This window comes from Bombyx mori, chromosome 11 (genome assembly GCF_030269925.1).
Source record: "Bombyx mori chromosome 11, ASM3026992v2".
NCBI classification, from domain to species: domain Eukaryota; kingdom Metazoa; phylum Arthropoda; class Insecta; order Lepidoptera; family Bombycidae; genus Bombyx; species Bombyx mori.
This window is the reverse complement of record NC_085117.1, coordinates 4,926,231-4,995,306: the sequence shown is the minus strand read 5'-3', so window position 1 is coordinate 4,995,306 and position 69,076 is coordinate 4,926,231. Positions and strand designations below refer to the sequence as shown.

The window sequence follows — 69,076 nt, the reverse complement described above, 5'->3', positions numbered from 1 at the left end:
GGTGAGGGCCCTATGTACCAGCGGGGTACCCTAGAGCGACAATATATATATTTTTCCTTAGATGGGTGGACGAGCTCACAGGCCACCTGGGGTTAAATGGTTACCGGAGCCCATAGACATCTACAACGTAAATGCCGCAACCTTGAGATATAAGTTCTAAGGTCTCAGTATAGTTACAACGGCCGCCCCACCATTTAAACCGAAACGCATTACTGATTCACGGCAGAAATAGGGAGAGTGGTGGTACCTGCCCGTGCGGACTAACAAGAGGTCCTACCACCAGTAAAGTTCCTTCCTTTCCAGTTCCCCGGCACAGTCAGGTCGCTCGATACGAACGCCGAATTTTGATTACTGCGGGACCACTAGTAATAATAAAAGAAGAAAAAATCACAGCTTCAATAGAAAGTTAAAAAAAAAAATGTGTGCGTGTACTAGTGTACACACGTAAGAAGTGAAACTTGTTTATGGCCTTATTTTTCGAAAAATGATCTACATGCAACTTTCTAGAAATTGGTTAAATAAAGTTAAATTAGATAAAGTTTAAACAAAAGGATTTTATTATCATAGACATGAATACAAATAATACAATTATTTCACTTTACCTTTTTGCTACTAAGATTATTACAGCATTTTAATAATACATCTCTTTGATATCATAATACCCTGGTACTTTTCTTCCTATAAATTAATAATAATAGCACGGTCCAAGTGGTGTTAAATGGGGTTCCTGAGGTTCGTGAAGTTTGACCCACCTTGAGACATGAGGTCGATTTCTCAAATCCGAAACCATGCTTCAGAACATACCGCCGTTAATTATTAATAAATCTCTTTGCTATCATAATACCCTGGTACTTTTCTTCCTATTATTTTACGTAATAACAGTAATAAATAGCACGGTCCACGTGATATTATTAAGTGGGCTCCCTGAGATTATTGGAATTACAAAATGATTTCCGTAATCCACCTGGAGACATGAGGTCAATTTCTCAAATCGGAATCCATACTTCAGAACATACAGCCGTTAATTAATAAAGAAGGCTGTACGTCAGAGTAAAGTTATAATAATACATCTCTTTGATATCATAATACCCTGGTACTTTTCTTCCTATTATTTTACGTAATAACAATAATAGCACGGTCCACGTGATATTAAGTGGGTTACCTGGGATTATTGCAATTACAAAATGTATTCCGTGACCCACCTTGAGACATGAGGTCGGTTTCTCAAATGCGCATCCATACTTCAGAACATACAGCCGTTAATTAAAAGATGGCGCGTAACGGAAAAATGTGACGCGTAACCGAAAAATGTGACGGTAAATTTTTTTCCAACGCCGATAAGGAAGTTTCACTTCAAAAGTTTAAAAAACAAAAAAAATACGCTTTTATAGATAATCCAAAAAAAAAATGTGTGCGTGTACTAGTGTACACACGTAAGAAGTGAAACATTAATGCTATCCCTACTCCGTTGGAGAAAGTGAAAGTACTCTTCGTCTGAACCAACCGTGGTAGGGGCAAGAAAAAGATGGCGCGTAACGGAAAAATGTGACGCGTAACCGAAAAACGTGACGGTAAATTTTTTTCCAACGCCGATAAGGAAGTTTCACTTCAATAAAAAGTAAATCTTAATAAATTTGAATTAAAAATAGTGTAAGAAAAAATGATTTTATTGTAAAAAAGCGTGTTTTTAAACTATTATTTATTTTTTATTTTCTATAAAAGCCTATTTTTTGTTTTTTTTAAACTAATATTATTTTACAATATAATAATTTTTTCTTACACTATATTTAATTCAAATTTATTAAGTTTTTTTTCTATTTTTTAGTTGGATTTTCTATAAAAGCGTATTTTGTTAGTTTTTTAAACTATTATTTATTTTTCATTTTTTAGTTGAATTTCAATTGTTTCAAATTTTTTTTAAATTTTTTTTTAATATCGTATTGTTATCGGTCCGTAATAAGTATACCAAATTTCGAGTTAATCCGACGTTTTGAAGGGGGTAAAAATAATGTTCAAAGATTCCGTTACATACTAACATACATACGTCTGAAGCTATTATAAGCGTATTAACAACAGATATAATAATAATTCCACGCAAATAACTTACTACGTAATAGATTCGTATTTGCATTTTGACGTTCAGCTAAAACAACATTCAGAGGTTATAGAATTATATTGTTAAAGCAAGAATCAACAGCCGCTCGCCCTCTAAATGAGTTGTTAAATTCAATTCAAACAGCTGCGAGGTAATGTCAATAAGACAATTTCTAAGACTGCCTTAGCCGATAAGAAAAAAAGAGAGTAACGCTTCTATGTATTCTTTTGAGCTGACAGAGGATCCCTTTTTTTTTTATTGCTTAGTTGGGTGGACGAGCTAAACGGCCTACTTGGTGTTAAGTGGTTACTGGAGCCCATAGACATCTACAACGTAAATGCCGCCATCCACCTTGAGATGTGAGTTCTAAGGTTTTGGTATAGTTACAACGGCTGCCTCACCCTTCAAACCGAAACGCATTACTGCTTCATGGCAGAAACAGGCAGTGCGCTGGTAAAACCCCTTGTTCTCTTAACAGTTGATCTCCGCGCCGAAGGGTATATGGGATTAGCGTTAGACGTTGCGGGATACAGGACCTCGGAGAGGGGTGCTTACCGTGGTCAGCACCGTAACCAAACGCGGCTCTGTCCAAGAACGCCTGCTACAAAGCCAGGGGTTGCGTAAAACCCTCGTCTGACTGGCGGCGATACAGACATCGATCATTATACCAAACGGTAAAGTCACGTCGTCACCGAAAAGTCCGGTCTATTTTGCGCATTCCAGCGATCGGGTCTGTCTGGAATTGGACCTCCAGTACGGACCCCGGGGAGATGTCATGGCGAGAACGTATGCCGCTTCAAAGGAGATGCCGCGGTATCGGTTGAACGCCCTGACGCGTTTTACTGATCACTAAGCATCTCTTTATTTTAAAGTTTTTTTTGTTAAGTTGCAACAAACATTCTAAAGCTCTAACTCTAATTGTTAATTACCACTACCACTTTGGCACCGCTCCTTGCAGACTTGCGCTTTTTTGTGGCCCAGCTCGGAGTGTTTGTAGGAAATTTCTGGGAGGTTCGATTTCTTTCTTCGATCTTTTTTTTTATTGCTTAGTGGGGTGGACGAGCTCATAGCCCACCTGGTGTGTTAGTGTTAAGTGATTACTGAAGCCCATAGACATCTACAGACATCTACAACGTAAATGCGCCACCCACCTTGAGATATAAGTTGGAAGGTCTCAGTATAGTTACAAGGGTTGCCCCACCCTTCAAACCGAAATGCATTACTGCTTCACGGCAGAAATAGGCGATGTGGTGGTACCTACCCGTGCGGAATCACAAGAGGTCCTAGCACCAGCAATTACGCAAATTATAATTTTGGGTTTGATTTTTACTACACGATGTTATTCCTTCGCCGTGGAAGTCAATCATGAACATTTGTCAAGTACGTATTTCATTAGACAAATTGGTACCCGCCTACGGGATTCGAACACCGGTGCATCGCTAGTTACGAATGCTTTGGACGTCGTAACCTTTAGGCCACGACGACTTATACATTGCTATATTATCTTCTTACTAAGCCGCCGGAATATATATTGGGAAAGATGAATCCGAAGACACTGAGAACGAATCTATTTTTAAGAGACCTAAAAGACTAAAACAGACATTAACAAACAAAAGAAGACAAGGTTAGTCAATTCAGGCGGGCGTTTAAAACAGAAATCGACATAATTGCTTCAGTGCGCCGTGTGGCAACGGCGAACCTTCGGTGGTGGGTGATGTGGGTCGGTGGTGTGACTGGTGGGGCTCGATGGGATTTAGTTGGTAGTCGGTTTTACGGTGTTTGGTAGCTCTTGCGTGGCTGACGTCGTGCAGCGCCTCGCGCGCCTTCCTCAAGGCGTAGTCTCCCGGCAGAAATTGGAAGAAGAGGAGGACCCTTGTCTTCCTCTTCTCCCTCTTCTTCTGTAGAGGCTTCGGAGTCCGACATAACCCGTCTGCTACCCCCCTCAACCGGGTATCCGTAAATGAATTCCCCAGGGTTAAAAAAAAGGTACCAGTGAAGTTTTATGGCTACAACGCGCCATCTCGTCTTCTGGATTTCGTAAGCGACTAAAGGATTTACCAGTAGATGAGTAGCACACTACTGGTCTTACATTGGCATACTGCGATCGGGAACTTGCCTATCACAGCCGTGAGGCAGTTCCACTCTCCAACTCCAATCTTTGGATGTCATTAACATTGTCCGACGCATCTCTATCATTACCATATGACAACATTCTTTCTATATTACAAATAGCATTCGTCATCTGAACAAACAAAAATATCTGTTTTATTTCTTACATTTTGTTATTGTTAGGCTGTAAATAATAATTAATTTTTTTTAATTAACTTAATGATCCGTGTTAGTGTAGACACATTTACACAGTGTGTGAAATGTTGCAGATAAACAAAAAGAACTGTTTTTTTTTGGATGTGACTAGACGAAGTTATTTATTGTATAGATAGGATCGGATCAGCTTATGGCCCAAACGTATTCTCTTACTGGCGGTAGGATCTCTTGTGAGTCCTCACGAGTAGGTACCGCCACCCGCCACCGTGTCTATTTCTGCCGTGAAGCAGTAGTGCGTTTCGGTTTGAAAGGTGGGGCAGCCGTTGTAACTATACTGACACCTTAAAACTCATATCTCAAAGTGGGTGGCAGCGTTGTAGATGTCTATGGGCTCCGGAAACCACTTAACATAAGGTGGGCCGTGAGCTCATCCACTCACCTAAGCAATAAATAAAACAGCCCGGTTGGCGTTAAGCTGTTACCGAAGCCCGTAGACATCTATGACGTAAATGCCGCCACCCACCTTGAGATATAAGTTCTAAGGACTCAATATAGTTACAACGGCTGCCCCACCCTTCAAACCGAAACGCATTACTGCTACACGGCAGAAATAGGCAGGGTGGTGGTACCTACCCGCGGGGACTCGCAAGAGGTTCTACCACCAAATAAAATACTACTTACTGTACACAAAAAAAATATGTGTGGTGGCGTGGGAGAAGGCACAGAGGCAGAAATCCAATGCGCTGGTCGGACCAAATACGCTCCACTCTCAATACCTTAGTCCACGTTGCTATCCACACAGCCGAGGACACGCAGGAATGGCGCAAGATAATGCAGGACAAAGTTATTAGAGGAGGCCACGACTCACAGCACTGAGGATTATCGACGCAAGGAAGAGGAGGCGTGGGACACCGGATAGGAACAAAGTTCCTTATTATAAAAATATTAATTTTAAGTTCTGTTCGAGGTATAAAGAAAATAAAACTGGAGGTTTCGCAACAACCCACGATCATTCGGTAACGTGCGAACTTATTGTGGTACACTTCATTCACGGTTGTTTGCATAAGAGTTCGTGTATTGCGCAAACGAACGCTCTGAGATCGTGGTTAATGAATGATAAAAAAATATGTTATTTTTTGTACATTATTACAAAGTTAAGTCGTACACTGTGTGCATTACTAATTTGTACGTTATTACAAAGTTAAGTCGTACACTGTGTGCATTAATAATAAAAATCTTGCGTTACGGACGTTTTTTCCCAGTTAGGGTACCCCTCCGCATCGTCCCATAAGGAACTTCTTTCCAAAAAAAAACAATGCGAAACATTAAATACAAAAAAGGACAATTGGCGGGCTTATTGCTAAGAGCGATCTCTTCCAGACCAACATCAGGTGGGCAAGAATAATTTGGAAACGAATTACTTAGATATTTTTTTGTGTTGCCTTTGTAAGAACACGGGAGAACGGTCCAGTTGATGGTGGATGATAACTGTCACTCATGGACGTGAAGAGTGCCAGGGGTGGAGCCAAGCCACTACCCTCCTCATGTGAACACATACATAGTATAACTTACTCATCATACACTTCCTATTAAAACCTTATACCGCTTTTAAAATTCCTTAAAACATATTATAATGATACGGAAGTTTCCAGAATGAATGAACAATTAACGATGACTTAATTGCGTTTTCTGTAACAAAATAAAAACGGAACATAACTAAGAAAAAAACAAATTAATTTAACGTCCTTAAATCTCTTTTTAATTTAATAATTTAAACATTGTTATTAAGTTATGCAAAACTGGATTATTCTCTTCGACGAATGACAGGAGAGTGAACCTGTATAAGAAGTGTGTATGAGTGAATCTTTTTAAGCTATCGCATAGCTTTTATAGCGGGCTTTGAGCGCGGCGACCGAATCAAGAAATTTCGTAACGAAAATAAACCTAACACCCCCACTCCGCCTACCATGTAGCTCGCGTTCAACACCTTAACACGTTGCGCTTGTGTAGTGTTTGTGAATAAGCGCGCGGCGTGACGTCGCACTGCACGCGCATCATGAAAAGTCTGCCCATCTCTCTCTCACGCGGTCTAGCTCATGAGTTCTTTTTTTTTATTGTTTTAATATTAAATTATTATTGTCTGATTATAATTACATAAGTTGATTAAAAATGCTATGCAATAGCTTTACCGCAGCAGTCCCCGAGGGCCACATGTGTTTTTTTTAAACTAAACAGTTTTAAAAGTTTTAAATACAAAAGGTTTTTCTTTACAAATATTTATAACTTTGGAACCTATGGGTCTGCGGAGGGACTTTAGTTCTCTCTGCATTCTGTACGGTATGTGGAGAGTTTCTACCATCGTACCGCCCGCCACCAGAGTAGAGTTCATCCATACTACCTGGAGCCACTGCGTTCATCCACAGTGCGTTTCCAGAGATCTTTTTTGCCACATACCATCCGGCTTTGGAATGAGCTCCCCTCCACGGTGCTTCAAACGAGGCTTGTGGAGAGTACTTAACGGTAGGTTGGCTTGGCTAGGCTTGACTCTGCCCCTGGCATTGCTGAAGTTCATGGACGACGGTAACCACTTACCATCAGGTGGGCCGTATGCTAATCCGACTACAAGGGCAACAGCAAAAAAAGTTAATTTTACAAAAGTATCATAATTCCGAGGCTCGCTAAAGATGTTCGTAGCATATGTTACAGAAACAAAAAAAAAAACAATTTAAATGCGTTATAGAAAAACAAGTGTATTAAACAAATAATTAATTATTAATTTTATTGGTAACTGTTTATTCATAAAGGGAATATTTCTCCAACAAATTAGTATAAATAGCCGGCCTTTGGGCGTTTACAGACAGAGCAATCGAAGCTTCGAAGATGAATTGTAAAGTTGCTCTATTCCTGATAGTGGTAAGTCATTTCTAAGATATTCTCCGATAAAGGATCCAAAAACACCGCGAAGACAGTCGTTTGGATTCGCTGGTACTTAAAAAGCTTGGCATTCGCTGTATCCCAGGGGAACGCTTTGAACAATTCAGTTCGGAGGTTCAATTCTTATTCGCACCATTTGCCGACAAACAGGGACGCTACTGCTGCGCCTGTTCTCGGTAAATTTCCACAAATTATATTGGCTTTTAAATTGGTTTTATGGTTAATTGAACACACAAGCAGCTGCCGAAACGGTGTTTTCTATATTTATTCCGCGTATTAAAGCCAATAAAGTTCTTCGAATTTCATCTTGTGACGATACAATTAACAATCGATTCCACAACAATAGCAGGTAACATAGCAAGAAGAGAGCAAGCATTTAAGTTAAGAATGTCGTGGATAAAAATCGCGCAAATGTTTTCAACCGCGGCTGGAGCTTTATCTTCAACTTTGCTCCTTAGAGCTTAGAGCTCCGTCACACTTCATTTGTAAGGGCCAAAGACCAAGTAGTGATGGGGACATTAAAGAAGCAGAGCGTCCTCGAGTTATACCATCATTGTCATCATCATCCGAACGCCGTCGTTTACTCCTGCACATAAGCCCAATCCACGCCACTTATATATCACAAGTGAATACTCCTCAACTCAGCCGAAGAGTTCGATTCGTATAAATAAGCATGTCCCGTTTAGCGATGCGGATCTCAGAGGCAATTCGTTCAGTCTCCCATCGTCTTTGCGGCTTGGTATCCACATGTTCTTTTCTCACTGGATTCTCCTCCTGATTCCTGTTCAACTGAATATTAGCGCTGGGGCGTAGCATCGTCGCATTCTGAACTATAAAGACGTGGTTTTAGTATTACTTTCGCTGGTGCTGCGCAAAAATGTTTATTTTACATACCGGTGAGATGAATAAATTTAATTGTTCTAATGTATTAATGAGGATCAGTGGGATGCGGTATTTAAAGCTCTACAGTAACCATGTCGTGTTATTTGTCATTCGTATACGCTTCGGATATGCTTGGTACACAGTGCCATCAGTGTTTGACTGGTTGGTTGGGTCCCAATCATTTACATGGATGGTGCTTTTAAGGCTTTTCTGAGTAATAAAAAAGAGCGAGACTTTAACAGTTCGGTCCTGCTCTGCTCGCATCCAGCAGATCCTCGCGAGTCTCAATAGGCCATCGGTCCACCTATCCATGCCACGCCTTTCAGCTTGGTGGAGGTCTATGTCCAGTATTGTAAGTCTCTGAGCTAATAGATAAAAAGATAAATAATTCGTTGTTTCTTTTTCAGGCTATTGTAGCCGTCCAGGCTCTGCCTTGCCGTAAGTAATGTTTTAACTGTTACAAACAAAAACGTTTGCGTCCACACGCAATGCTAAATTAAGAATTTTTGGAGTTTACTCCTTTAGAATCGATTTACATATATAGGCCCGGGGTATGAAAATTATGGGGACCAAAATCGTACTAGCATGTCACACGAAATGCGTTATGCGCCTGATTGGCTCCTGATTGCGTGATGCGTGCGCGCGCCAATCAAAATCGTACTAGCATGTCACACGAAATGCGTTATGCGCCTGATTGGCTCCTGATTGCGTGATGCGTGCGCGCGCCAATCAGGAGCCAACGCGCGGCCGCGTTATTGCAGGTGACGCCGGGCTGCTGCGCCGGCAGTCCGCCACAAAGCCTCGTACTGATCGCGCGTTTCTCTCATTATTGTATTTTCATATATTTGTTAGTCGTTTGTTTTGTGTCTCGTTAATTTGTTAATAATCTGTAGTGTATCGTGTTGTCGTAATATAGAACTATTTCTCGTATTGTTTCGTTTAATTTTTTATATCCAGTAAACTCCAGTCGTGCGTCGGAGCGGACACACACACTTATTTTTTTTCCTGATATGCCGTACAAACGTGGTTATACTTCGGCGATTAGGTGTGCCGGAACTTATAGCATATTTATCACCTAAAGACAGTCCTATGACCACCTATGGACCAAGATAATATCATGGGCGAACTCTTTTAATTATTAAAATGCTCGTTGAATGCTATTTTTTACTTCAAAAAAGAAGGAGGTTCTCAATTCGACTATATGTTTTTTTTATGTTTGTTTTTTTATAACTTTTGACTGGGAAAATCGATTTTGATGATTCTTTTTTTATTAGAAAGCTGATGCTTCCTGCGTGGTCCCATTTCAATTTAGTACAGTTCTGTTAATGGTATCCATGAGAAAACCATGTAATAAGTCTTAAATTTGCATTAAGTACGTGCACGACAAATAGATGAATAACTCAATAACTCAATATCACGCCAACCGATTTCGATGATTATTGTTTTAGTGTACATTCATTTGTTTTGTTATATCTTTTTTTTTTCTATTTGAAGTCGGTTTTTGTTCAAGCATGTCTATTTACAATTATTTATAGTCTTGTGGAATATTTCCAGAGGAATCTAGACCGAGACGCTGCGGGTACAGGTATGGCTGCGGAGGCGGTCGAGGCAGGGGCTCTGGTGTGAGACGTCTCGATTCAGGAGCAGATGACAACCAAGGGCGATCATGTCTCGTCGGTGGAAGTGCAGAATCAAATGACGAGGACTCCGATGATCGTTTATCAGTAATCAATAATACTGAAGGCCACGCTACCAGCAGCAGCTTCGATGAGCAAAGTTCTAGCGCTAGACAAAGCAGTAGCTCGTACCAGAGCCAGTCATACAACAAAGATTCTTCAAGTACCAATGAAAGCAGTGATGGAGGCTCTGGTTCGGGCAGAACCGGTTCAGCAGGAGAAAATGGTGAGAATTCCGACGACAGCAGTGGTGCGACAAAAGGAAATAGCAGTAAATCTTCCAGCAGTTCTCAAGGTCAAAGCGCAAGTAGTAGCAGCAGTGATGAAAAATCATCTCAGAGCAGCAGTAATAGTAGCAACAACAGTAAATCAAGCAGCCAATCTTCCAGTAGCCAAAACAGTTCTGGTTCTAAGGGCTCGGGATCAGAAGAAAGCAGTAATGGAGGCTCTGGTTCGGGAAGAACCGGTTCAGCGGGAGGAACTGATGAGGATTCCGACGACAGCAGTGGTGCGACAAAAGGAAATAGCAGTAAGTCTTCCAGCAGTTCTCAAGGTCAAAGCGCAAGCAGTAGCAGCAGTGACGAAAACTCATCTCAGAGCAGCAGTAATAGTAGCAACAACAGTAAATCAAGCAGCCAATCTTCCAGTGGCCAAAACAGTTCTGGTTCTAAGGGCTCGGGATCCGAAGAAAGCAGTAATGGAGGCTCTGGTTCGGGAAGAAACGGTTCAGTGGGAGGAACTGATGAGGATTCCGACGACAGCAGTGGTGCGACAAAAGGAAATAGCAGTAAATCTTCCAGCAGCTCTCAAGGTCAAAGCGCAAGCAGTAGCAGCAGTGATGAAAAATCATCTCAGAGCAGCAGTAATAGTAGCAACAACAGTAAATCAAGCAGCCAATCTTCCAGTGGCCAAAACAGTTCTGGTTCTAAGGGCTCGGGATCAGAAGAAAGCAGTAATGGAGGCTCTGGTTCGGGAAGAAACGGTTCAGCGGGAGGAACTGATGAGGATTCCGACGACAGCAGTGGTGCGACAAAAGGAAATAGCAGTAAGTCTTCCAGCAGTTCTCAAGGTCAAAGCGCAAGCAGTAGCAGCAGTGATGAAAAATCATCTCAGAGCAGCAGTAATAGTAGCAACAACAGTAAATCAAGCAGCCAATCTTCCAGTGGCCAAAACAGTTCTGGTTCTAAGGGCTCGGGATCAGAAGAAAGCAGTAATGGAGGCTCTGGTTCGGGAAGAAACGGTTCAGCGGGAGGAACTGATGAGGATTCCGACGACAGCAGTGGTGCGACAAAAGGAAATAGCAGTAAGTCTTCCAGCAGTTCTCAAGGTCAAAGCGCAAGCAGTAGCAGCAGTGACGAAAAATCATCTCAGAGCAGCAGTAATAGTAGCAACAACAGTAAATCAAGCAGCCAATCTTCCAGTGGCCAAAACAGTTCTGGTTCTAAGGGCTCGGGATCAGAAGAAAGCAGTAATGGAGGCTCTGGTTCGGGAAGAACCGGTTCAGCGGGAGAAACTGATGAGGATTCCGACGACAGCAGTGGTGCGACAAAAGGAAATAGCAGTAAGTCTTCCAGCAGTTCTCAAGGTAAAAGTGCAAGCAGTAGCAGCAGTGACGAAAAATCATCTCAGAGTAGCAGTAATAGTAGTAACAACAGTAAATCAAGCAGTCAATCTTCGAGTAGCAACAATAGTTCTGGTTCTAAGGGCTCGGGATCAGAAGAAAGCAGTAATGGAGGCTCTGGTTCGGGAAGAACCGGTTCAGCGGGAGGAAGTGATGAGGATTCCGACGACAGCAGTGGTGCGACAAAAGGAAATAGCAGTAAGTCTTCCAGCAGCTCTCAAGGTCAAAGCGCAAGCAGTAGCAGCAGTGACGAAAAATCATCACAGAGCAACAGTAATAGTAGCAATAACAGTAAATCAAGTAGCCAATCTTCGAGTAGCAACAACAGTTCTGGTTCTAAGGGCTCGGGATCAGAAGAAAGCAGTAATGGAGGCTCTGGTTCGGGAAGAACCGGTTCAGCGGGAGGAACTGATGAGGATTCCGATGACAGCAGTGGTGCGACAAAAGGAAATAGCAGTAAGTCTTCCAGCAGTTCTCAAGGTAAAAGCGCAAGCAGTAGCAGCAGTGACGAAAAATCATCTCAGAGCAGCAGTAATAGTAGTAATAACAGTAAATCAAGCAGCCAATCGTCCAGTAGCAAGAACAGTTCTGGTTCTAAGGGCTCGGGATCAGAAGAAAGCAGTAATGGAGGCTCTGGTTCGGGAAGAACCGGTTCAGCGGGAGGAACTGATGAGGATTCCGACGACAGCAGTGGTGCGACAAAAGGAAATAGCAGTAAGTCTTCCAGCAGTTCTCAAGGTAAAAGCGCAAGCAGTAGCAGCAGTGACGAAAAATCATCTCAGAGTAACAGTAATAGTAGTAACAACAGTAAATCAAGCAGTCAATCTTCGAGTAGTAAGAACAGTTCTGGTTCTAAGGGCTCGGGATCAGAAGAAAGCAGTAATGGAGGCTCTGGTTCGGGAAGAACCGGTTCAGCGGGAGGAACTGATGAGGATTCCGACGACAGCAGTGGTGCGACAAAAGGAAATAGCAGTAAGTCTTCCAGCAGTTCTCAAGGTAAAAGCGCAAGCAGTAGCAGCAGTAACGAAAAATCATCTCAGAGTAGCAGTAATAGTAGTAACAACAGTAAATCAAGCAGTCAATCTTCGAGTAGCAAGAACAGTTCTGGTTCTAAGGGCTCTGGATCAAGTGAAAGTGGTGATAAAAAGTCCAGTTCTCGAGGAAGTTCTGGTGACAACTCAGACGATGACCAAACTGATTCAGCCAGATCAAATAGTAAGCGTTCCACAAGCTCTGATGCGTCCACTAAAAAAAGTTCGTCTAGAAAGAGCTCCAACCACCGTAGTAGCAGAAGTCAGCAAGCTCATAGTAGCAGCAGTAAACAAGCCCAAAGCAGCAGTAGTCAACAAGCCCAAAATAGCAGAAGTCAGCAAGCTCATAGTAGCAGAAGTCAGCAAGCTCATAGTAGCAGCAGTAAACAAGCCCAAAGCAGCAGTAGTAAACAAGCCCAAAGTAGCAGCAGTAAACAAGCCCAAAGCAGCAGTAGTAAACAAGCCCAAAGTAGCAGTAGTCAACAAGCCCAAAGTAGCAGAAGTCAGCAAGCTCATAGTAGCAGAAGTCAGCAAGCTCATAGTAGCAGCAGTAAACAAGCCCAAAGCAGCAGTAGTAAACAAGCCCAAAGTAGCAGCAGTAAACAAGCCCAAAGCAGCAGTAGTAAACAAGCCCAAAGCAGCAGTAGTCAACAAGCCCAAAGTAGCAGAAGTCAGCAAGCTCATAGTAGCAGAAGTGAGACAGATAGTAAGAGCAGTAATAGTGGTGGCCATTCTAATCATAGCAGTAGAACTGAACAAAAGAGCAGCGCAAAAGCAATTTCAAGCAGTGAACAGTCACAGAATTTCTCAAGCAGTTCACAGAAATCTGCCGAGGCCGCTGATGGATCTGAAAGCACCCAGTCAGCAAGTGAATACTCGAGCAGCCAATCAAAGGCCAGTAGCAGTTTTAGCGCTTCGAGTGCCAGTGAAAGTTCTTCATTAAGCAGCGACGTGAACTTCGAAGAGAAGACCGACTAAAACGGCCAACGATTTATATGTTTCATGTTAATAGCGATAAAGGTAATATTATTTGGGCACCGTTCCGCACCTCGTTTAATTACCATAGCGGGCACGATGCGATGGTTTCTGTAACGATTCGTCAATTATTTCGTTAATAGAACTACATATAAGACTTCCTTTATCGATATTAATGTGAGCTGAAAACGCAAAACACAATATACGATAGCTTTTATTACATTTAGAACGCAAAATTCATATTGGAAGAACATTAACATGTTTACTGTAAAACTATTTAACTTTTGGATATAACATAAATAAATTACGAACATTAATCGCTGTTTCTAATTTACATCCCAAGACAATTCATCATGTTACAATATAAACTTCTAATTGTAAACGTCGGCGCAACGTCACCATTTAGTTAACTAAAAATAGTTGAAATTAACTGTTTCCTTAATGTTGGCATGTCGACTGTTTAAAACGGTACATATTCAAGAGAATTCATATTTTTTTATTATTTTTTTATTGCCCTTGTAGGCAGTTGAGCACACGGCCCATCTGATGGTGAGTGGTTACCGTCGCTCATGGACTTCAGCAATGCCAGGGGCAGAGCCAAGCCGCTGCCTACCGCTTAATACTCTCCATAAGCCTCGTTTGAAGAAGGACATGTCATAGCGCTCGGGAAACACCGTAGAGGGGAGCTCATTCCATAGCCGGATGGTGCGTGGCAAAAAAGATCTCTGGAAGCGCACTGTGGATGACCGCAGTGGCTCCAGGTAGTATGGATGAACTCTACTCCGGTGGTGGGCGGTGCGGTGGTAAAAACGAGATGCCGGTATCATCTCGAATAATTCCTCAGAGCACTCCCCATGGAACATACGGTACAAAATACAGAGGGAACCGAAGTCCCTCCGCAGACCCAGAGGTTCCAAACGATCCGAGAGAATGGGATTATCGACAATCCGAACGGCCCTCTTCTGTAGGGAGTCAAATGGAAGAAGCTGGTATTTGGGAGCCCCGGCCCAGAGATGGGAGCAGTACTCCACGCGAGGCCGGACTTGTGCTTTATAAAGCAAAAGCCTTTGTCCAGGCGTGAAGTACCGCTTCGCTCTGTTGAGGACTCCCAGCATTTTGGACGCCAACTTGGCTTTGCCTTCCAAATGACTCCGAAACTGGACGTCGCTCGAAATGTCGACCCCAAGTATCCCGATACTCTTGGAAGGTTGCAGGGATACTCCTTGGAATTGCGGCGCCATGACAAAGGGGTCCTTCTTGGCAGTGAACGCGCAAACTTGTGTCTTTAACGGGTTGAATTGAACCAAGTTCAATTCACCCCATTTGGAGACTCGCCCCAGAGAGTTCTCCACTTCAGACACAAGTTTTGATCGTCTCTCTTGCACCACGCTCCGAGAGAGACTCTGATGTCCGATATATCGCGCATCCCCCGTGCTGTCATCCGCATAGCAATGCATGCCATCAATAGACAGCATGTCATTGATATACAGGATGAAAAGCGTCGGGGAGAGCACCGAACCTTGTGGAACGCCAGCGTTAATGGTCATGGTATCAGAACAGTCACCGTCTACAACAACCATGATGCTTCGCCCATCCAAAAAGCTAGCGATCCACTTGCAGAGACCCTCGGGGATTCCGTAAGATGGTAGCTTCGACAGAAGTGCCCTATGCCAGACCCTGTCGAAGGCCTTCGCGATATCAAGGCTCACAGCAAGAGCCTCGCCCTTGCTTTCCAAGGCTTCAGCCCACCTGTGAGTAAGGTATACAAGAAGATCGCCAGCTGAGCGACCGTGACGGAAGCCGTACTGTCGGTCACTGATCAGCTGGCGATCCTCAAGATACTTCAGGAGTTGTATATTTATTATTCGCTCCATCACCTTGGAAAGCAAGGAATTTATCGCGATAGGCCTATAGCTCGATGGGTCCGACCGGTCACCCTTCTTGGGGATAGGGTGGACGTGGGCGGTCTTCCATGAAGACGGAACCCTGTTAGCGCAATAAGAAAGACGATACAAACGCGTTAGCGCAGGCGTCAGCTCAGGGGTGCACCTTTTCAGAACCACTGCAGGGATGCCGTCCGGCCCACTCGACTTATGGACGTCCAGGAGTCGGAGCTCCCGCCTGACTGTACACTGTGTGAAACAGATCTCCGGCAGGGAGCTATCACACCGGGGGATGTTCGGTGGTGTGACACCCCCGTCGTCCACAGTCGAGTTCGAGGCGAAGAGTTTGACCAGAAGGTCAGCCTTCTCTTTCGCACTATGGGCCAGACTGTCATCGGACTTGCGTAGTGGTGGGAGACTAGACCTGCAAAAGTTTCCTTCTGCAGCTTTGGCGAGCGACCAAAAAGCACGGCTCCCAGAGGGATAGCTCTTCAGTCGCTCGCCAATTCTAGCAACGTGCTCCGATTTCGCCCTGACAATAACCTTCTTGTAGGACCTGGAAGCGGCGTTATATTTCCGCCTTTCCTCCGAGATGTTAGGATCCCGACGTCTCCTGGCATCATTCCATGCCACGTATGCGAACCGCTTGAGGTGTGCAGCATCCCTGCTGGCATTATTATACCAGGGTCTGCTGCGACCCCCAACGGGCACTTCAGAGGAGGGAATAAACAATTCCATCCCCTGGAGCACCACGTCTTTAAGACGGTCCGCACAGACGTCAGGATCAGCAGAGGAAAAGCAGAACCGCCCCCATGGGTAGGATGCGTAAAATTCACGCAATCCATCCCAATCTGCTGACATATACTGCCAAACTCTTCGATACCCGGTCGTCGTTCGACGACTAGGACGAGAGAGTGGTGTGGCAGCACGGATAAGGCAGTGATCAGACGATCCAAGCGGAGCGTCGACCACCACACTGTATCCGGCTGGATCGGTGGTCAGCAGAAGGTCCAACAGAGAAGGCTCGTGCCCCTCAATATCTGGGGCACGGGTGGGCTGTGTCACCAGCTGGGAGAAGCCGTAGGCCAGGGCGAAATCGTAGGCAGCCCGGCCTGGGAGGTCAGTGGTTCTGGACCCCAACCACTCTTGGTGGTGAGCGTTAAAGTCTCCAAGAACCACTAACTCCGCAGATGGGTACTGCTCAAGCACGCGGTTAGTCCCCTCTTGCACATGCTCTATCAGAGCTGAACCTGCATCACTGTTGTGGGACCTGTACAGGCACGCGTAGACTCGGGTACAACCCCCGTGATCTACGCGTAGCCACAAGAGGGACAGGTCCCGTTGTTCGAGGCCTCGTAGACGGCGACAACAGACATCAGCCCGGACGAATACACACACCCCGGCTTTACGCAGGAAGTTGTGCTCCAATACGTAGCCGGGGTATTCAAGGTACGAAGTATCATCCGGAGCAGATATCTGCGTCTCCGTCAGAAAAAGTAGGGCAGGCTGCGCCGTCTCAAGATGGTGGTGTACGAGGTTGCTATGTAGACCCCTTACATTGCTGAAATCCACATTAAATGTGGAATGGGGAATCGCCGACAAAACCCTTTTTCTTTTTCGAACTGTCATATTTTTTTTGGAGAGTGGGATTAGGTGGGGTAGGAAGTTCGAGGCGAAATCATGACAACACCTGAATAAAGCGCGGAACACAGTACGTGCTCGACCACGGGTTGCGTGAGAGACTGACTCAGGGCATGGAAGGGCCCCCAGTCCACCCTGCGTGCGATAGCCGGGATCCACTCCGGTCTCCGACTCCGGCACGACGACCGCACCACAGGCTTTTACACCGGTTGGCGGGACAGCTTCCCGGGGCGGAGTTGAGTAGTGACACCCGGGTTCAGGTCCCCAACTGACCGGCGGGCGGCGGCGAACACCGTTTCACTGGGTCTCCCTATACCCCCGTCAAACAATCACGTCCCGCGAGCTCGCACGCACATCTGCTCCGCATGTTCCAGGTATCATCAAGATTCACCCCGAACAAGGAAGAGGAAAGGGAAGGAATAAAATAAAACTGGCTCTCCAACCCACACGCCGGAACACAGCTAGGCTATTTGGCGGCGGACTCTAGTTGGAGGGTGGTCGCCAGCCAGTCGGACAAGTCCTACCACCTATTATGTATTTGGCTCCCGTTTTGCACCACCCAGGGGTCACTTGTAGGGAATCGCGGGTTAAACCTACGGAAGCGGGAAGCCATCAACCCCCAAAATGACTAAGCTACCCCCACTTACTACTATGAATACGAGTGACTATTGTCGCACAAAACAGATCGTCAGGTTTGAGCCCCGTGACCTCACCTACTTGTTAGGTTACGCTGACATAGACTCTCAAGGCTATCAGCTTTCTTTTTCTTCTCAGTCGTACACTCCTTGCGGAGTGGTCGTGGATATTTATGTCTTATTGCTTGGTTGCAGCTTTTGTGAGGCTTCTCCATCTCTCTCTATTTGTGGCGGTACGTGTACATTCAGAAAGGGAACACTTATTCGGTTATTCCCAACTGAACTGAAAATCGTTAACGAAAAGATTCACGAAATATTATTGCTAACATAATCAAAGTACCTCGATATTTGCAAGCCCCATTTTATTTGTAAGAAAGAAAGATGGAGGTGATCGTATGTATGTGAATTACAGAGAGCTTGATAACGTGCACTGATAGTTACCCTCTTCCCTTAATCAATGACCAGATAGGCAAACTACACGGAGCCCGATTTTACTGTAGTTTCGATTTTGCCTCTAGTTTCCACCAGCTGAAAGTCCATAAAGTAATAGAGAAAACAAATTATATCAACAGGCCAATACGAATTTTCGGCTATGCCCTTTGGTCTTCGAAATGCTCCACAAGTTTTTCAAAGAGCAGTCAACGCAGCTTTGAAATCGCTTAACGATGATAAAAAATTTATTTGACGCATCGGGGGCGCGCCTGACAGTTACGGGAAGAATGCCCGTATAATAATTGACAGTTATGGCACTGGCTATAGCGCCTCAGGAACGATCGATACGTGCTGCTCCAGCTGATAATTATGGGCAAAGTGGACGGAAAGAGACGTGCTGGGCGAAGAAAGAAATCATGGCTCCGGAATATCCGGGAGTGGACCGGTATTGCCTCCGTCGAACAGCTGTTCCGGCTGGCTGCAGATAAAAACGAATATAGAAAGCTAACGGCCAACCTTCAGGATTGAAGAGGCACTGGAAGAAGAAGAAGGCACTGGCTAGATGTGCCTTTTTGTGAGGGGTGTGATACAATGTCTGTAAGCTCTGGCACCTCGGGTGCAGGTATTAGAAATGTAGAAAAACTATTGTCGATCTCGCACTATTTCTGAAGAAACTCCATCTAAATAGATGGTAGGTTTCTAGGTTCAAGAAATATTTCAACAAAAGCTACGATAATGGAGGGTAAAAAAAGGTGTGAAATAAAGAAGGAAAAAAATAATGAAAAAAAGGGGAACGAAACAAAAAAAGTTAAGACATTGAAGAGTCTATCCGGTCCAATGGCTTGGCTATAGGCATGTTTATCCGGACTAGCCACAATAATTAGCTACGGGGATTACGATCCGGTCTAGTTTGAAAACTCAAGGGATCACAATTTTGTGACATACTTACATACCTCAAGAGTCTAAATGAAGTGGCCCAGGTATGTAAGCAGTCTGAAAGGTATTTCCGGCCAGTACAGGGGTTTCTGAAGAATTAATTATGCGAACCGAATCGGACCAGATTGTTAATATAATAGACCATGTCTTAAGTTGCATCCGTTAAATTCAGGATGAACGATCATCCTTATTTCTACAGACCAACCATAAAAAGGCGCACGAATACAAGCGAACGTCAGTATGGCCGTGACGGCGTTAACGATATTTCTAATAAACAACACGTGCAACAGGAGTGACTCATACACAAGCCAGGTGCGCCGGTTGTGTCGTTCCACTCATAAACAACACGTGCAACAGGAGTGACTCATAGATAAACCACGTGTGCCGGCCGTTATAAAAAGGCGGTACGTGCCTCGCAATGGACATTCCTTCTACTGCGTTTGCCCGATGCACTTACTACATTCTTGTTACGTTGTGTGATTAAGTGATGGTTGTACGTACTGGTTAAGGCTGGATAAGTGTTAAAGTAAATTAAGTTATCATATTGTTGATTAAATCGGGAATCAAAACGTGACTTCGTTTTACTTGGTGTTACAACAAGATAATGTCTACCCCTGATCCTTTTTAATATTTTTTTATTGCTTAGGTTACGGTGGACGAGCTCACAGCCCACCTGGTGATAAGTGGTTACAGGAGCCCATAGACATCTACAACTTAAATGCGCCACCCACCCGGCTGCCCCACCCTTCAAACCGAAACACATTACTGCTTCACAGCAGAAATGGGCAGGATTTGGGTACCTACCCGCGCGGACTCTCAAGAAGTCCTACCACCAGTAAAAGATCCTATACATAAATACTCTTTTGTTAATTGTTAAACTTTTGTTTATTGTTAAAGTCAGTGGTCAAATTGAGAATAAATTAATATTGTTTGTCTTTATAGTACATTGTGAGATGTCCTACTTTTTTCCTGCGGTACACATTCTATTTTTTCTCCTACCAGGCCGAAAGTTCGACATTGTAAAAAACTTAGCACCCGTGGAGTACTGAGCCGGGGTCCAGGGGGGAGGGTTTGGGGGGCGGAGCCCTCCCACTCATAAAAAAAACAATTAAACTGTTTTTTAATTTTTATATAAACTACTACTAATTGAATAAGAACTGTCTGATGCACTCATCTTTGTTTAATACTTCACTATTAAATTTTATTGCCTTTTGTTTATTTCACTTTTACACTAAACACAATATTGCAAATTACCCGAGCACAACAATGGCGGAGAATTTTAGGTGCGTGAGAGCAGACGTAGACACTAACACGCATGCGCACTTGTCAGTACTCAGGGAGGAAAAGTTAAGCTTTCTTCCCTGTACAGTGGGACGGAAACCGAACTTTCGGCGTAGGTAGGAGAAAAATATTATTTGTCTATAGTATTGTAGCCTTGGCGAAATCTGTGATTATAGAAGTATAATAAATAGTTTTTGACAATAGAATAATAATGTGGTATGCACAAACGACTGTCATCCCAATAGTCGTTGGCGCTACCGGGGTTGTAGCTAAAAGTATTACAAGATACCTAAATAAATTGGACAGCAACATTAACGTTGGTACCCTACAGAAACAGGCAGCTATTCACACATCAATTATACTTAGTAAGGTGCTTGGAGACACAGTATTCGTACATAACACACAAGAACACTACACACAAAACACGCCACGACTGTCAGACATACAACAGCCAATCGACACACAACATTCATCGAACACACCAAATCCAACAGATACATACTCATACAACGGCAACACAACAGCCAATAACGCAGCGCGGAGGACGATGAGGAAGACGACGAGGAGGACGACGGGAAGAAGAGAGGCAATACTCACACACAGTAACACACGCTGGGGTTCTCTTCATTATTTAGTCATTTTCTATTCTTTTTTCTTTTTTTCACATAAAATCTCATTAAAATTTTCGGGTATAGATACCTTTTTTCCTGTGGGAAACGGGACGGGATATTTATCAAAGCCGACATAAATCGAGGAAGAAAAACAAAATAATGTTAAACTTATAATTTTAATTATGGTCGAATTTCGACCGCTGGATCATAGATAATACACATAAATCCATATATCTATATATTAATACGTGAAGCAGAAACTTTGTATCCCTTTTTGCGAAAATTACGCGGACGGAAGAGTATGAAATTTTCCACACTTATAGAGAATATAGAGAAGAAGTGCACAATGCTTATATGTTTTTTAAATAATGCATAAAACATACATTAAATCAATAAAGAAAACATAACACACACTACATACCATGTATTTGACGCACACACGCATGCATACTATTTATTGTCAAACTTTCGTTCTTGATGTCTGGTCAAATCGAAAATAGATTGGCGAAATTTGTATTATAGAAGTATAAAATACAATCATAATAGTGAACAAACTTACAAATCCAATTAATTATAGTCGAATTTCGACTACTGCGGGACCTCTAGTAAGTATTAATACGTGAAGGAAAAACTTTGTATCCCATTTTACGAAAATTGCGCGGACGGAGGAGTACGAAATTTCCCACACTTACAGAGAATATAGAGAAGGAGTGCAGAATGTTAATATTTTTATTAGTTGTGTGGACGAGCTCACAGCCCACCTGGTGTTAAGTGGTTACTGGAGCCCATAGACATCTACAACGTAAATGCGCCACACACCTTGAGATATAAGTTCTAAGGTCTCAGTATAGTCACAACGGCTGCCCCACCCTTTAAACCGAAACGCATTACTGCTTCACGGCAGAAATAGGCTGAGTGGTGGTACCTACCCGTGCGGACTCACAAGAGGTCCTACCACCAGTAAGTTTAATAGTCTTTGACAATAGAATCATAATAGTGTACAAACTTATAATTTCCATTATTTATTGTCGAATTTCGACTACCAGGGGACCACTAGTTAGTTATAGATAACCAGCTCAAGCACTCAACAAAAATGTTTACGGGCGTCGGCCACTAGATGGCTTCGCTTCGATTAGATTCTCATTGCTCCTGTAGATGGCTGTAACATATTGACTATGCTGTGTTTTATTTTTAATGAAGGATTTTGTAAATTTTCAGTAACCACAAATTGATAAAATTTAATCAATTATTCTATAATAAATAAAGACTTGTACGGTTCATTAATCTTTTACTTTCTGTGTTTAGTTACACAATAATTAAATGCCTTAACTTTAACAACTTAAAAGTTTAGGGGCATCCGCTACAAGATGTCGATAGTTTCCATACAAAAAAGTATTTGTCTTAAAGTATCGCAGTTTCAGGGCCCTGCGGTGGATGACCACTAGTTAACAGTCAAATCTTAGTTTATATTTTCTCCGTACATTACTAAAGCATTCTTTGAAAAATCGCGCGCAACCAGCAATATCGACAAGCAGACCTTCAAAATAATAGGTTAAAAAAACTAAAAAAATACGCTTTTATACAAAAAGCTTTTTATGGTATTAATAGTTATAAATATTTTGATAGTATCCTGAAAAGCACCCAACGCTTTTTTTACGATAAAATCATTTTTTCTTACACTATTTTTTATTTAAATTTATTTATTTTTTTCAAATTTTTTAGTTGGACTTTCTATAAAAGCGTATTATTTTAGATTTTTATTTAAATATTATTTATTTTTAATTTTTTAGTTGAATTTCATTTCTTTAATTTTTATTTTTTTTATTTTTCAACAATTTCATCTGAATCAGTCGGTAACTTATTCGAGAAATAGGTGATCGGCGCGCCTGTTAGTTTCCCTTCTTGGTCTTGACGCAGACACTCCGGGTCTCAAGAAAACAAAAAAATCACTAATCCTGATTATTCTAGTAAGGATAACGGATCAAACTGTTTAAAATATTGAATTGTCATCGGTCCTTAATAAGTATTCCAAATTTCGAGTTAATCCAACGTTTTTAAGGGGGTCAAAATCATGTTCAAAGATTCCGTTACATACTAACATACGTAAGAAGCTAATAAAAGCGTATTAAAACTGAACCCCTTCATTAATGAGGAGCTATCCCCCACTATCCTGCGTGTTTCAGCCTCAATCGATCCGTTTTAAATTGAAACTATAGATTTAGAGACTTCGATCGTGTCAGGCGAGGGGCGAGCAAGTCCCACAGAAAGCAATAAAAAACAAACCTCATCTTAAATGGCCAGGATCATACCGAATGAGCGAATCATCAGTGGGATATCGCTCGGTCGGGAAGACACGGATAGCATAACACACCTTTCAATTGGAAAGAAAGAGTGAGATATATAAGGGTGAGCTCCGATGGATAGGGCCCCATATGAACGTTTTCCCGTAGCTCGCATTACCGAAAGGTCGTATGTCAGTGTTATTCACTGAACTTTATGGACACCGGCGAACGATAGAATGAGCTCACGGCCCGCCCAATGTTAAGAGGCTGCTAAAGCCCATAAGCATTGAGGCTACAGGTCTATTTAGAGGTGGAATTCAATCGTGAACATTTGTCTTTAGAAAAACTGGTAGCTGTCAGCGGGATTCGAGTTCCAACACCGCTTGAAACAAATGTACCGGGCTTCTTATCCATTAGGCCACTACGACTTTTGAACCGTTCATCAGATTGGGATGAAACTTGGCATAGTTGCTGTTGGCACATCATAGCGTAGAAGGTTCCTATCGTGGCAAAAGCTTCCCATCAATGTCTATTAAATGCTTATTTGGATAAGATCTATTGTTTTTTTTTTAATTTTTTTATTTATTTCTTAGATGATTGGACGATCTCAAACGTAAATGCGCCACCTACCATGAGATATGAGTTCGCACGAGCAGGTACCACCGCCCTACCTATTTCTGCCGTTGCCGTGAAGCAGTTATGTATTTCGTTTTGAAGACTGAGTCAGTCGTACTGTAAAAATGACACTTACAGCTCATGTCTAAAGATGGCTAGCGGCATTTATGTTGCTGATGTCTATGGACTCCGGTAGCCGCTTAACAAAAGCAGCAACTCCGTCCGTAAACTTTTTTTTCCTTTATGCATGCACAAAACAAATTACAACCATAGAAATTATAAGCTTAAATATTCTATAAAACAATCTGGATTGCAATTCAAAACAGGTGCATACAGAAAAATTATAACAACTGAATAGATGCTGAATAGAGACGTCGCTTAGAACCTTTGTTGAGATCAGCGGACCGCCCCGCCTAGTCCCGCCCCCAAAGAGGCTGGGACCGTACGAATCTGCAGCTCATCTCATCATCAGTCACTGCGAACACGTGTTAAGGTATGGTCATATGTGTATTCGACAAAAACACTCGTGTGAACGTGCAAACAATAAAATATTGTGATGATTCAATGAAAAAGTTTGGAAGAAAAAGAAAATCATTTTTTCGAAGGTAAGACTTGATGCGGCAATTTTTGATGTTAATTATCCATTTATATTGAACTAATAGTCCCACAGTAGTTGAAATGGGACTATAATTAATTGAAATCATAAGTTTAAACATTACTAGAGGTCCCGCAGTAGTCGAAATTCGACTATAATTAATTGGAATTATAAGTTTGTACACTATTATGATTCTATTTTATACTTCTATAATCACAAATTTCGCCAAGACTACACTATAAAAAATATTAACAAAGACAAATAATATTTAATTTCAGTGTACTTAATGTATTCTCAATTTGACAACAGACGTCAAGAACAAAAGTTTGACAGTAAAATAGTATGTATGCGTGTGTGCGTCAAATACATGGTCTGTAGTGTGTGTAATGTTTTCTTTATTGATTTAATGTATCTTTTATGCATTATTTAAAAAAAATATTAGCATTGTGCACTTCTTCTCTATATTCTCTATAAGTGTGGAAAATTTCATAATCCTCCGTCCCCGCAATTTTCGTACAAAGGGATACAAAGTTTTTGCTTCACGTATTAATATATAGATTATGGTTCTATTGTCAAACACTATTATACTTTACTAGCGGCCCGCTCCGGCTTCGGTCGGGTCTTTAACAAAATTTTTAAAATAAAAAATTATAATACACACACATTATCCCTTATGTTTGCGTCAGGTCTCTAAAAATAGAAAATTATAAAGATAGTTTTAACATTATTTTTTTAATAAACTTTTATATTCGTTTAAATAATATTTGTTTTATCTATTTTTTTATTATTTAATATTATTATTTTTCTAGTTTTCCTAAAAAGGTCATATATACAAAACAAAAGCCATTGGGTTTATTGAGTCAGAGCTTCCTTGTACTGGCTGAGCCCTTGCTCGCCCACCTGTCGTTGTGAAACTGGAAAGGCCTCCGGGGCACCAGTAAACACACAATTATAAAAAAGCTACCCTGTCAACGATATTTGACGTTATTTTTTATTTTTTAAATAAATTAACACTTAGTGAGCGAAGAAATGCTATAGATAGAAGAGTATGGAAGGAGAAAACATGTTGCGCCGACCCCAGATGACTGGGAGAAGGGCAGGATAATGATGATGACTCCTTCTCTATATTCTCTATAAGTATGGGAAATTTCATACTCCTCAATCCGCGCAATTTTCGTAAAAAGAGCTACAAAGTTTTTGCTTCACGTATTAATATAAAGATGTTAGGGTGTCTTGCGAACCAACTCTGGTAGTACTACAAACCTGACCATTTTCGTCGCGAAGCATTTTCCTATTCACAGGTAAAACAATACAATTAAGATTGTAGCCTCATTATGTGTGAAATTAAACATAAAAGTTGAGAAATGTAATATAATTTTTAATAGATTAATTATATACGAAATTACAACAAAAAATAAAACAGAATTCGGTCAAATAAAATGAATTATCGTCTATGTACTCGAAGACAATTAAACACGCATTTTTCAATTTAATTTATTTATTTATCAGATAACTTTTTTTACCTATGCTGATAGTCTTGAGAGGCTATTTCAGCTTCTCCTTGACGTGGAGGTGAGCTCACGGGGCTCAAACCGAAGAGTTGCTAACACTGACCCTAGCAAGAGGAGTCCAAACGTTAGGGCGAAGCTGAAATAGCCTCTCAAGGCTATAAGCATAGGTAGGAAAAAAAAACGTGGCTCAAGCCGGGAGTGTTGCTAACACTAGCCCTAGCAAGAGCAGTGCTTCGCAGTATCTATCACCGGATCAGAAACGGGTCGCGTTGAGAAGATCCGGTGAGAAACTCAGAGGGCTGTATCTATGGGTTAATTGACTCGTCGAGCCCTTCGTCGCAAGCGACGGGTTCGACGAGGACGATGACCGGTGCTTGGGTACCGGTACCTAAAAGCACCGTTAATGGATCGGGAGGATTCGTAATGACGTGTTTAGGGCGAAATCGACTGTTTACCATTCGGTCCACAGGATAAGGTATGCTCAGATAACAATAATCCATTCCAATTCACACATTTAACTCAAAATTAAATTAATACGGGTACTAAAGTACAAATACTCTAGTTAAAGAAAACAAAATGAAATAAAGAATGAACAATAATAATGAGATTATAATGTTATTTAAAATATTAAAAATGTCAAGTATCAGTCTCTAATATAGTAGTAATTTTTTTTGTTAATAAGCATTATTTACGATTTCTTCCGTTATATTTATTTACCTAAGAAGTTATCATTATTTTTGTTACTTAGCAAGTGAAACGTGAAGCAAAAGCTTTAAAGGGCTACCCTTTTTAATCTTAAAAAGGGTAGTCCTTTTTACGAATATTGCGCGGACGGAGGAGGTTGAAATTTCCCACACTCACAGAGAATAATATAAAGAAGGAGTGCAGAATGCTATTTTTTTTGAATAATGCATAAAAAACCATTAAACCAATTAAGAAAACATTACACACTCTTCCGTGTATTTGACACACACGCATATACACTTTTTTGTTTATTGTTAAAGTCTGTGGTCAAATTGTGAATAGATTAAATATTGATTGTCCTTAATGTTATTGGTCCATAGTGTCTACAGTTGTCTTGACGAGGGTGGTGACTCCCCCGCTTCATTACTGGCGTACGATTTCCCTCCATCTGCTGGGATTCTTGGCTTCGTGACGGACATCGCGGAGCTTGATTTTCAGTGAAGGTCAAATTATATCCGATCGATAAATCGCGTTAGAATGAAACCGTGTTGTAAAATACCGTGTTAAATAAATATAAACTAATTAAAAACGTTATTCATTAGCGCGCTTAGACTCGTCCGTACAGGTTGACACTTAATACCTATTACCGAACTGCGCAATAGTCGGTATTCCGACGCTCTGCACTTCATAGAGTCCTACAATCGAACTGCGCAATAGTCTGTATTCCGACGCTCCGTACTTCATACGCATTAATAGAATTCAATCTATCGACGGTTCGCGCTCAAAGCGTTATTGTATATCAACAAAGCGAATAATTAGCATTGTTTTACAAACTTAATATTATCCTGAATAATAGCATCCTGAATCCTGAATAATAGAATCCTGATCACGCAGGAGCCAGTCACCGTCGACGCCCTAGACACGTCCTTACGGATCCATCAGATCCAATAACCTTTGCATTAGACGCCTTCAGCTCTAGCACTAGGAGCAGGCTTAGGGACCCCGGTAACCGTACTCGTTGAACTCGACAAAGAGGTCGACGTGCAAACTAACCCATGCATCAGCCCGCTGAGTTTCTCGCCGGATCTTCTCAGCGGGTCGCAATTCCGATCCAGTAGTAGATTTAATCGCGAAGCAGTTACTCTTGAGTTGTTAGGTCTTCTTCGGAGGCGCTCGGGCAGCTGTTAGCATATCCCACCCCGCCTGGCTGAGCCCTTACTCGCCCACCTATCCTGGTGAAACTGGAAAGCAGTAACTCATCAATCATAAAAAAAAAATCGGCAGGGATGACATTAAAATATTCCCTCACTTGCATAGATAGGTCAAGATAAACAACGATATCTCAAATGCATCATCCCGAATTATCACAACACAAACATTGTCGATGTTAATATCCATGACCTTATCTCGAATATGGGTCACGATCGCTTACAATCAGCCGAGCTGTTAACACGACCGCCCACCAAAACATGTGATTCGCGTAACGACCGCATTCATCTATACATACAAATAAAATTGGAGTGTCTGTTTGTAATATTGAAGTAACCGCTTTTTGCTACATGCATATGGATATATTATTATATACGGTACATACACCAAAATAGCATTTTTTACAATTTTTGTATGTCTGCCTGTCAGTCTGTTTGTTCCGACTGATCTCTGGAACGGCTGGACTGATTTTGACGGGACTTTCACTGATAGGTAGCTGATGATATAAGGAGTAACTTGGGTTACTTTTTTTAGACTAGCTTAGCCCCGCGGCGTCATCCGCGGTACGATAATAACCGCGGGTAGCATCGCGGGACTCAGCTATCGAAGCGAAGCGAGGGCGGGTCGCTGGTTAACAATATGTTCAGCACGTGTGTAAATATTAAAATGTGTCTTGTTTACGACAAAACATCAAAATATTCCATGTTATTTTAGAGTTCTGCATACAACTTTATTTTGTTCACTTATGATAGAAATTGTCTCGATTTGAGTAGCGTAGGCCCGCGTGGGTAGGTATCGCTGTTCTGCTCGTTCCTGCCGCGAAGTAATAGCCTTTATTCTTACTCAGCATTTAAACGATTTCCTTATGTCCCCCCGGATTCACTCTCGGTGCTTTTAGGACCCTCAAGCACCGGTCCCCATCCTCGTCGAACTCGTCGACTACGACGAAGAGCTCGACGAGCGAACAAGCCCATAGACACAGCCCACTGAGTTCCTCGCCGGATCTTCTCAGTGGGTCGCGTTTCCTATCCGATGGTAAATTCTGCGAAGCACTGCTCTTGCTAGGGTTCGTGTTAACAAGATCGTCACGTTTGAGCCCCGTGAGCTCACCTACTAGTTAAGGTTACGCTAATATGGTCTCTCTAGACCATCAGCTTAGGTAGGAAAAAAGTTTTTGATTACAAAGTTTCTATTATAAAGTACAAAAAGTTTTTGGAACGAAGTTCCTTACGGGACGATGCGCTGGAGTACCCTAACCGGGAAAAAACGTCCGTAGCGTAAGATTTTTATTAGTGTACGACACACAGTGTACGGCTTAACTTTGTAATAACGTACAAAAAATAACATATTTTTTATAAATAAGTGTGAATAAAAAAAAGTTGATAACTTTGTAAAGTAGTTTATTTTTATTTTTATCAATAAAAAAATCATAATAAAAAATGTATACCCGAACAATAATTATTTTCTTTATATTAATACGTGAAGCAAAAACTTTGTATCCCTTTTTACGAAAATTGCGCGGACGGAGGAGTATCAAATTTTCCACACTTATAGAGAATATAGAGAAGAAATGCACAAATCTAATATTTTTTTTAAATAATGCATAAAAGATACATTAAATCAATAAAGAAAACATTACACATACTACATACCATGTATTTGACGCACACACGCATGCATACTTTTTATTGTCAAACTTTTGTTCTTGACGTCTGTGGTCAAATTGAGAATAGATTAAATATTGTTTGTCTTTATTAATATTTTTTTATAGTGTAGCCTTGGCGAAATTTGTGATTATGGAAGTATAAAATAGAATCATAATAGTCTACAAACTTACAATTCCAATTAAATATAGTCGAATTTCGACTACTGCGGGACCTCTAGTTTTCTTTATACCTCGAATAGAACTTAAAATTAATATTTTTATAATAAGGAATTTCGTCCCTATCCGGTGTCCCACGACACCACACATCTTTTTTATTACATTTATTACAATTTTGATCATATTAGTGTTTATGATTTCGTAATTGCGCTAATGTAATATTTTGGGGTATCGGAACAGTGGCTGGGCACAATCGCAATTCGGGTTTTATTTCATTAGCTAGTAGCAAACAAACATGGGGGATACACACACATTAAATTAAGAATAAAAATATAAATTGCCTCTTCAAACCTCGGCTAAGAGACCAAGAAATAACTTAAGATAATATGTACATATCATTTAAATGTTAAAACAAAGTGTGTGACTTTATATAAATACGTATTTATAAATAAAATATCCTGGCAGTCCTCAACAGAGTGAAGCGGTAATTCACGCCTGGACAAAGACTTTTGCTTTATAAAGAACAAGTCCGGCCTCGCGTGTGGAACCTCTGGGTCTGCGGAGGGACTTCGCTTCTCTCTGCATTTTGTACCGTATGTTCCATGGGGAGTGCTCTGAGGAATTATTTGAGATGACACCATCATCTCGTTTTTACTATCGCACCGCCCGCCATCGGAGTAGAGTTCATCCATACTACCTGGAGCCACTGCGTTCACCCACAGTGCGTTTCCAGAGATTTTTTTTGCCACGTACCATTCGGCTTTGGAATGAGCTCTCCATCACGGTGTTTCCCGAGCGCTATGACATGTCCTTCTTCAAACGAGGCTTGTGGAGAGTACTCAACGGTAGGCAGCAGCTTGGCTCTGCCCCTGGCATTGCTGAAGTCCATGGTCGACGGTAACCACTCACCATCGGGTGGGCCGTATGCTCGTCTGCCTAAAAGGGTAAAAAAAACCAATCCGAATTCAATAAAAACAATATTATTGAGTTAGGAATCAGCCTACCTAAGTAGGTAACTAGATTTTTTTTTTCTTGATCCCGTAATTTTATTTTTATTTGCTATTTGTAAGTTTGTTTACAATAGCCAAAGCTATGTACAGTAATACGGGTTTGCTGAGTGCACTGGTGGTAGGACCTCTTGTGAGTCCGCACGGGTAGGTACCACCACCCTGCCTATTTCTGCTATGAAACAGTAATGCGTTTCGGTTTGAAGGGTGGGGCAGCCGTTATAGCTCTAAACTGAGACCTTAGAACTTATGTCTTAAGGTGGGTGGCGCATTTACGTTGTAGATGTCTATGGGCTCTTGTAACCACTTAACACCAGGTGGGCTGTGAGCTCGTCCACCAATCTAAGCAAGAAGGTAGCGGTGGCAAAGGCGGTGGTACCTATCCGTGGGGACTCACAAGACTCCTACCACCAGTAATCACGCAAATTATAATAATTATAATTTTTATATAGCAAATTATTATAATTTTTTGCGGGTTCGGTTTTTATTACACGATGCTATTCCTCCACCGTGGAAGTCAATCGTGAACATTTGTTAAGTACGTATTTCATTAGAAAAATTGACTGAACAAGTATTTAATTTTGGCAGATTATCGAAATGTCGAGCTACGGAAGTATGTCACCGTCGGACGAGGGCTTCGACAGATACGATCCACCATTCTACTGTCAACCACCACATCAAGGTACGGCTTGAGCGCGCTGGACACAGGTGCAATGAGAGTCAGCTTAGTCTTAACAATGTAAAGTCAGTATTGCTGTTCAAAGCACCGGTCACCCGGTCAACAATTCGACGAGCGAATTAATTCATACAGACCACTGAGTTTCTCGCCGGATCTTCTCAGTGGGTCGCGTTTCCGATCCGGTGGTAGATTCTGCGAAGCACTGTTCTTCCTAAGGTTAGTGTTAGCAACGTCGTCTGGTTTGAGCCCCGTGAGCTCACCTACCTGTTAGGTTACGCTGACATAGCCTCTCAATCAGCTTAGGTAAGAAAAAAAAGCTGTTCAAACTTACACGAGAATTGGGATTCTTGGGGTCGATCTTTGTGAGCGGTTTTCAATATCCGAGTAATTTTAAAGTCATATTGGCTTTTGGAATTTTGGGACTCCTAAGCTGAACGAAATTGGATTTCACGCCGTTAATTCCATAGACGGCCTCTCGGAATCTATAGATGTCTCCTGAATGCCTTGGAGCTAGATACTTTAAACTGGACGACATGAATACTTCGCTGCAGTAATTCTTACCATCCACCAGTGATCTCTGTCGTCATGGACCGGTGTCTCCAAGCACCACAATTTGACTCACTAAGACCGTTCGAATTGGCGATCATTCCGATCTCAAAGTCGTCAGGATCTGTAGTGGGAACTATGATTCTTTCTCTATTTTCCATCGCGTTTTACCATACCACCACCAGAGCACAACCCCTACCACCCAGAAATGCCGCGCTCTTCCGCTGTTCATATCCGGATATCATTATTACCACGTACCATTTCTAGAATGAATTCCTCTTCGCTTTGTTTCCTAAACGAAGTGATATCTCCTTTTTGAAACAGAGTCGTCTCTCGTTTAGATACAGAAATATTATTTAATAATTATCTTAAACCCACACATATGTAGTGTAATTATTCAGTTAACACAGAGCTGTGTTTGAACAAATGTTAACCTTCAAATTTTCGACACTAATCCTTTTTAGGTGTGCGATATAATTTCGATACTCTATAATGTAGTTGTGATGCAAACAACTTTTAAAGGGTTAATCTCTCGTTTATATTATCATTATATAATTTCTTATTGTTCTTGATTGTGAATTTTCAGGCTGTATTTCTTTTGTGATTTCTTAGGTGATTTGTGACTTCTGCCGTTAAATTACGAATACTATTAAATTCTTTTTGGTTTTAATGTGAAAGTAATATTGTACATAATATTGTGCGTCTTGTAGCTGTTGAGTCCCGTTCAGAACTAAAGGTGGTTGTGCATTTTACGCGACGCGGAGCTTGCACCGTTCCGCCGGCTTACCGCCCCCTCCCTCGCCGCGCTGCCTCCGTCTTTCCCGACTTCACGAAAGAGGAGATGATGCGTAAACACCTATGTTTCAGATATTTTACAGTTTTCGTGGCCACGAAACTATTCAGGAAAATTGTAAAGTACACACTTTATGATCTCTATGGTACAAGGTTCCGTCTGTTACCATTAAAATAATATAATTACAATAAAAAACGAGAGATTAATTCGTAAAAGTAGTTTGTATTGTTTGACTGACTCGGTGGTCCAGTGATTAGTTGCACAGACTGTTACACCGAAGGTCGTGGGTTCGATTCCCGCACCGGGCTAATATTTGTGTGATGACCAGTGTTGCTCTTTGTCTGGGCGTTTATTATCTATATATTTATATATTTAAACGTATTTATGTATGTATGTCAATCTCTGGTACCCATAACACAGGGAATCCTAATTTGGGACCAGATGACCGTGCATGATTTGTTCACAGTTTAAAAAATTTATAAAACCATTGTGTTTTTCTAGACAAAGCCAAACGGTAACTCTAAATATAGATCTTTCAGGTAGCTCCATGGATGGCAGTGTGTATTGGCCGGCTCCCAACCCTGAAGGTCATGAACTGGATTCCTCCGAGATATACCATGACAACGCGCACTTCATAGGACGAAGCTATGGTAAGTTTTAGCCTCCTTCCAAATTTGAGAAGGTGCTAAATTCTAGGTTTTTTTATTAAGAAAACCGACTTTGACGATTCTTTGTTATTTAAAATAGGTATGGTCCCATTTAAATCGTATCAAGATGCGAACAAAGGTTTTTGAGTTACCTTAATAATGCGTGTTTAATTAACTTTGACTACATTGACGATATACTCATTGTATTCAAAACGGTTTTCTCTTTTAGTTAAAATTGCAATATATAGTTATTGTCATTCGTGTTGTTTGATGTTTTAAACAATAGGGCACGTAGGAAGAACTTTTGAAAGCGAATCGAGAAAAAAGCTATCGTAAAAAAATTTAATGTAACGATTGGATGTGATTTGTATTATTAAAGAAGATATTCATTGCCTAAAGCTGTCGTGTAATTTTTGGTCTGAGGAAATTGAACGAAGGTGATTATGTATCTGAGCGTATCTCTCAAATTACATACGTGACTTAGTCGCTATAAAAGCCGTCATCCTTAGCACATCATATAGGATATCGATTCTCGGTGCTTCTAGAGATGTTATGAGCAAAATCTACCAGGGAAGCATGGTTTCGGCAGCAGTCTGTCCCGTCACCGTAAACGTGTAAACATGACAATGACCTAGCGAGTTATAAGATGCGTATTCCGCAGTGATAACAAAGATATTAAATGTTTTCATCACACTTTTATTAGATTGTATCTATTTATCTATGTGATGGAATATTTCAACGTTATTTCCACTGAATCCAAGACGCCCCATCAACTTGACAATCGGCACGCGCGTCAAGGGTCAATGTCGACAGAATAATTTCATAACTTCGCTCTAATATCTTGACTAAATTCGCTAGGGTGAGAAGATTGACTTTTTTATATATATTTCTTTGTATCCTAGGTTACGATGAGATGCAGGTCACTTCGAACGAGCCATACGATCCTTTCCACCACAATATTCATCATTCCTACACTCAGAACGGCTCAGGTACGTAAAATAACAATATGTCAGAATTCGATATTGGGCTTAATAATGCACAAAGGACAAACATTCAATGTAATAAATAAATAAAAAAACAAATGCTACTTGTACATTGATTTAAGTATTTTAAATAATATAATTATTATTTTTCGTGCCTATATTTGCTTAAACTAGCTCGCGATCAACCAGGTGATAGTATAGACAACGTAAATGCCGTCACCCACCTAACGACATGAGTTGTAAATCACAGTTTTTACAGTACAACAGCTATCCCATTCATCAAAACCAAACGCTTTACTGCCTCACTGCAGAAGCAGGCAGGGTGGTGGTATTTACCCAAGCAGGCTGATAACACGCCCGATTATCACTAATTATGTAAATTATTATTTTTGCGAATTTATTATTTACTGGTGGTAGGACTTCTTGTGAGTCCGCACGGGTAGGTACCACCACCCTGCCTATTTCTGCCGTGAAGCAGTAATGCGTTTTGGTTTGAACGGTGTGGCAGTCTTTGTAACTATACTGAGACCTTAGACCTTATATCTCAAGGTGGGTGGCGCATTTACGTTGTAGATGTCTATGGGCTCCAGTAACCACTTAACACCAGGTAGGCTGTGAGCTCGTCCACCCATCAAAGCAATAAAAAAATAATAATAATAATACACGACGTTATTAGTTCACCGTGGAAGTCAATCGTGAAGTACGTATTTCATTACAAAAATTTAGTTATTACCTGTCTGCGGGATTCGAACACCGGCTCAATCGCGTTACATGCTCTGTAAAAACTACATTACAACATCCTTTTAATTTACGGACATATCTTAGTAGCTATTTCAGACTGAGGGTATGAATGAGTATGGTTAGATTGCCCTTTTATTAAAGTGTAAGCACAGCCCACAGAGTTTCTCGCCAGATCTTCTCAGTGGGTCGCGATTCCAATCCAGTGGTAGATTCTGCGAAACACTATTCTTGCTAGGCAAACTCTAGTATTAGCAAATTCTCTCAGGTCGAGCCCGTGAGCTCAACTTACCGTCCGGGCCTAGCTGGAATAACCCCTTAGGCTACCAGCGAATATTTTATAGCGAATAGAGATTTTTATTAAAAAATAAGTAAACCACAATTATCTCTATTGTAATGGTTATTCGATGTCATTTAATCCAGATTCCCTTTCGATATATTAAGTCGCAGTGAAGTCGCATGAAATGTGAGGATCGTGAATGTACCTCCGAATAAATCGTTCGTAGGTCTTGATTGCGATCTCCAGTCCCTCCCGCTCCGGTACGAGCGACCGGCTCCTCCATCGTTCATCAGAGTCGCCAAGCGGCGTACCACAGCCAACAAGAAGGAGAGGAGACGCACCGAAAACATTAATACAGCGTTCTCGGATCTGCGTGATTGTATACCTAATGTGCCGCCAGACACGAAACTTTCAAAGGTGAGTCACATCACCTCTCAATTCAAACACAGAAAAGGTAAACTGAACTGACATGCTCTTGTGTCTTACAACATTCAGAAGTGTTCTGTCTCGTTCTCTCGCTAGTTAAACGTATAAGTACCTATTCTTAACAGATTATTAAAAAAGAAGGGTATAGATTTCGACTGTACATATTTTCAAATTTTAAATGTCACCTGAGTAATTTTTCAAGATGTACCGAATTTAATGATTGGAATTTTTTATTATTTACATTCGAAAACTGATCGCTTCTCGCGTATTCCTAATTGAATACATAGTATCAAGATTCTACCAGTGATTTTTTGGTTATTCTTAATAATGCACGTTAAATTGACTTCGAGACTATATTGATGATATACTAATTGTTTTTCGTTAGAGTCAGTTTTTTTAGAATTTTGAATTATTTTAAATGGTTTTCGAGCAAGGCTTCAATCAGAACGATGCCCTAGGTAATTTTATCCCCAAAAAAACAGACCATCTGTTTGCTGGTGATGACTAAGAATAGTACCAGCACATTTGTTCTGGCGGGTGTCGTCGTCGGCGGCAGGGACTACCACCATTGACTGGTGGTAGACCAGATTGCGAACCATAATTCTGCCTATTTCTGTTGCAAAGCAGTCAGTCAGTCCAGCTCGAAGAGTAAGACAGTAGTTATTTAACACGGTAGAGAGTGAGGCGACTTTTAGACTTACAATGACATTGTACAATACATTTTAATGTACAATAAGATTGAAAGGCGCTTTGAATTCAAACGATCAATTTTATTGCACAATAATACGAATTGCACAGTGTTTTCGTGTTATGGTTATGGGCGTACTCCCTGTCAAGACGAACTACGGACTGAAAGACAGCGCAATATTGACCCTAAACGATGCAATGTAAAAATATGGTGCAAAAAATTAAACTGGCTCAAATTTTCGTTCAATCATTGTGCAATCTTCAACATTAAATCTAATCAATAATATTGCTCAATTCGCAATATTGCGCAATATAATTGATCGTGTAGTCCAGGGGTCACCAAATGGCGGACCGCGGACCCATTTGTGCGGATCGCGAGGACACAGTAACTTGCACTACAGAGTACAGAAGTTTCCCGTGAAGAAGTTCTGGATAAAAAATTGTGTGTGAAACTCCTTACTTTGCTTGGATCAACGTGTATTTGTGAAGTAGCATTAGCGTAAATGAACTTCACTGAGAATAAATTTTGATCTCGACTTACTGATGAACATCCGGGGCTTAATGTCAATAGCTTACACCAAAATTTCCTCCAAATATCACAGGCAGATAGCCCGCAACAAAAAAAAACACATTTTATCATTGGTATGTTCAAAAATACTTTTGTTATTCCGGTAATTACATATGTTTGTAATTGTAATGGTAATTACATATCTTTACACTTTACACTCACTATATAAGTATATTGGAGAGACTTTCCACATCACCAGCGGCTTCTGCCGTCAGACCCAGTTCACCTATTGTTAACTTCGAACTCATTGTGATCTAAATGTATCAGATGGTGCGCAAGAGATCTCAAACTATCAACATAGCCTTCTCGAATCTTAGGCAGCACATTCCCCATGTACTGCCCGACACTAAAATGACTAAGGTTAGTCGCGTCCCGGAAACATAACGACCTCTGAACTGTGAATTCGGCCTATTTATATATTTCTACTAGCTAGGATCCGACAGACGTTGTCCTGTGAATGCATACACAAAAATTCATTCGAGTCATTACTGGTAGTAGGACCTCTTGTGAGTCCACGCGGGTAGGTACCACCACCCTGCCTATTTCTGCCGTGAAGCAGTAATGCGTTTCGGTTTGAAGGGTGGGGCAGCCGTTGTAACTATACTTAAGACATTAGAACGTATATCTCAAAGTGGGTGGCGCATTTAGGTTGTAGATGTCTATGGGCTCCAGTAACCATTTAATACCAGGTGAGCTCTAAGCAATAAAAAAAGTCGATCCAGCCGTTTAGTTGCAGTATAGATAAATAACCTAGATACTGACAACAGCGCCATCTGCTGCGCTGATTTGTGAAGCTAAACCATCCAGGGCGCCACCCAAACGCATACAAAAAAATGCATTAAAATCATTCCAGCCGTTTAGGAGGATTTCAGTGACAAACACACGCACAGAAGAAATCTATATATATATAAAGATAAAGAAGATATTTATCGCGTTTTTTCGTCCCAAACCCTTCCAACTTATGATTACAATTGAGAATATAATGACATATTTACGTCTTATATGGCGTTTATATCGAAGTAAGCGTGATAACAACGTCGTATAAATCGATGAACACCGGCTGCACGCGCGATAAAGTGTCACGTTCTGCCTGAGCCTAGGCTTGCGAGCGAGAGCGCGGAACAAGTGATAGAGAGGCACGATCGGCCCACGGCTTGTGACACATTTATCTTTCTTCTCGCGTGACGTTAGAGCTAACAATTCGAATAGTTCTGCTACTGACATTATCACGTAAAAGTATCGTCCGTAAATCGACTTACTGACAAGTAATATTTTTTTAAGCATATTAATATATAAATTATCTTATTTTCGCGCCCAACCGCAATTCTATAGTTCAAAGGTCGCTTATCGTTTACCGGGGCTCTTGTATGCTTCAAGATGACTAACAGACCATTCATTTTCCTCTTCGTTATCAGATCAAGACCTTGCGGCTGGCAACGTCCTACATCTCATACTTGCTGAAAGTATTAGAGAGTGATGGAGAGCCCGCGGGCGGCTTCAGAGCCGACCTCCATCACACGCCGCCCAGGAGACGGAACGCTGACGGGAACCAGGTATTCATAGCTAACACCAGTATCTTTATACAGGGTGTCCCAGAAAGAATGCATAATCCCGAAACACCTCATAGTAGAGCTATTGGAGACACAAAATAAAAAATAAAATAAAAATTAGGTAGTACCCAGATTAAAAATAAAGAAAATATAGCTTTCATGATCAAAATTTAAGTTCAGACTAACTTTTATAAAAAAAATACACTAGCCACTCATACGACTTCCAGCATATTCCTTAGTAGTCCATGTAGAATATTATAACACCAAAAAGCCTATGGATTTCATTTATTTCTAGCTGTTGTATTATATTATATATCTTGTATATACGTTGTATATTATATATATACTCTATGTATATTGTCAAACTTTTGTTACTGTTTAAAGTCTGTGGTCCAATTGAGAATAGATTAATATGTATTGTTTGTCTTTAATATTATTTGTCTATAGCGTAGTCCTGGCGAAATCTGTGATTATAGAAGTATAATAGTGTTTGATAATAGAATCATAATAATGTTCAAACTTATAATTTCAATTAATTATAGTCGAATTTCGACTACTGGAGGGGGGACCATTCGTTTTTATGAACGTTTTTGATGGCTGCCATTACGAAAATCCAATTTCACAACTAAACTCGTTATAATATAATAAAAACGTATTGCCCTTGTCTGATTCGAATAATGTTATCATCGCATTATCTAAATCACACATCATAGATTAGAGATAGGCACGCGGTCAGTTTATGGATTTATAATTGCTGTTATGGGGTGGATGAGGTCGAGGGGCTTTAGGGTTAAGTGACACTAGGGCTCATGGGAGTCATAACGGAAATATAGTAGGCTTATAGAAGGATGGGATCTACCAGTGCGGACCCTACAATGCGGCCTACCATAAGTAAATGCCGATTGACGATGGCAGTTCGCTGGCACAACATTAAGCATGCTGCTGCCCATTCACCGCAGCTTTTATTAGTCGCATTACGACCCCTACTAGAAAAAAATGGCGATGATACTATTTTAGAACATCAGAATTGATTGTAGTCTCTGATAACTCAAGATTCGAATTCATTTCATTACATTACTAGGCGAAGTAATAAACGCGTTTTAAATAAAAACTAGTGGTCCCGCAGTAGTCGAAATTCGACTATAATTAATTATAATTATAAGTTTGAACATTATTATATATATATATTGTCAAAGATATACTTCTATAATCACAGATTTCGCCAAGACTACACTATAGAGAAATAATATTAAAGATAAACAATATTAACCTATTTTCAATTTGACCACAGTTTTTGACAATTTAAAGCCTGACAATAAACAAAGAGTATATATACATATGTGTGTGTGTCAAATACATGGCAGTGTGTGTAATGTTTTGTTTATTGATTTAATGTATCTTTTATGCATTATTTTTAAAAAATATTAGCATTGTGCACTCATTCTCTATATTTTCTATAAGTGTGGGAAATTTCATACTCCTCCGTCCGCGCAATTTTCGTAAAAAGGGATACAAAGTTTTTGCTTCACGTATTAATATATAGATTCTAATTCGGTTCACGTTACAAAAGAAATAATCTATTTAGAAAACCATTCTGAGCCACTTTCATCCGTTCATTATATCTAAAGCTCAAAGGCTATTGGGCTTAAAAGATATTTTTGCAACTTTACATCGAAGTCATTTAAACTTTTAAGCATTTAAATTTTTACTGGTGGTAGGACTTCTTGTGAGTCCGCACGGGTAGGTACCACCGCCCTGCCTATTTCTGCCGTGAAGCAGTAATGCGTTTCGGTTTGAAGGGTGGGGCCGCCGTTGTAACTATACTGAGAACTTAGAACTCATATCTCAAGATGGGTGGCGGAATTTACGTTGTAGATGTCTATGGACTCCGGTAACCACTTAACGCCAGGTGGACTGTGAGCTCGTCCACCTAACAAAGCAAAAGAAAAATTAAAATAAATAAAAACTTCTTCAGCTATTTCAATGAACTGAACTTAATTGAACTTCAATTAAAAACATCGAACTGTTGATGCTGATACCAAACAAAACGCACGTTTCATTAAAAAAATATATGTCGCGTATTAATCGGACCGCCCCCTTTTCAATACATCTGATTACAGTAAACTCATCTAACAACGTCTACGTCGTGAATTCACAGCAAAAAAAAACATTTGAACCGTTCTTGTAACTCCAAACATTACCCAGACGGTAGTTGGGAGTGGCGCCTCCACACAAGTGCCTTATCTGAACACATGCATTGATAACAGCTTTCTCTTGAGAACATGTCTCGAGTGGGTATGATTGTTCAATACAAAATGCGTTCCGTCTTAAAAGCTGCGACCCTGATAGCGTCTAATTCGGTTTCCAGTTGGAGAACGATTGAAATCACCGTTCGGAAGAACGCAGTTTTTTAAGGATTGAAGGGCCAAAATTGTGTTAATTTTTGCCACAAAACAAGCCCGTGTTTCGTTTAAATCATATATATCGTTTACAGCCTAAATAGCTATTGTAGCTTCACGCGGATTGGTAAGTGAGTTAACGGGCTTAACCTGAGAGAATTTGCTAACACTAGCCCTAGCAAGAGGAGCGCTTCGCCAAACCTATCGCCGGATCGGAATCACGACCGACTGAGAAGTCTGTCATGTCATGAACTTATAATCTATATATTAATACATGAAGCAAAAACTTTGTATCCCTTTTTACGAAAATTGCGCGGACGGAGGAGTATGAAATTTGCCACACTTATAGAGAATATAGAGAAGAAGTGCACAGTGCAAATATTTTTTTTAAATAATGCATAAAAGATACATTACATCAATAAAGAAAACATTACACACACTACATACCATGTATTTGACGCACATACGCATGCATACTATTTATTGTCAAACTTTTGTTCTTGACGTCTGTGGTCAAATTGAGATTAGATTAAATATTGTTTGTCTTTATTAATATTTTTTTATAGTATAGCCTTGGCGAAATTTGTGATTATAGAAGTATAAATTACAATCATAATAGTGTACAAACTTACAATTCCAATTAATTATAGTCGAATTTCGACTAATGCGGGACCTCTAGTATGAATATGATATATTATTATTTAGAAACAAAACTTTAGTCACAGCAACGTGTGGTCTGCTAGTATATCTATACTAATATTATAAAGCTGAAGAGTTTGTTTGTTTGATCGCGTTAATCTCAGGAACTCTGGTTCGATTTGAAAAAATATTTCAGTGTTAGATAGCCCATTTATCGAGGAAAGCTATATCACGCTAAGTCCAATGCAAGCGGAGTACCAATAAAGAGTGTTTCAAAATCGGGGTTTTAATCCCTTTTGAGAGCTTCCACTGCGTGCGCTGCGGAAAACGGTTAAAGTTTCGCTAAAGTAATATGTGAGAGAATTGTTCTCTTTTAAAAGATCTAAAAAAAAGTCCGTGGCAGCATATGTCTATATGTTAAGGTTGGCTCACTATAACGTTTTTTATGTTAAACAAATTTGTTCTAAAATAAAGCATTATTTGTGAAGGTGTTTTTATAAAGATGATATTAATCCCTATCCAAAGAAATACGTTATTCATTACAACATTGAAACACCCAAATCACTTCAAGATAGGCTTTGACAATTATAGATTTTTCTGGATTTCTCCAAGATCTCATCATCAAATCTTGATGTAAACAGGAACATTCGGGAAGAATTATCAGAATCGGTTCAAGCAGTCTCGAGAAATCGGTGAACATACATAGATAAAAAATTATGGTCGAATTGATAACTTCCTCTTTTGAAGTCGGTTAAAAAGCGTGATTTTGGTTCCTTAAATAACTCCTTAACATTCTATTATTCAAAAATATTTTCACTTTCTACTTAAATGAAGAGGCGGGTAAGATTTAGCGTTATGCCAAAGTAACTATTCCACGCGGATGAAGTCGCGGGCAAAAGCTAGTTTATAAATATAATATATTTTACTATTTTACATATAAAAAAAGAATAGAGAAATCAGATAAATTATCTATGATTAATCTAAATTAAATGTTAGTTAGGTTTAGTGTTTAAACGTGTATTTGTAGCTATTATTTGAAGTCGTCGTGGCCTAAAGGATAAGACGTCCGGTGCATTGGTGTCTAGCGATGTACCGGTGTTCGAATCCCGCAGGCGGGTACAAATTTTTCTAATGAAATACGTACTTAACAAAATGTTCACGATTTACTTCCACGGTGAAGGAATAACATCGTGTATTAAAAATCAAACCCGCTAAATTATAATTTGCGTAATTACTGGTGAAGCAGTAATGCGTTTCGGTTTGAAGGGTGGGGCAGCCGGTTGTATCTATACTGAGACCTTAACATGCCTCTTCTCTCTACGCATCACATGTCCATATCACGCTAAAATTTTCATCGTTATTTCAAATGTTTGAAATTTAAATGGCTCTCCTCTAAACCTATGTTAAATCGCAATATTAACCATAGCCTTTCACCCTTTGATGCGATCGCGTATCATATTTTTATTTGGGCTAGTGCCAACGTTATTGAATTTTCTAATCAATTTACTGTTTCGCAGTAATGTTGAAATAATTTAATCACAGTTTATCATCGGTATCCGGGGCGAGTGTAAAGCAGGGGCCATGTGGCGTATCGTAATTATATTGAGAGCTTCGCCCGAGGCACAAGCGGCAGCGGCAGCAGGAAGCGGCAGCGATTTTCGCCTTTCCCACTACGCTTCAGCTCTCGGCGAGCTTAGGCCGCGCTGTGTGCTTAGTGCTAGTTTTTTAACGTTCTCGATAGCGTAAAAGTTAACAAAAATTTGTATGGAGTTGGAAAGATTGCCTACGTTTACCACTAGGGGCGTTGTTCCAACTGCATACAAATTTGTGTTAATTTTTACGCTATCGAGAACGTTAAAAGACTCGCACTAAGCACATTGACTTATTTGTCAACGGATTGAAATTGAAACGTTCTCATCTTTAGAACGTTTATGAGCAACATTGACAGTGATATAAACCAGCCCGACTGTGTATTCCTGTCGTAATTTATCTTTCATCCAGGAAAATTATTGCCACACTAATATATATCTATATATGGTGAGTGGCTACCGTCGATCTAGAACTTCAGCAACGCCTGGGGCAGAGCTAAGCCGCTGCTTATCGTTAAATTTTCTGTCTTTTTGATGACAAGTTACTTAGTTAATTGAGTTTTTCAAATATCTGTATTTTCGATGATAACACAGCACGGCACCATAGCGCTGGTGTGATGATGAGCCGGGAACGTATCGGAATCGTTGCCAGAAACCTCGTCACGATCGGACCCAACAAGTGCTGTTTACAAAACGCGCGTTCTAATTTAAAAATCTTATTATTATTGCCCGCTGTCTCTTTTGACTTGGGCCGAACTCTAACACAAAACAGACACGTAGAAACCGACAATAATAACGAAACACCGAATAAAAATTACCTTTTTATTGATATTAACACAGTTTATTTTCACTTTTATGACCTTGTTCTTAAGAATCTCGACTCGCGCGACTTGAAGCTTGCATAGCGGCGGATTCGCTTATGCCATATTTTTTTGATCTACCTATTCGCTGGTAGCTACGAGCGGAGTGCAGTTTTCTAGCACTAGTCCTAGCAAGAGCAGTGCTTCGCAGAATCTACTACCGCATCGGAATCGCAATCCGCTGAAAAGATCCGGCGAGAAACTCAGCTGAATAATGTGGAAACGTTGTTATATATAATGGGTCTTCTTCTCAGTCGTTCACTCCTGGCGGAGTGGTCGTGGTTACGTAAGTCTTAATGTTTGGTTGCGGCTTTTGAGAGACTTCTCCATCTTTCTAAAGTGCTGGAGCAGAAGGCAACGGGAAACCACTGCTACTATTTTCCCATGAAAGTTATGGAAATATAATGGGTACCCCAGTATTATTGATGAACAGATTTTGCATATTCTTTCTTAATGGAACAAAAATCAATTGTGTTACACATTATAATTGATGATTCCCATCTAGGAAGTCTACAAGTCTACATGTCCTGGATGGAGCATCACAGTCATCGCTGACATTTGCAACTGTGATATTGGGACAATTTACGCTGGCGTTCCTCAAGATTCGCTGCTATTGTCCATGATTTTTATCCTGTATATCAATGATATGCTATCTATTATTATCTTTTCCTACTTTTTATTTATTTATTGCTTAGATGGGTGGACGAGCTCACAGCCCCCCTGGTGTTAAGTGGTTACAGGAGCCCATAACATCTACAACGTTAATGCTGCCACCCACCTTGAGATATAAGTTCTAAGGTCTCAGTATAGTTACAATGGCTGCCCCGCCTTTCAAACCGAAACGCATTACTGCTTCACGGCAGAGATAGGCCGGGTGGTGTTACCTACCCGTGCGGACTCACAAGAGGTCCTTACCACCAGTAATTACGCAAATTATAATTTTGCGGGTTTGACTTTTATTACAAGATGTTATTCCTTCACCGTGGAAGTCAATCGTGAAAATTTGGTAAGTACGTATTTCATTAGAAAAATTTGTACCCGCCTGCGGGACTCTAACACCGGTGCATCGCTAGATACGAATGCATCGGACGTCTTCCCCTTTAGGCTACGATGATTACTACAACCATTACTATTACTACCTATTCTAGTAACCTCCAGGGGTTATACTAGATTCACAGAACGAGTAGATGAGCTCGCGGGGCTCTAATCTGACGACCTTGCTAACACTAACCCAACCAAGAGTAATGCTTCGCAGAATCTACCACCCAATCGGAAACGCGACCCACTGAGAAGATCCGGCGAGAAACTCAGTAGGCTGTGTCTGTGGGTTAATTTACTCGTCGAGCCCTTCGTCGCAAGCGACGTGTTCGGCAAGGACGATGACCGGTGCTTGAGGTAGCTAAAAGCACCGTTAGTGTATCGGAAGGATCCGTAATGACTGTTATCTATAGATGGCATGCATTGCTATGCGGATGACAGCACGGGGGATGCGCGATATATCTGCCATCAGAGTCTTTTGGAGCTTGGCGCAGGCGAGACGACCCAAGTGGTGTTGCGGCGGGCCTCCGAATGCGTTATGAACATACTTAAACTTTAGACAGAGACAAGTTAGCATGCTTAACCCTCTTAATGCTAAACTTATTTTCACATGTTTTGCTAAGATAGCAAAAGAATTTTTGAAAATAATTATTAAGATTCTGTCCACACTTAATTTTTATATTTATTTTCCTCAAATGTAAATGTACTATCCTAAAACTTTCTGTTTTGTGTATGGGTCATATCAAACTACTCAAATGAAATATATATTTTGATTATAACTGTATTTATTTAACTTAAAAAAAATCGCGATAGTCGATCGATCGACGGTTCGCGCTCTAAGGGTCAAAGTTATCAAGGACATGTTGACATGACAATTCAATGTTTTGAACAGTTTTTTAAGATGTTATCAAAATGATAATCCTACTACTCACATCTGTTGTTTTTTCACCCACTTTGTCGTATTTAAATAATAACTTGGATAGTTTTATAGAATTTATTAAACACTAGCTTTTGCCCGCGACTTCGTCCGCGTGGAATAGTTACTTTGGCATAACGCAAAATTTTACCCGCGACTTCACTTACAGCACTCAGGATTGGAACTTCATTACTGAACCGGTAGATGGCGTTGAAGAAGCTAGATTTTGAGTTCTTTTTACAAAAAAATTTTTAATTTTTCGGAAAAAACGTTTTTTTTTTTTCTTAATAAAAAGTATCCTATGTTACTTTTAATACCTCCAAGAATATGTGTACAAAGTTTCATGATGATCGGTTGAGTAGTTTTCGCGTGAAAGCGTAACAAACAAACTTACATTCACATTTATATATTAGTAGGGATTACTTTATTAGACACAAACAATCTGTAGAAATTTTGCAGCAGTAATGGAGGGAAAAATGCAATGACACAGATCTGTCATCTGTCAATAAAATATTTTTAACTATTGACACCATGCACCCCACGGTTTTTTTTACAACAAATTTATATTCAACTTTTGAAGTGAAACTTCTTTATCGGCGTTGGAAAAAAATTTACCGTCACATTTTTCGGTTACGCGTCACATTTTTCCGTTACGCGCCATCTTTTTCTTCACCATTCATTGTTGCCGTACACAAGTGAAGGTGCCTCTTTACTCGGTAACAATAATTATAAAATACCGATGATTTTAAGTGGAGATTTTAATGTAAATTTTGCATCAGAAAATTCTTTGAAGCTAGTTGAATTTCTGAAAGATAAATTGAATTTATCCATGAAAAACAGTCCTCAAACGTCAACAACAAGATCTGGCACTACAATTGATGGAGTTTTTACTCGGTCACTAAATTTCGTGGAATGTAAACCATATATTTCATATTTCAGTTACCATAAGCCATTAATTACAAAAATATATAATGACAATGACAATGATAGTAATAATTCTATTACAATTAATGAAATGCTGTAATAATCTTAGTAGCAAAAAGGTAAAGTAAAATAATTGTATTATTTGTATTCATGTCTATGATAATAAAATCCTTTTGTTTAAACTTTATCTAATTTAACTTTATTTAACCAATTTCTAGAAAGTTGCATGTAGATCATTTTTCGAAAAATAAGGCCATAAACAAGTTTCACTTCTTACGTGTGTACACTAGTACACGCACACATTTTTATTTAATTGGACTTTCTACAAAAGCGTGTTTTTTAGTTTTTTTTGGAACGAAGTTCCTTATGGGACGACGCGGATTTAGTTTGTTATTAACAGATATCGCTCCACGATAAATTCAACAATTCGTGAATCGCGGCGACGAGGTGTCACACAGCTGATAGACGTTCTCGTATTTCTCTTGCTAAATCATACTTACCTGGCGTAGGGTATACCGTGATCATACAGGCGGTTCCCTCAGGGCGAGTCTGCTCCATTGCACTGCGAAGTGGTTGACCCTTGCGAAATCATAATAAAAATGTATACCCGAATAACTATTTTCTTTATACCTCGAATAGAACTTAAAATTAATATATTTATAATAAGGAACTTCGTTCCTATCCGGTGTCCCACGACACCACACATCTTTTTTTAATTGTTATATATTCTAATGACTTATTTAGATCATAATCACGAATTGCTTCCAAGGGGTTAGAATGAATGAGATCGTTGAACAAAAATCAAACCTGCATTAATTATTCGCGTAATTACCGGAGCGCGGGTGTGAGAGCGCCCGGGTAAGAATCACTCTGCGTGTTTCTGCCGCAATGTATTCAATTTAGGGAGAGCGATAGTCGGCCACGATTGAGATTTGTATATCTTACCGACTCTTATCTTATATCTTATTTTATCTTAGTGGGTCGTACAAGTCATTATATTGCCAACCCAATAATATTCATATTATTAAAGATCAAATTGAGGTCCAAGTTTGTTCCTTTCTCGTGGAAATCAAGTTTCTCGCTGGATCTTCTCAGTGGGTCGCTATTCCAATCCGGTGTTAGATTCAGCGAAGCACTACTCTTCTTAAGATCAGTGTTAGCAAGTCCTCTCAGGTTGAACCCTGTGAGATCGCCAACTTGTCATAATGAGGCCAGAATAGATCAGAAAAGTTCACTGACTGCATCATTCAATTCGCCCACCGAACCTGATGAAGGCTTCCAGGCCACCTGACTGTCCGTCCTAAAACAATCAAACAAATTCATTCGTGAACACTTTAAATACGGCCCGAAACATAAGCTCGATAAAATTTAGTTTCTGCTCTCGAATAATAGATGGCGCTGTTCTCTCCCCTCACTTCGACGACTTGACAGAATCCATTCCCTTTTTTTTCACGCTTACACCACTTTTTTTCCGTCCGCAATGTCTGGAGTCCCGAAAAAAATGAATGTCTCTTTGTTTCTACGCTTCGGATGGTTTCCGAGACGCTAATATCGGTGTTTCGTTACAGCTCAGGGAGTGCCGTGCGCTAGCGTTTTAATAGTGAACCAATTTTAAATGTTGCTACGTCACGGAAAATTAACTTGTTATAGATCACGGTGAAGGAATAACATCGTGCAATAAAAATCAAACCCGCAAAGTTATAATTTGCGTAATTACTGGTGGTAGGACCTCTTGTGAGTCCGCACGGGTAGGTACCACCGCCCCGCCTATTTCTGCCGTGAAGCAGTAATGCGTTTCGGTTTGAAGGGTGGGGCAGCCGTTGTGACTATACTGAGACCTAGAACTATATCTCAAGGTGTGTGGCGCATTTTACGTTGTAGATGTCTATGGGCTCCAGTAACCACTTAACAGCAGGTGGGCTGTGAGCTCGTCCACACATCTAAGCAATAAAAAAAAAATCAAAAAAAGATAAGTAAGATATAGTTTTTTGCTTTACAGACAATGTGACATGAGTTTCAACGAGCGATTGAGGCAACGGCACGATGAGGCAACAAGCGCTATGTGTGTGTGCTGTGCAAATTTAATACAAAATTTCGACTAAAAACAAAATCGAATTGTACAAAATAAAATGAGTTATCGTCAATGTAAACAAAGTGAATTAAACACGCATTATTAAGGATTACATAAAAATCAATGGTCGGATCTAGATACAATTCAAATGAGAACACACGAGAAGTGTTTATTAGATTTCAAATAAATAAATAAATAAATCACCAAAATCGGTTCGCTTAAAAACACTCCTGAGGTATAACAGTTGAATTATAAGCCTCCTCTTTGGTATGAAGTCTGTTAAAAATCATACAATCTATGGTAAAAAATGAAATGATGATGGGTCGCGCTGTGATCCCACCACCACCCGGCCACCACATGCCGCGATACAGCCTCGTTACAGTTTGAAGACTTGGACTGCCTTTATGCAAATAATTCAATTTGTGGCTTTGTGTCCCTCTTAATGTCATATCGGCCGGGAGTTTTTTTTTATTGCTTAGATGAGTGGACGAGCTCACAGCCCACCTGGTGTTAAGTGGTAAGGAGCCCATAGACATCTACAACGTAAATGCGCCACGCACCTTGAGATATAAGTTCTAAGGTCTCAGTACAGTTACAACGGCTGCCCCACCCTTCAAACCGAAACGCATTACTGCTACACGGCTGAAATATTCAGGGAGGTGGTACCTACCCGTGCGGACTCACAAGAGGTCCTACCAGAGGTCCTACCTAGTTTAATTTACTCACCAATTTTTGGGGGCATAGTTTGCAGAAAGCCCTCAGCGGTGGGCGAATCATGCGTCTGCCTACAACGGTATTAAAATAAATCCACAAAACCCACTGAGTCAACCAACATTAGATGTTGACAGTAAATGGATGGGTGACCGCTCTAAAAACACCTTCACCGATCTCACAGTGAACGTTTGGCTCATATTAGACGGGAGGGTGACGTCACACTTAAAAAATAAAACATTTAACTATTTATCGTCTCTCTGCCCTCCGTCCTCGCCCTCCCCCCTGACCCCGGCCACGTGCCGCGCTGTTTGTAATTACGTTTTTAACGGCTTCCCTTGTTTACCTGATCTCGTACAAAAATAATTCGGCAAGGCGCGCACGGACGTGAAGTATACCGGGCACGTGGGAGCGGAGTCCTGCAGCGCGAGGCCAAGTTTCCGGTCATTAAAATTCATTCAGATATCTCATCTTCGCCACGCATCTAGAAGTGAACACGCACCGTTTTATTTTTAGCGTAATAATAATTACTAGAGGTCCCGCTGTAGTCGAAATTCGACTATCATTAATTGAAATTATAAGTTTGGACATTATCATGGTTCTATTGTCAATACTTCTATAATCACAGTTGTCGCCAAGGCTACACTATAAACAAATAATATTAATCTATTCTCTACAATAACAAAACTTTGAGAAATTTTTGGCGGGAGCGCGAGCGTGGAGTGAAGTTGTGTGATTCGTTTTATTTTGTCTATTTCGTGCTTCTTCAGGTTTAAATGTGTTATAACGGTGGTTTATTAACTGTTTAATATCTGTGAAAGTGCATAAATGTGGGAAAATGCAACAACGCCGCTGGACGTAACTTCTCGGGATTTTCCAAAAAGTCCACTGAAAAAATCTCAGTAAATGATGACCATTTTACTGAGATTATATTTCATCCCATACAATCTCATTTCATTTAATTTCATCCCAGTTGATTAATGTCTCAAATTAATCATCTTCATTTCATTTCATTTCATTTCTTTTCATTTCACTCCATTTTATCATTTTTCTTTATTGATTTAATAATTTTTTTATGCATAATTTAAAAAAAGAAATTACATTCTGCACTCCTTCTCTATATTCTCTATAAGTGTGAGAAATTTCATGTTCCTCCTTCCGCGCAATTTTCGTAAAAAGGGGTACAAAGTTTCTACTTCGCGTATAAAATACAGATAAGCCTTTATTGCTGCTTTACTTACTAATTATTCACATAATAAATTACTTAATAATAACTTAAATTTAAATCCAACTTATAATTAAGTATTCCGTTGGCGTTCGGTGTGGTTTTCAAAACTTGTCTCTCGACAAAGGCCTCCTCTAATTTTTAACGTAATAGCGTCTTATAAATCGATGAGCACCGGCTGCACGCACGAAGGAGTGTCACGTTCCGCCCGAGCCTGAGCGTGCGAGCGAGAGCGCGAAACAAGCGATAGAGAGGCACGACCCGCCCAAGCGTTGGCTTGTGACACATTTATCTCTCTTCTCGCCTGACGTCAGAGTTGGCAGTTCGAATAGTTTTACTATTGAGCTTATCACGTAAAACTATCTTTTTTTTAATTTTTTTTTTTGGAGTTTACTCCTTTAGAATCGATTTACATATATAGGCCCGGGGTATGAAAATTATGGGGACCAAAATCGTACTAGCATGTCACACGAAATGCGTTATGCGCCTGATTGCGCATGTCACACGAAATGCGTCGCAGGTGACGCCGGGCTGCTGCGCCGGCAGTCCGCCACAAAGCCTCGTACTGATCGCGCGTTTCTCTCATTATTGTATTTTCATATATTTGTTAGTCGTTTGTTTTGTGTCTCGTTAATTTGTTAATAATCTGTAGTGTATCGTGTTGTCGTAATATAGAACTATTTCTCGTATTGTTTCGTTTAATTTTTTATATCCAGTAAACTCCAGTCGTGCGTCGGAGCGGACACACACACTTTTTTTTTTTGGAGTTTACTCCTTTAGAATCGATTTACATATATAGGCCCGGGGTATGAAAATTATGGGGACCAAAATCGTACTAGCATGTCACACGAAATGCGTTATGCGCATGTCACACGAAATGCGCGCCGGGCTGCTGCGCCGGCAGTCCGCCACAAAGCCTCGTACTGATCGCGCGTTTCTCTCATTATTGTATTTTCATATATTTGTTAGTCGTTTGTTTTGTGTCTCGTTAATTTGTTAATAATCTGTAGTGTATCGTGTTGTCGTAATATAGAACTATTTCTCGTATTGTTTCGTTTAATTTTTTATATCCAGTAAACTCCAGTCGTGCGTCGGAGCGGACACACACACTTTTTTTATTGCTTATATGGGTAGACGAGCTCACAGCCCATCTGGTGTTAAGTGGTTACTGGAGCCCATAGACATCCACAACGTAAATGCGCCACCCACCTTGAGATACAAGTTCTAAGGTCTCAAGTATAGTTACACCGATAGATAAACCGACTTTACAGACAACCGATGTCTTGTAATAAGCTCTGAATTCAACTGTATCTTCCTTTATCTCAGAGATTTTGTCTAAGTGAATCAGTTTTGCTGATCTTTTTGCTTGGGCTTCCCGTGACAAGAAATGCGAAACAATTCTTATATTTACGGCTGAAGATTTAGTTATGCGCGGATCTAATCGATACATCGGTACATACACATTGATAAAAATGATTCCAATATGTACACATCCAACCGAATATTCTTGTAAGCGTGTCGTAATAAAAAAGTAAAATTGACCTTATTTAGTATGTTTTTATTAAGCTATTGCATAGATTTTATCGCGAGCCTTGAGAGCGGAATCGTGAAATTCCGTAACGAAAAAAACCTTCCACCCCTCACTACGCCTACTCTGTAGCTCGCGTTCAACACATTCACACGTTGCGCTTGTGTAGTGTTTAAAGTAAGAAGTCTAAACACCGATTTATATACTATCAAAATATGTGATATAATTTCATGGGTAACACAACTATAGCGCGATTTAGCTTTTGCGTCAAGCGCCATCTATCGGCGACAAACGGAATTGTAAAATAGAAAATTATATCACATTACAATGCGTTGGGCGTGCCATTTTCTATCGCTTAGTCGAAGAATTTTATTACTACTCCTACTACTCAGTCATTGGAGTCATCATGGATCATTCAGTGATTGGAGTGGCATTAAAAATAAACTAGCTAAACCGTTGATTCTGGGCGAATGAGAGTTAGAACTAGCATCCAAAGGCGTGTCTCTATCCCATTCAGCGCCCTCTAGTGAGTGCGCGGTCAAAATGGAATACTCACAATGTAGCAGATTCATTGGAAGTTAGCCCACTGAGTTTCTCGTCGAATCTTATTTTATTGTTGTTTTAATATTAAATTATTATTGTCGATTTATAATTGCATAAGTTGATAAAAAATGCTATGCAATAGCTTTACCGCGGCAGTCTCCGACTGCCACACGTCTTTTTTTTTGTTACTTTTTTATATTTTATTTTTATTGCACAGATGGGTGGACAAGCTCACAGCCTACCTAGTGTTAAGTGTTTACCGGACGCCATAGAGATCTATAACGTAAATGCCCACCTTGAGACAAGAGCTCTAAGATCTCAGTATAGTTACATCGGCTGCCCCACCCTTCAAACCGAAACGCATTACTGCTTCACGGCAGAAATAGGCAGGGCGGTGGTACCTACCCGCGCGGACTCACAAGAGGTCCTACCACCAGTAAAAAACAAAACATTTCCGATAGTAATAGTAATTTATAGATGCATTCGCGAAGCAGCTACCCTTGAGCTGTTAGATCTCTTTCGGAGGCGCTCGGGCAGCTGTTAGCAAATCCCACCCATCCTAGCTGAGCCCTTGCTCGCCTATCTGTCCTGGTGAAACTGGAATGGTCACCAGTAATCCTTCCTTCATAAAAAATGTAGTTTTCCGTTCTCGCTATTCGACAACAGATGGCGTTAGTCGTATAATAACTCGTTCTCGCACTTACCAACGAGCCCGGCATGATTGTACAAGTGTTACATAGTTAAACCTCTTGTTGCTTGCAGAGTTCGGCTGACAAACGCGGCAAAGGCAGAACAGGCTGGCCACAGCACGTCTGGGCTCTGGAGCTGAAAACCGAACAGAATATACCCGCATGAGACCTTAATTTGACTGCGTCTGTCAACGCGGCTGCCTGCCGACACTGCGTCGAAGTGTGAAGTTTGTATTGCCGTCCCAGACCTTTTAAGCAAAGACATACACTTGCAGTTGACGGGATGATGGTCCCTATGCCAAAGATATAATAAATTCATCGCGCGATTTAAGTTTCAATTTTAAATGTTCCGATACGGAATACCATTAAAGTTTATGTGTTTATGTTTAAATTGAACAGCGAATCCTCATAAAACACGTATTTTACAACGCAGTTCCACTATAACACGCAAAAAAATAATCCCTAAAACCCTCTCTTTTAACACGGTACTGCTACAGCACGATAATGAGATTTTCTTTCAGGATTATTTAGAAAATTACATTATGTACTCTGAACACACTATATATTATGGGAATAAGCGAAATTTTTATGTGTTTGTTTAAATGTGTAAAATAAGTAAATGCTTTTGGCTTTCGCCGAAAAATTGAAACACTCTTTAGTTATACTTACTTTTATTACTACAATTTCACATAATCTTCGCTTTACTTAAAAATTGCCTTATCCGGTACACTTTCAGAGATCATCCTGGTTCTGCCTTCGAATTATAATCGTTTGTAACTCCGCTCAATCCGTGACAAAATCCGCCATCTTTTTGCGGTCGCCCCGCGTTTTTTGACAGCCGAAGTGCACAGCAGTTAATTGTAGTCATGAAACTAGTGTTTAACTGATGAATTATTCTAGATAGCGACCCGCCCTCGCTTCGCTTCGGAAACTGTAATTTATTATTGATTTCTCCACTATTTAATGGATGTTATTATATACATATATAAAACTTTCTCTTCAATCCCTCTATCTACTAAAAAACCGCATCAAAATTCGTTGCGTAGTTTTAAAGATTTAAGCATACATAGGGATATAGGGACAGAGGAAGTGACTTTGTTTAACCTTTGCACAGTAACATTCAAAATGACGACTTTGACGCCAACTGCTGCACCCGGAATTCGGTGAATCAACTGTCCGAAAAAACCGAGATCCAGATCCAAAAAACTGATTTTCTCTACATCTAACATGAAGTTTGTGTGCGAGAGAGAAGGCCCATTTGACGCATATCTTGTTGAACCCGGAATTCGGCGATTGCACTGTCCAAAGGTTGTAGTGTCCAAATGTAGTGAAGTACATTTAATAATAATATTTACATAAGTGATGGGCAAGAGGATTGGCTCTAAATAAATATATTTCAATCATACTTCGATAGAGTTTGTTATTAATTTTATGCCTGTTTATATTACTGCAATTTAAATAAAATTGTCCTAACAGTTATATATAGACTATAGTGTAGAAATGGAATCAGCAACTTATTTAGAATAATATTTTAGCTCGTTTATTTCGAGAGGGCTGGTGGTCGTGGCGCCGACGACCGCCGGTCCGGTGTCCCCCTTCTATTCTTATATAACACGTTTTTGCACAACACGGGACTTTGTTGTAACGTATCTACCGTGATAAAGGAGAAGTATTTCTGTCCGCGATTACCCTTCAGTAAAATGATAGCTGTATTGAACATCGCACTGAACGCAAACTGGTTGGCAGTAGGCATATTTTATGAGCAATAATTTTTGTTATTATTGTTTTAGTTCGAAATTACGCTATGTGATATGTTAAATAAATTTTAGTGTTATCGTGTGAATAAGTAGAGAAATGTATTACAGATCGTATGTTTTATTTTTTATTTATAATAAGTGCTAGTGTATATTTGTAAGTCACAAAAATATCTAATTATTAATGTTGCAATAGTTGTTTTTGAAACGAAAAAAGAAAAACTCTTTTGCTTTGTGGGTTTTTTAAGAATTTAATAAGGTGTTTTTAGTTCTATATTGCTTTCTCGGTCTACCGTCAGCAGCTCCTTCGAGCGAGAAAGAAACGACTGCAGTTCCGACAGTACCCCTTCTACGTAAAACGCCCATATTATTAGCGGCTTAATGTGTTTGTCACGTCCAAAACTGGTGACTTTTTAATATTAATACCAAAAAACTATGAAAGACTGATCGCGTCTGTATGTTTTATTTTAATTTAAATTAAAATAACGATTATCGACAGCGGAAAATCGAGTATATTTCGTAATTTTAGATGGCTCCTAATGCAAATAATATTTCGCTTATGAAAATAAGCATGGCGGATCATATCGAGCGGTTTGATTATAGTTTTTGACTGTATTGTTTTAAAGTATAAAATGAAGTAAAGTATAGTGAATAAATATGTTGTATTCTAATGCCGGCCACTCACATGCGCGCAAATATTCGTACATTGTACGAATGTTTGCGCGACAACAGCGCGCGAACCGCGATCCTTCGCGTAGTCTCCCACACATTCGTGTGACCAGTTGCGCCCAGGATTGCGAAGGCAACGGACGTTTCGCTATTTTCATAGATCGTGACGTCTACTGTTTAGCGTATATTCATCAAAAGAAATCCCATAAAAACATCATGGCTATTAATGGTATCTGGGAAAGAATTCAAAACTCTTTTCTCTTCAATGTTTTATTGACGAATTAAAAAGGAGGAGAAATTCGTGAGACATTCGTAAACAAGTGTAGGAGGAAGCGCAAACGGGTTCGCAAATTGAGTACCGAACCCATTTGCACAGCCGCTAAGTTTGCGAATGAATGTTTGACGGCCCTTCACATGCGCGCAAATATTCGTACATTGTACGAATGTTTCGTACAATGTACGAATATTTGCGCCCATGTTTCGTACAATGTACGAATATTTGCGCGCATGTGAGTGGTCAGCATTAAAAAACCGACACAGCTTGGAAAACCACGAATGCAGCGAAAACTTTGCATAATTTAACGGCCGTCTGGTGTAGTGGTAAGTGACATGGTCACTACACAAGGGGGTCGCCGGTTCGAATCCCGCCAAGGGAAGATATTTGTATGATAAATATAAATGTCTTTTCCAGGGTTATGGATGTATATTAAATATATGTATGTGTATAATAAAAATCTTACATTTATATCCGTTATCTGGTACCTGTAACACAAGTTCTTTATGAACTTATCACGGGATCAGTTAACTTGACGTGATTGTTAGAAAATATTTATTTATTTATTATTTATTTATTTATAATCATTTGCAAATGTCGTCCTACACTTGCGGGTTTGCGTATTCGTGCGCATGTGAGTGACCGGTGTAAATGCAGTCCACGTCCACTCTTATGGCTTCGGTAAAGGCCATAATATTTTAATAAATTGTTGGTTCAAATCAAAATACATTTTACACGACAGTGTTTTTTGTTTAAGTACATTTACATACCTCAGATCTTTTTTCTTCTTTTAACTTTTTTCCTTATTTTTGTAAGCCACTGCTATTTGTGTGGTAGGTACCATTTAAATTATATAAAGAATCGACCAGTGGTTTTTGAGTTATTTTTGATAATGAATATATAATAATTTTTTTTTGTTATTTTTTTTATTTTTTAGATCATTCTAAGTATTTCGATTACACATTTACGTCATTATTAAACTTTAATTAAACGAGAAATGTTTTAAACTTTGTCAAATGTTATTCGTAATTAATGTTTTTACCAAAGAGCATGTGCCAAATATAATTTATGAGTATTCCCAATTGTTTTTTTTTCAACCATATTTTTGATTCCTCACTCATCGAGTCCGTATGTATGACGTGAAGCTGACGTGCATTCCAGTTTAAGCTCCGCCAGTACTGGTTGTGGAATATTGAAACATCTTAGTCTCACAACAACTTAGTCTCAAGCTGGACGGCAGCGTTCATGATGACCATGGACTCCAGTCATTAACTGACTGTTTACTGGTGGTCTTGTTTACTGGTGGTAGGACCTCTTGCGAGTCCGTACAGGTAGGTACCACCACACCGCCTATTTCTTATGTGAAGCAGTAATCCGTTTCGTTTTGAAGGGTGGGGCATCCGAAGTAACTATACTGAGACCTTAGAATTCATATCTCAAGGCGGATGGCGGCATTTAGGTACGTTGTAGATGTCTATGGGCTCTAATAACCACGTAACATCAGGTGAGCTTTGAGATCGTCCACCCATCTAAGCAATAAAAAAATACAACTAAAAGTCATTGAAAATCGCATCGAAATCATATATTATTCAGATTAATAGCTCAAAATTAACCTACACGTCATTACCGATCCTCCCGATCCACTAACGGTGCTTTTATGTACCTCAAGTACCGGTCACCGTCCTCGTCGAACCCGTCGCTTGTGACAAAGGGCTCGACGAGTAAATTAGCCCATAGACAAAGCCCACTGAGTTTCTCGCCGGATCTTCTCAGTGGGTCGCGTTTCCGATCTGGTGGTAGATTCTGCGAAGCACTACTATTGCTAGCAACACCTCCGTTTGAGCCCCGAGAGCTCACCTACACGTCAAGAGAAACTGAAATAGCCTCTCAAGGCTATCAGCATAGGTAGGGTGGAAAAAAGCTATGCCTCCTGCTATTGAGCAGTGGCCCATAGACCGCCAGACTGCCAACCATATTCAAACATTAAAGATTAAGTTTAAACATAAGAAATGAGGATTATGTAGAAAGGTAACATATAGCCATAATAAACTGGTGGTAGGACGTCTTGTGAGCCCGCGTGGGTAGGTACCGCGACCCTGCCTATTCCTGCCGCGAAGCAGTAATGCGCTTCGGTTTAAAGGCTGGGGCAGCCGTTGTTACTATACTGAGACTTTGGAATTCATGTTTCAAGGTGGGTGGCGGCATTTACGTTGTATATGTCTATGAGTTCCGGTAACCACTTAACACCAGGTGGGCCGTCAGCTCGTCCACCCATCTAAGCAATAAATTTAAAAAAACATATGAAAAGAATGTGGAACGCTCAGAATACCGAAACCTTATTCTGAGGTGGAACGTAGCGTTAAGATGTGAATAAGAGAAAACGGTAAGAACGGGAAAAGAGAATGACAGCGAAAAGGAAGATGGCGGAGACGATTGAATGAGCAAGCCGTTAAAAGGATGTCAGTTGATTTTTAATTAAGAATATTTTAGTAAATATCATTAAAACAGTGGATAGTTTTATTGCGCCACGGTTTCAATTCAACATCTATATACGTGAAGTAAAAACTTTGAACCCTTTTTACGAAAATTGCGTGGACGGAGGAGTATGACATTTCCCACACTTATGAGAATATAGAGAAGGAGTGCAGAATGCAATTTTTTTTAATTATGTATAAAAATACATTAAATCATTAATAATAATAAAAAATCACACACGCTACCATTTATTTGACACACACGCATGCATACTATTTGTTTATTGTCAAACTTTTCTTATTGCTTAAAGTCTGTGCTCAAATTGAGAATAGATTAAATATTGTTTGTCTTTGTTAATATCTCTTGGCGAACTCTGTGATTATAGAAGTAAATAGTCCTTGACAATAGAATCATAATAGTGTACAAAATTATAATTTCAATTAATTATAGTCGAATTTCGACTAGGTACCGAGGGACCACTAATATAAAAATCATCTTACATAGTTAGCTATCTGAATCGTCTTACGGCTTTTGTGTTTTAATTTGCATTTTGTGTGCGGGCGAGGCCGCGGGCGCAGCTACAGATCTACAAAGTCCTACCTGTTCCGGAACCTTCGGTTCTATTTCGATGCACAGGTTGTCTGGAGCCGAATTTAACAACAAGAGGCCATGTGGTCCGCAGCGTGCGCTCCCTACTGACACCATGCAACTACAAAAATCTTGGATAATTTATCGTTATTTTTTAATGTTTATGGTAAGCAGCGGCTTGGCTCTAGCCCTGGCATTGCTGATGGCCATGAGCGACTGTAACCGTTTACCATCAGGTGGGTCGCACGCACGTCTGTCTGTTAAGGCTATAAAAAAACACGTGTGGCACTCGGGGACTGCCGCGGTAAAGCTATTGGATAGCATTTTTTTCTCAACTTATGTAATTATAATTAGACAATAATAATTTAATATTAAAACGTAAGTATAGTATTATTATTTATTGCTTTTGTAGGCAGATGAGCATACAGCCCACCTGATGGTAAGGGGCTACCAGAGCTCACGGACGTCGGCAATGCCAGGGGCAGAGCCAAGTCGCTGCCTATTAGAAAAAATTGTACCTGCAGGCTTTGGACATCGGCACAATCGCATCATTTAAAGCTTAGTAGCTCAGGAGACCACATGAGGACTGCGTGAGGGTTAAGGGAATCTTCGACAATCAGCAGAACAAGCACGAAACTTTATTAAGTATCTTATATTATCAGTGCTTTTAAGTTTTATCACGACACGGAGCTCCGTTCTTGGTCAGATGCTGACCAGGGACCACAAATCTCAGCAGTGGAGACACAAAATATTGCTTACACATTCTATTACAATACCTGATTACAGCGGCACTAATAAAAGCTTTTTTATTTAAATTTATAATACTAAAAATTATTTTCATTAAAAAACAAAAATCATATACACCTTAGTGCACAAAAATATCTTAACAACATAATTAGTTTTATAGTATCCGCGCCACGCTTTGATGTTAACAAATTGATCATTCACCAATAAATTCACAACTTAGAAATAGGGCAAACGTATTTTAAGGTTATCTAGAATTTATGTTATAAAGAACATTGATTGTTCTCGACTGGCATCCAAAGGCGAATATAGCAGCTACTAAGATCCAGCCCAGGGGTAGGCAACACGGCGCCCCCGACCGATTTTTAATACGCCCTCGCTGGACTAATGTATGAACTTACTCTTGTCAAACGGCGATATACAGCAAGTAGTCAGTTGAGTTTAGGATTGTGCATAGATTAGCAGTTTGCTATCCTTGAGCGTATTTTTAATAACACGCACGTATTTTTTGTTAGTGTGTGATCGTATTTCGAATAGACCACGCGTAGACCGTGCACTTAAAACTACCAAGTGATCCGAAATAATTATTTTATTTCAATACCGAACAAAGCTTAATGACTCACGTTTACGGCCTGGCCACGGGGATCGGCGGTGCGAACAGCGAAGCGGTGGGCGAGGCGACCATTCGCGCAGCACCGTTTGCAGGCCACGGGTACTCACGTTCGCCGCCGCGACTAGTAAGGAAGTCCGACAGCGAAATGTCTATATCGAAATTATCTCGATATTGCTTACAAATTAATAGTTTTTTGGTTCAGGACCTATTATTTGGAAAAGATTGTGAAGTACATGATTTGAATAAGAATCGGAGTATACCTATAGATGGAGAATTCCACAAGAAGTACGAGAAATACTTTGGGTGGCTAGACTTCCAAATAGCTGGTCTAGCTAGTATTTCAGCTATTTTATTTTTTTATTGCTTAGATGGGTGGACGAGCTCACAGCCCACCTTGTGTTAAGTGGTTACTGGAGCCCATAGACATCCACAACGTAAATGCGCCACCCACCTTGAGATATAAGTTCTAAGGTCTCAAGTATAGTTATAATGGCTGCCTCACCCTTCAAACCGAAACGCATTACTACTTCACGGCAGAAATAGGCAGGGTGGTAGTACCCACCCGTGTAGACTCACAAGAGGTCCTACCACCAGTAATTACGCAAATTATTATTTTGAAGATTTCATTTTTATCACACGATGTTATTCCTTCACCGTGGAAATCAATCGTGAACGTTGAGTGTTGTTGAGTACGTATTTCATTACAAAAATTGGTACCCGCCTGATATTCGAACACCGGTGCATCGCTCAACACGATTGCACCGGACGTCCGTTAGGCCACGACGACTTTAAAAATATAAAATAAAAAATAAATAAAAAATATAAAAATTTCGGCGTTAATTTTTCGCGGCGAAAACAACTAAACTCATTTAATCACTGCACTATTCGCCGCGACTACCGCTCGACTCCGTGGCTCGCGCCGTCCGTATTCATGCATTTGTTTTGCTCGCCCGCCGCATCGCGCGATTCGCTCGGTACATTTCGCCGGTCGCTTCGCCGGTCGCCGGTGCGCGTGGCTTGTTAGGTACATTTCTATGCGCTTGTTTTAGTCGCTAGACGCTTCGCCGTTCGCACCGCGCGAATATTCGCATCGGCGAATGTCCCGTGGCCAGGCTGTTAGATAATCGCTTAAGGACCGGTAACTCTAAATATATCCCCAATTATAAGAAATTAACTGAACATATGGACACCCAAGTTTCATACTGAATTATATGTATCATTATGTATGACACCAACAAAATAAAGTTATAAAAATCTGTTTTTTTTTAATGCCTATTTATACCTGTTGATTATCTGTAAAATATGCGCCCTCGGTGATTTTCAAATTTAGTATTGCGCCCTTAAGGACAAACAGGTTGCCGACCCCTGATCTAGCCTATTAACCTTTAATTAACCTATTAACCTAATTAAATTAATTAGCCTCCTGGCTGAGTCTTTGCTCACCCACCTGTCCTGGTGAAACTGGAAAGGCCTCCGGGCCACCAGTAATCCTTTAATCCTAAAAAAAAACTAAAGATGCTTTTAGGTACCTCAAGCACCGATTACCGTTCTCGTCAAACCCGTCGCTTGCGACGAAGGGCTCCGCGAGTAAATTAACCCACAGACACAGCCCACTGAGTTTCTCGCCGGATTTTCTCAGTGACTCGCGTTTCTGATCCGGTGGTAGATTCTGCAAAGCACTGCTCTTGCTAGGGCCAGTGTTAGCAACGTCGTCAGGTCTGAGCCCCGTAAGCTCACCTACTCGTTCGGTGACTAGAATAGGTAAGAAAAGAAAGGAAAATAATTTTTTCAAATACATACCGAATAAGCTGGAAATAAGGTTCCCTATTTAGAACGGGCAGTGACCTTCCAATAAGATCGAACTCACAGCGTTATACAATTTAGACTTAGATATCATTTCTCCAGGAGGACGGTGGCGTTGGCAATGATGCCTGTGGACTTTGCAAACTACTTTACACCAGATAGGAAAGTGAGTGAGAAACTTTCTGGCGTTACTTACTTATTTTGTCTCCACCTTATCCCACTAGGCGAGTTATTCTATTCTATCCATAACAGCCGTCATCTCAACACTCACTCCTCTTTCTCTTATATCGTCTAATTGTCTAGCTCTAATTCAAATTCATCGAAGGGTTCTGAGTATCCATGAGAAAACCATATAAGTCTTTAATTTGCATTAAGTACGTCCGCGACAAATAGATTAATAACTCAATATCACGCCAACCGATTTCGATGATTATTGTTTTTAGTGTATATTAATTTGTTTTGGAATATCTTTTTTTTTCTATTTGAAATCGGTTTTTGTTAAAACATGTCTATTTACAATTATGTTTTTTCCTTATCCGTATACCACAAACGTATACTGATGCCGATATACCAGGAACCTTCTGAACAATTCCAAGAAGCCGCAACGAGATGGAGACGAAATACGAGCAGACTTAATGTGTCCCGCGGTCTAACCTACACACAAGAATGCGATCCTCATTAAAAATATAAATTTGAAACTGTGTCCAGGCACTTATCCAGCAGCCTGTACCACCATCCTGCCTGCACAATTAATTTAAATTATAAGTTTGACAATTATTAAGGTTCTATTATCAAAGACTATACTTCTATAATTACAGATTTCGCCAAGACTATACTATAGACAAATAATATTAAAGGCAAACAATATTGATTTATTCTCAATTTGACCACAGAAATTAATCGATAAACAGCAGTTATAATACACATTGCGTGTGTGTCTCAAATACATGGTAGTGCTTTTTTTATTGGTTTAATGTATTTTTTTAGCATAATTTTTAAAAATATTACCACTCTGCACTCCTTCTCTATAATCTCTATAAGAGTGCGAAATTTCATGCTCCTCCGTCTGCGTGATTTTCGTAAAAAGGGGTACAAAGTTTTTGCTTCACGTATTTAATATATAGACTGCAGTATTTTTTTATTTATCACAAGGAGCGATTCTTTGTAGACGCACGCGACAACCCTCTAGAGGCTATTTAACGCCAACGACTTGTTAATTATCGGGGCAAAAAAAAACCCAGTAAAACGAAACCATCGGAGTCAAATGACATTCAAATTGAAGTCAGCTGTCAAGACAAGGTTTTTTTAATCAAAATGGAATCAGGGCACAACGTATTCAGAGCCATGGAGGATAGAACTTTTTTTTTTTATGTTTGAGAGATTACTGTTGGCCCGAAGGCCTTTCCAGTTTCACCAGGACAGGTGGGCGAGCAAAGGCTCAGCCAGGAGGGGTGGGATTTGCTAACAGCTGCCCGAGCGCCTCCAAAGGAGACCTAACAACTCAAGAGCAATTGCTTCGCGAATGAATCTACTACCGGGTCGGAATCGCGACCCGCTGAGAAGATCCGGCGGATGGATCTGTAAGGACTTGTCTAGGGCGTCGACGGTGACTGGCTCCTGCGTGATCAGGATTCGGGGAGTAGTCAGCGGCGGCAACGATAAGGCGATTATCATGACGCATATCCTTATCGAAGTACCGTTCCGATGCTGACTTCATGTATTTCTGGATAGATTCGAGGCCCAGGTCGTCGTGTAGGTCAACGTTCCTCACGAACCACGGAGCTCCGACGGCTAACCTGCAAAAGCGGGATTGTAGAGATTGGAGAGTGTCTATGTGTGTGCAGGCCGCGTGAGCGAACAGCACACTCGCGTAGGTCATGATGGGCCTTATGCAAGTTTTGTAAAGTGTCACCTTGTTCCGAAGGGACATTTTACTCCGCTTACAGATCAAGAACAAAGGTATGACAATAAATAGTACGCATGCGTGTGTGCGTCAAATACATGGTATGTAGTGTGTGTAATGTTTTCTTTATTGATTTAATGTTACCTTATATGCATTATTTTAAAAAAATATTAGCATTGTGCACTTCTTCTCTATATTCTCTATAAGTGTGGAAAATTTCATACTCCTCCGTCCGCGCAATTTTCGTAAAAAGGGATACAAAGTTTTTGCTTCACGTATTAATATATAGATAAGATTAAATCAATAAAGAAAACATTACACACACTTCCATGTATTTGACACACACACACACACACATGCATACTCTTTTGTTGTCAAATTTATGAGTGGTAGTAGTTGTATTTTTTCAACTGGAAAGGCAAAGGTATCATACCATGCAGTCTAATATTTTATAAAAAAATTAAAATGAAAAATGGTAATATGAAGTGAAATTAAATGAAGTTGATTAATTTGAAACACTAATCAATTGGCATGAAATTAAGTGTAATGAGGTGAGATGATATGGGATGAAATATAATCTCAGTAAAATGGTATTTTTTTTCTTTTTTCTTTATTGCTTAGATGGGTGGCAAGCTCACAGCCCACCTGGTGTTAAGTGGTTACTGGAGCCCATAGACATCTACAACGTAAATGCCGCCACCCACCTTGAGATATGAGTTCTAAGGTCTCAGTATAGTTACAACGGCTGCCTCATCCTTCAAACCGAAACGCATTACTGCTTCACGGCAGAAATAGGCAGGGTGGTGGTGCGGACTCACAAGAAGTCCTACCATTACTCCTATTATCCTATTTACTGAGACTTTTTCAGTGGACTTTTTAGAGGATCCCGAGGAGGTACGTCCAGCGAATTAATTATAGTCGAATCGAAAGCTAATGTGAATTCACATATGTTGATGATTGTCGCCAATAAATGGTGTTACTAGTAATGCTGTCCCGCGCCACCGATTTTTGCAAGAGTTGAACACGTCAAAATAAATGTTAGTTGAATGGAAAAAAATAGCTTGAAGGTGTTTTATTTGGCTTCTTATAAAACCCCTTTTTGATTAATTTTTTTTTTGGGACAGTCGCACATTATTAGAAACGATTTTAACTATGAAATCCTATTAGTATTTTTCATTTATTCAAAGTAACAACGTTAGTTAAAATAGAATTTATTTGTATTAATCGAGTATTTTAACAGTCATTTGTGTTTTTAAACAATATTTTTAGTGATAATTTAAATATTACTTTTGTTTAAAATACCGCTCTCTGTAAATATTTCAGAAACTAAGCTGTTCACGCCGTTGGCCTTTTAATGTAGTTTATAGCCTTGTATTGTAGTTTATACGAAATCCGATAGATGTCACTATAAACTAAATAACTACCTGGCTCTCTTTTTTTATTTTTTTTAATGGATTTTATGACCTGGTAACTAAGACATTTAGATCCAGCCGTATTTTAATTTTAACTAGAGGTCCCGCACTAGTCGAAATTCGACTATAATTAATTGGAATTGTAAGTTTGTACACTATTATGATTATATTTTATACTTCTATAATCACAAATTTCGCCAAGACTGCACTATAAAAAACATTAACAAAGACAAACAATATTCAATTCTCAATTTGACAACAGACGTCAAGAACAAAAGTTTGACAATAAATAGTATGCATTATGCATGCGTGTGTGCGTCTAATACATGGTATGCAGTGTGTGTAATGTTTTTGAAGTGAAACTTCCTTATCGGCGTTGGAAAAAAATTTACCGTCACATTTTTCGGTTACGCGTCACATTTTTCCGTTACGCGCCATCTGTTTTGTATTCATGTCTATGATAATAAAATCCTTTTGTTTAAACTTTATCTAATTTAACTTTTTTGTATTCATGTCTATGATAATAAAATCCTTTTGTTTAAACTTTATCTAATTTAACTTTATTTAACCAATTTCTAGAAAGTTGCATGTAGATCATTTTTCGAAAAATAAGGCCATAAATAAGTTTCACTTCTTACGTGTGTACACTAGTACACGCACACATTTTTCTTTATTGATTTAATGTATCTTTTATGCATTATTTAAAAAAAATATTAGCATTGTGCACTTCTTCTCTATATTCTCTATAAGTGTGGAAAATTTCATACTCCTCCGTCCGTGCAATTTTCGTAAAAAGGGATAAAGGGGTTTCTTTCTCGTCATGAAGAATGGTGATATCAACCAACACTGCTCAACGCGCAGACCGATCTATCCTCAAAATATCAGGCTCATTGGGAACAAAATACTAATAAGAATAAGAATAAGAATAAGAATAAGAATAAGAATAAGAATAAGAATAAGAATAAGAATAAGAATAAGAATAAGAATAAGAATAAGAATAAGAATAAGAATAAGAATAAGAATAAGAATAAGAATAAGGATAAGGATAAGGATAAGGATAAGGATAAGGATAAGGATAAGGATAAGGATAAGGATAAGGATAAGGATAAGAATAAGGATAAGAATAAGATTTTATGTAGGTTTTCTTGGTTTTTCTCTTAATAGTAGGATGAAACCCATTACAAAAGGAGGGGAATATTATAAAAATGAAAGGAAAAATAATTTAAGGGCGATCTGAGGTCGGGAAGGGGTTGGGAGGGGTAGGTTTAGGGTAAAAAACGGTTTTTCTCGATTTCCGGCAAAACTAAAAGTCCTATGGAAAAAAGTCAAATGGCAAAGTTGTAGGTAATAAAAAGATCTAACACTTTTGTATTTACACTTTTTTCACATAACCTCAAAATTTAAGTGAAAAATTAAAAAAATCAAGTTTTTGGGTTTTTTATTTTTATCTTTTTCAAAAAAAAATCTTTTTACACGAAATTTGCTGCAAACTTACCTTTTTATATCCCAAATACGCTGTAATTTATTTGATTAGAAATATTTATTTTTTCACCTTATTTTGAAATAATATCGAAAAAGGACCCTAATTTTCAATCGAAAATTCACCCGTCAAAATATCAGCTTTTTTCAAAAAATTTGTTTATTTTCTGTTCGTTGAAATCTCTTTTTTCCGATGGTGAAAAAAAATATATATGTTACTATAGTAAATCTTCTCAGAAAATGCAAAAAATCGAAAAAAAACTCGAATTCGAATATATTTTTTTAATTATTATATAAAAGTTTTCATTTTAAAATTTACACTTTAATTACTCGAAAAACATAAGATTACATGTTACATTGATAGAAAAAAATTGCAAAACTATAATTAACAAACAAATAAGTTAATAAAATTCATATTTAATAAGACATCTACAATATTTGGAGAAAGTTGTCGAATCTTCTTTAAATTATATGCGTAGATGCCTATTTATAACTATTTTTAGATAACTTATATACCTGAGTGACCTACGAAAAATTTTAGCACACCAAAAGGTATTTGAAATATATGAAATCCGAACCAAAACAGTTTCACTGTAAAAAATTGCGCCAAGTCCACGTTCATAAAACTCATCTCAATAACATTTGCACTTTACAAAAAAAATAAGACTCATTTCAATAACTTTCATTCTCTACAAAAAGATGTGAAATACAAAAAAATACCAAGAAACCGTCATAAAGTTGAAAAAATAAAAAAAAAAATTGTTGAAAATTTAAAAATAAAAAAATAAAAATTATCGTACTTGGCGCGCGTCATTGAGTACCCCAAATTTTTTCAGGATAAATGAACATCCTTTCAATGTTTAGAAATTTATAAGTAGGTCAAACTATGAAATGCATAAATGTAATTAATGAATTATTATTTCATAATAAGTTTTACAAAAGTTAGGTAAAATCGACATCTCATACGTATGTTATTTGAATTTTTTTAATTTCCCACTCATCTTTTATGATTTGAACTAAACACCCTCTCGTGTTCGCTTATACAAATACAAACTACTTACGAGTCGATACGTATGTATACGTTGGCTTCAAAATATTTGAAAAAATTCTCAAAAATGTTTTTCAAAGGGTAGAAAAGAATAATAAAGTTTCAGCTGAATCTAAAGGGGTCGAACGCAAAAATGGTCGATTTGGCATATAATAACCCATAGTGAGAGCTGTTGAAAATTACCGTAGTTCTGTCTCAATTTCTCATAAAACGCTAACAAGAGCGAAAAAGACAACCTGGGTAACTTTTTCAGCTTTCACTGTATATTAAAACAAAAAGGTTTTTTTCTCGGGTTGAAATTCTTCCGAAAAATTTTGGGGTACTCAATGACGCGCGCCAAGTACGATAATTTTTTTATTTTTTATTTTTAAATTTTCATCAAATTTTTTTTTAATTTTTTCAACTTTATGACGGTTTCTTGGTATTTTTTTGAATTTCACATCTTTTTGTAGAGAATGAAAGTTATTGAAATGAGTCTTATTTTTTTTGTAAAGTGCAAATGTTATTGAGATGAGTTTTATGAACGTGGACTTGGCGCAATTTTTTACAGTGAAACTGTTTTGGTTCGGATTTCATATCTTTTTGTTAAGTATTATTTTTTGCTCATTTATTACTTAACAAAAATATACAATAGAATAAAAATAAACTATAAATAGTCACTC

General features: G+C 39.7%; 2 protein-coding genes across 4 annotated transcripts; both read left to right on the top strand.

Annotated features, from left to right (window-relative positions):
• The first annotated feature begins 7,240 nt into the window (after positions 1–7,240).
• Positions 7,241–13,482, top strand: Ser3 (sericin 3). The gene is made up of 3 exons (NM_001114644.1): positions 7,241–7,273; positions 8,584–8,614; positions 9,731–13,482. Exons 1-3 carry the CDS (start codon positions 7,241–7,243, stop codon positions 13,480–13,482), a joined length of 3,816 nt encoding a protein of 1,271 aa, NP_001108116.1.
• Positions 13,483–24,201: 10,719 nt separating this feature from the next.
• LOC101741562 (heart- and neural crest derivatives-expressed protein 2) lies at positions 24,202–57,426 on the top strand. 3 transcript variants are annotated; one of them, XM_004924172.5, is made up of 8 exons: positions 24,242–24,400; positions 31,212–31,305; positions 33,181–33,291; positions 34,191–34,277; positions 35,516–35,706; positions 37,238–37,330; positions 38,386–38,523; positions 53,726–57,426. In XM_004924172.5, the coding sequence occupies exons 2-8, from the start codon at positions 31,221–31,223 to the stop codon at positions 53,816–53,818; spliced, it is 798 nt and encodes a 265-aa protein (XP_004924229.1). In that variant the 5' UTR covers positions 24,242–24,400; positions 31,212–31,220; the 3' UTR covers positions 53,819–57,426. The 3 variants fall into 3 exon arrangements, with proteins under 3 accessions (XP_062527006.1, XP_012544165.1, XP_004924229.1); XM_062671022.1 differs by lacking the exon at positions 53,726–57,426 and having other exon boundaries at positions 24,202–24,400; positions 38,386–38,691; XM_012688711.4 differs by lacking the exon at positions 37,238–37,330 and having other exon boundaries at positions 24,234–24,400.
• The last annotated feature ends 11,650 nt before the right edge of the window (positions 57,427–69,076 follow it).

Coding starts and splice junctions, on each gene's coding strand:
- Ser3 (NM_001114644.1), top strand. CDS start 7,241: ATGAATTGTAAAGTTGCTCTATTCCTGATAGTG. Junction 7,274..8,583: donor TTGCTCTATTCCTGATAGTG/GTAAGTCATTTC, acceptor TTTCTTTTTCAG/GCTATTGTAGCCGTCCAGGC. Junction 8,615..9,730: donor CGTCCAGGCTCTGCCTTGCC/GTAAGTAATGTT, acceptor GAATATTTCCAG/AGGAATCTAGACCGAGACGC.
- LOC101741562 (XM_062671022.1), top strand. CDS start 31,221: ATGTCGAGCTACGGAAGTATGTCACCGTCGGACGAGGGCTTCGACAGA. Junction 34,278..35,515: donor CTACACTCAGAACGGCTCAG/GTACGTAAAATA, acceptor AATCGTTCGTAG/GTCTTGATTGCGATCTCCAG. Junction 37,331..38,385: donor CCGACACTAAAATGACTAAG/GTTAGTCGCGTC, acceptor CTTCGTTATCAG/ATCAAGACCTTGCGGCTGGC.